The sequence below is a fragment of the Papilio xuthus genome, unplaced genomic scaffold (assembly GCF_000836235.2).
Source record: "Papilio xuthus unplaced genomic scaffold, Pxut_1.1 DF825946.1, whole genome shotgun sequence".
NCBI lineage: Eukaryota > Metazoa > Arthropoda > Insecta > Lepidoptera > Papilionidae > Papilio > Papilio xuthus.
In genome coordinates, this window is record NW_013532703.1 from 14080740 (window position 1) to 14149394 (window position 68655).

Sequence of the window (68655 nt, forward strand, 5' to 3'; positions counted from 1 at the left end):
CTCATTTGGCGCACGCTCCTGTTCCTAACGTCGTTCGGCATTCTGCTCAGTTCAATGGTAATGTACGGCCTCCAGGGAAAGTTTGGCTTCTGGTTCATCTATCTGACGCACTGGGGACTCACTCTCAATACAGTCGCGACGGCGATGTCAGCTGCTGTTTCAGCGCGATGTTACTTCTATGGACCAATCGGTGAGATACAGGAGTTTGTTAAATAAGGAAAATACATCGATAGTTAATAAATATTAAGGTATAATTCAATTTTATCAGGATGTTGAGAAGATCGATTTTGTCTAGGAACTGAGACGCCCGTCGCCGCCGGCCGTTTGAATTATCTGTTTATCTTTCGACCTAATTCGCGATCTTGTCGCTTAACAAGTCGATTCATCATATTTTTTATCATCATCGTAGCGTTTACTGAATGAATTACAGCAATAAGTAAAGCATAGTTGCACTAAATTAACTTATTAATACCCTGAAGAAAATAAAACGAGTATCGTATTATAGACAATTGAAAAAACATAATTACAATTTTTTTTTAACAGTGATTTTGCTATTTTCTTTTGGCAGGCGCTGAGTTTGCATTACCGTGGTATGTAAAAAGTTACTGGGTCTTCTATAACAGCGCAGTACCCATCGCCTTTCTTATAACGGTATTTTATTGGACCATACTATACGAAGGTAAGGTATGATATAGTATCCAAAAATAAACATCTTGTAAAATAAAATAGCAAAAAATCGAATACAAATTTGTACGAATCTCAACATTTCGGGCTAGTTGTTATCATAAATAGATATTACTCATAATTAGTTTCGTAAACCAACATAAATTACGTAGCTTATATTTGACTAAACTTGCAAAACCATTAACCTGTGAGTAAATCATGAATAAACTAACAACGATCATTAGCGACAAACATTTATCTTACCAAAATATATTGTACAAAACCAAAATATTTTAAATATTGATTATGCATGACCTCTAACTCTAACATGCAATTAATGAGAATTTAATGCCTTGTTTATCTCCATTACTCGTAATTACATTTAATGTTATACACATTATAGTAAGACTAACATCAATGGACGTCATACCAGAGTTGTGTAGTAAAAATAATGTATCGCCTTTAATTATATGGTATATAAACATTTCAAGAATCTTATCTTACTTCTTACTAATATTATAAATGCAAAAGTTTAGATGGTTGGATGGAGGTTTGTTTGAAGGTATCTCCAAAACGAGCTATAAAAAATAAATATATAGGACATAGCCTGGAAGAAGACATAGGCTACTAATTCAACAGACAGAGTCGCGGGCGACAGCCAGTATTGCATACGATACACTGCTGTGTTATTTGTTGTTTAAATTGTTTTGTATCTCTGACAATTGAGATCAACTAATAGTCTATGAGGTCAATTATTCTACGGAGAACTGTTTGAAATATTTCATTCGCTAAGTACACAAACAAAATTTACTGTTAAAATAAAAAGTTTACAATTTACGCTCGTGTATTTAATAACCAAACTGATACCATTGATCACTATAGTTCTTTACTAAATGTAGATTTTCAATGGAGATTTTAATTTATCTACATATTTACGATAGTAAGAAACATCCAATATCAAATTATTCATAATACATACGAAGGTATACAGCAAATCCGTTATTTTATTTTTCCATGTCTTCAAATTCAAGAACTAACCGTAGGCTTCTGGGACCGAAATCCCCGTTTAAAACGCAACGTTATCTCAGTTTTGCCAAAGATATTGATAGAGTTGACAATATGTTTCGTACATTGATTTAGGTCTCAGAAATCACTGGTTAGTCGTGTAAACTATTAACTATTTACTATTTTTGCAGCGGGTTTTGAAGAGGAGTTAAACCATGGTCTGGACGTGGCGGTCCATGGTTTGAATTCACTAGTGATGTTCCTCCTACTGGTATCGGCGTCCCATCCCTCAAGGCTATTTCATATGTACCAACCTGTAATCTTTGGGTTAACGTACGCAGTTTTTGGTGCTGTATATTATTTTGCTGGTGGTGTAGACGCGTAAGTAGTATATGTATCTTTAATTAAAAAAATAGTCTAAACGAAGATTAGGTGGAACAATTTTTCTTCCGCTTTTCTCTTCCTGTCTTATAGGAAAACGGGAAAAAGAGGGCGCTACCAATTTCCCTTTTGAAAGTTTAGGAGAGAAAATAAGAATATACAAAGGTCAAGTCTTTATTGCTTTTACTTAACATCGTAATTATTAATTAGTGTAAAGCAAAATTATAAGTATAGATCTAAAATAATTAATTTTAATACAGTCGATAACCATACAAATGTAATAGTTGCTATCACAATTCTCCCAATACACATATAGATATTTCATAATAATCGTCAAAACATTCAACACTCTCTAAGGAAGACTGGTATGAAGTATTATCATAATATAAAATTAAATTTATAAACATATTCCTCAAATACAGAACTAGAAATGTATAAACATCGTTCATGTTATAAAATTTAAAACAATCTACTAAAACCATTGCGTAAAGTTGAACTGGTTAAACGATAACATTTCACTGCGACTTGACTATCATACCTATGAGTTTACACTTTCAAAACATATGTATTAAAACATGTTATCATACCCAAGTTACCTCAATAAATTACAGTTCAATACACAATGTGCACATTTTTAACGATATCAATACCAGATATAGAAAAGTAATAAATGGATGAGGAAGTTAAACATATGTATAAGCATAGCGCTATTATTCAACTTATATAGTCTAGGTTAGTCATATCAAAGATATGGCCTGCGAGCCACTTCCGGCGCCAGGGCCGTGTCAATAAGGCGCAATGTGTCACAGAGGAAGAATCATGTTTTTAGAGCTTTCAGACTTCATTAGATTAATCTACAGATCTTTAAATACTCGTACTCTCAAGTCTACAGATGACCTAGACTCTAGGTCTTTGATAGGACATATGCTAACGCCTTATTTCTTCCAGAAATGGAAACACATGGATATACCCGGTGGTTAACTGGGCACAGCCGGGTTCAACAATGGCGATGGTGGCGATTACAGGATTGCTGCTCATAGTTCTGCATCTCGCGGTTGTGGGGCTGGCGTTAATACGTGATGCTATCGCCGCAAGAGTTATCAGACGCTCCGTTATCACGCACATAGAAGAAGGAATGCCATTACGAACTCCAACGAACCAGCAAACAATAACATAGGCAAGACATTCTAGCTTGTTTAGAACCAGCTTGTTAGTTTAGATCCATTTGATTCTGGTAAAGCATGTCACAATGGACTAGTTAGTATATTGATTTGATATTATTGCTACAAATCAAGTTATATTTAGGGTGAGTTTCCACTTTATTACAAAAATTTCTATTTAAAATAAAATAGAGATAACATAGGAAGTTACGACATTTATAATTTAGAGTTGAAGATTAAATGTACATATCCGTGTGGAAGACCTTTGCGAAGTATGATAGATTGCAGAATTAAGACTCAGCCGCTTTGCTGAATTGTTATAAAACATTGGTCTGCTTATAATAGGTCTTAACGGAAATAAAACGCATATCAGTGAGCGCCCTTGAGTTAGATGCATAAATCTTGAATGTTAATATTAGGATTATCGTGTATATTTTAATTTAAATGAATTATTTGTAAAGTATATGAGAGGAGTGAAATAAATTATACAATTTTTCTTGTCGTGTTTTTTTTTAAGTACTGACTAGACAAAAACAAATGAAATAAATCTTGTTTTTGTTTACAACTCGTGACTATCCTGTATTATGTAATTTACGTAAGTTTATGAAACTTTACTGTTTATTGATACATATTATTAATAGGAGACACTTATGTAAGCAATATTTTATAATGATTAGTATATTCTCCGCAAAAATTGACTGACAACTGTTAACATATAAAGGTATTGAAAACCTAGTGGAAAATCACACCTTTCGCATGGAAAATGCGAGATTTTTCCAATCCTTATATCTGCAAGAAACGGAGAAAATTCTACAGTATTATAGTGTGTCTTTCTTTGAAAAATAACAGCACTTATCTATCGAAGAACAGAGAATTTGTTATGAAGAGTATTAGACAAAGTTTAAAACTCTTCTTCTTTTTGTTCACAATTATTGCCATTTAATAGAAGAGATATAGATACTTCTTACTAATATTATAAATCGGAATGTTTGGATGGATGGATGTTTATTATAAGGTACCTCCAGAACTGCTCAATGGATCTTGACGAAATTTTCGAATGTAATCGTTAATTTGAACTGAAAATGTTGAACACAGCCTGGAACAACCCATAGGCTACAAAGTTATTCTTTAAGGGGTGACGGCGACAGCTATTATTTCCATAAAACCTTACAATAGTCTATGGCGCAATCTTTTTTCCTTAATTGTCCCATATGACAACGCTAAGAATAGAAATGTGTCAATAAGACAGACAGCTGATTGACTATGATATATTTCATAGGAAGAAATAATTGTTGTGAACTTGCAAGTTGTGCTTAAAACCATCGATTTGTAATAAATATGTACATCACTGACTGCATGTAGGTACTTCCTAAGCTAGTTATTTAGACAAAGGAATATCTTAAATACAAACAATGAGATTATCTCAATGTGAAACTAATTAAATATAATTACTCATGACTTACATATTGTAAGAACTGATATCCTGTTTTTCTTATACGTCAGCTTAATATTTTCTTCCATTCTCGACCGTCTAAGCCTATTGTGGGAAAGAAATACCATAGCGCTAGTAAATTTACATATGCACATATGTTAAATTGGGTTAATTTCTGGTCGGTAATTTTCTACAGGCTTTCCTGTGCTTCGGTCGGTTCGTGGTTTTATGGTAAACTAGCTGTCGCTCGCGACTCTGTCCGCGCGGTATTAAAAAAATTAATTCGTAGTCTATGTGTTCTTCCAGACTATGTTCTACGTCTCTGGCAAAATTCAGCGATATCCATGCAGACGTTCTAGGGATACCTTCAAACAAACATCCATACATTCATCTAAACATGTTTTAGCTGTTATCACATGGTACATGCCATGTTACAAAATCGATGCTCTATCTACCTATACAATTAATAAAATTGGAGTGTTTGTATGTAATATCGTTTTTTGTATAATGTATTTGCATTGCTTTTAAGGAAACACCGATTTTAAATATGTTTTACTTTCTGACTCCCCGTAAAGCCGGGATATATCTGGTAATCTCTTAAAGGGCTTGACTGATTTTTATGGGACTCTTGAAAGTAGCCTATGGGCGCAGGAGTAACTTAGACTATTTTATTTTTATTTTTATTCTAAGTTAACGTAGTCGCGGGCTGCAGCTAGTCTACAAATGTAAGTGGTGACGTATTTGATTGTGGCTGTGTTGACATTGAAGTATGAAAAGTGAGTTTTGTATTCGCCAAGCAACTGGTTAGTGGTTACATAAAAACTCCGGCACAGTTTACGCAAGTATGGCAGTGGCGGGCAAGAGTGCAAACCGACAGGCCGCGCCGCGCGCCGCGCCTACCTCTTACACTCACGAAATATACTTCGCAACTTAACTGCGCTCGATATTTTTTTTTAAATTTAGTTTTTCTCACCGACCAGAAATTAACAATAGATTTTATCACAGATTAACAATAGCACGGTATTATGCGAATTTATTGGATAAATGATAATGTTATTGGTTTATCGATAAAGATAATAATCTATCAAGCGCTGTCCGCATCTGTCACTTCTACGTGACGGTGGTTGTGAAACGGCTATCTCGTATGTTAGAGAGTAGAGAATAACAAGATATGGTGAAATAGGAGGTTAGATATAAGTCGTACAAGGAAGTGCGGTACCGTGAGGAAAATGGTGAAATGTTCTAGGAAGGGTTTTTCGCTGTCGGACCTATGGGTGTCATCGCACGATAAGTTAAGCGACTTCTACTTGTCGGCATGGCAGCGCGGAGAGTCACCCGTGCCGCTCTTGCTGGTGCGGCTCGCGCTGGCGGCGGTGGCCAGCGGCATCCTTATATGGTCGCTGGTGGCCGGAGCGGGCCCTTACTGGCTCATCTACCTCACCAATTGGGGCCTACTTCTCGTCACCATGATGACGCTCAGCGGTCTTCTCGTCTCTTGTATGTCACTTTGCAGACCACTTACCGGTGAGTGTATTTGACTTTTGAAAATTATAAATTTTTCACCGTCCTAATTCATACTACAACATTTGTGCACCCTAACTTTGTGTAACTTTGGGTAAGAAATATGTGGTTACATACCCACACACGCATTACCCATACTTACCTTTAAAAATAATTTGCACACAAATATGTTTTAACGTAAACACGTGAAAAAACACTTGAAATAAGTTTCAAAATTCTATAGCAATATGTAACTACTATTTAATTGTAAAGATTCCATTTAAACCCATTTTCAATTTTCAATTGTTGAGTGTTTTCAGATCACAAAACTATACGACTAATATAGAATACATAAATACTAAGTAACTACTATAAAAAAACAAGCAAGTCACGAAATCACTGTCAATGTTCGAAACACATTAAATTATCAACAATATACACATTTATTTAATATCAAGAAGGTGACAAATTTTGGCTAAGTATCACGCTATTTGACAGTAGTTAGGTTACAACATTTGGCAAGCCCAAAGGGACACCCAGACACCATATCGTATAATTTTTCTTATCACGGATCTAAAATTTATGAATCACCAGCAAACTGAGACTGCGTTCCACTTTCAATATACGTAAGACTGTCCTGGGATTTCCATCCAGCATGTAATTACTGTCATTTTAATGTAATAAAGGTATTAAAAATTTCCTTGTATACCGCGATAGATATTTTGGGCACTAATATTAGGCCTACCCTAGCTAAGTAAAAATTACACTACGGTTCGTATGTTGTTAAGTTTATACTAAAATTAATATGTTATTAATTTATGAAAAAATAATATACATCTTAGATATACTCTTTCCTAACAGCCTTATAAAAATCATAAACATAATTCCATTTCAGTTCTACCATGTTATTGCTTCGTTATCACGACAAACCTGACGTGGTTAATCTACTTCGTTCATTTGTTTACAAACTTGGTCACACTCAAGTTGAGTTAAAACAAAGTTAAAACGGAAGTGAGTGAATAAATATCGATAACTAACCGGAAACGATGTTACTTAGTCTTGAGCTAAATTATTGAGTGTCGAACTGAATTGCTCTTGGCACAAGTTGAATCACAAAGTTGTAGCTGGCCGCATATAATTATGACACAGTACAGTACATAAAAAAATCGTTGAAGACATTGATAAGATTTTTAATTCAATGGAATAGTTTACAGAGAGCCCAGGTTTTCTTCTGATTGTCAACAAAATATTGACTTTTACTTAAGATTGAAATATGTATACAGATCTTGTAGACGACTCGTATGACGCTATCAATCATAGATTTTATCTTTAACTTATATAATTTGCGTAGCTTATCGATTACACATCGTCTGCTAAAACAGATAACACAATAACTCGGATTGATCTGTTACTTTTAAAACAACATAAACAGCCAATTCAAATAAACACAATTGCTATTCTAAAAAGTTAGTCTTTAATAATCTTTCTTGTTACTATAGCCCAGTTATGATGTAACTTTCCATCGCCAGTAGGTGGCGTAGTTGCAACATTAAGATCGTCAGTATTGCTTTATAGACAGGTGAACGTGTAACATCGCGGCGTGTTATGGCTGCCTCGACCTGCCCCACATGTCCCATATGCTTACATTATGACATAACACCACCGTTGACATATCCATCTAACATAACCAACAGTGACCTGATGATTTCAAAGCTTCCTAGTCTATCCATAAGTTCATTTTAGTTAGTGTGAAGTTTCGTAAATTTTTTTAGCCACTGATACTAGGTTGAATGTTACCCAATATTCATTATTTTTTTTGGAAAATCTGTTATGCTACAATTTTACCGATGACAGTAAGGACAAACAGCGCATATCATTCCAAGAATGTTCTTGAGACTTGATGAGTCTTAAAATTATCGACCTAAGACAACATTACTTTGTAATACGTGACCTACGAGGCTGAGCCAGTAAACGTTTGCCTTGATCTAACGGACACGGATTTGGTTTCTAGTGGCTTTACATACATCTTTGGGAACCATTTACCCAGTTGTTAAAATATAAAATCAGTCATAACAATCATTTTTCTTACTTATTTTATCTTACTAATATGATAGCATTATGTGAATGTTTGGATGGATGGATGGATGTTCGTAAGATATTTCCAGAACAGCTGCATGGATCTCACGCAAATTTTCATAGATGTAGAACATAGTGTGGAAGAACACGCAGACTAGTAATTTAGTTTTTTTTATTTCGCGCGAACGGAGTCGCGGACAGCTAATACATTTTAATATAATAAATTTTTAGATAGAAAATAAGTAAATAAATTATTATTATAATTATATCTAAAAGCTGCAGTTCAAATCTGTTTAATATTATTAATATTGGTATGTAATTACAGATGCAGTTGAGCTGCCATGGTACGTGAGCATGTACTGGCTGATGTACAACATCACAGTCAGTATTGCCATCATGATCACACTGCTCTACTGGATACTGCTCTTCGATCCTGGTCAGTATAAATATATTATTATTCGGTTTATTTTATTTTTTATCGTTATGGGTAAAGCAAGCAAACAACATAGTGTTGTTGGCAACAGATGCATTACTGATTACTCAAAAATCAAAAGTTATGGATGGGTTGTGTTGTATAGGAATAAAAATAGAAAGTTAGATATAATAACAAAAGATCAAAAGATATTTTAAAATTATGCCTAGCATGTCTGTCTCGTATAATGTTTTAAGTACCTGGATGACCGAAATTATATTTAAGTACGAATTACTAATAAAATGATAAAATATGAATAATATTTTTCGATCTTACCGATAGAAAAAGTTAAGTTTATGTTTAAGTTGATTATCGATAAAACACGAATAAAATGACATTTTCTAAAAATGATTCCTAGCTAGATCGATTTATTGCCCCCGGAACCCTCTATATACTAAATTTTATGAAAATCGTTGGAGCCGATTCCGAGATTCCAATTACATATATAAATTTACAAGAATTGCTCATTTAACGATATAAGATATAAGATGAAGGTTCAAATCTTGGATATATTTACTTTTCTATTTATGTAATTCCAACGTTGAAAGCAATATTTACGTATTCGATGTTGTAATGTATATTCACTGAGAAGACATTTCCTTACTCATTACACTAATCATTTCACCTTAACCTCAAATGGCAGCAACAGGTTAATACGTAAACGTCGCAACACCAAAGAGGTCGTTAATTAATCACTATAAGTTTTTTAGAAACTTTTATCCCCTGTCCTATGAAGGTTTTACCGAAAATATATGAATTGGGTCGATTGGTTTGCTTATCAAAATGTAGGCTTTACCCTAGCAACTTTAATCCTTTATGTGTTACATACGTAGTTAACGTAATATTGATAAGACTGAAATGTCGTGGGTGCTGAAAGACTCGTGCTAATTTGTTTAATTACTACAGTTTTTACTTTTTACCTTTATAAACTTAGATTTTCAATTTTTTTATTAGGTACAGGAATATATGTGTTTTAAAAAGAAAGACATCTATTTTAATGTTTCCCTTAAAGGTTTAGTACAAAGTATTACATGGTTTATTTTCTTTTGTTCTGATTTGAAAGGAGATGATATGACCAGAATGACTCAACAATTATGCCACACGTTAAGTACATAACTATCCAATTTATTGTTATCTACTCAAATGAGATCCCAAATTATTCCTGATAACTGTTGTAATCCTTTATACGTTATCAAACTACTAGCTTAAATACTTACGTTTCCGTACTACAAAGTCCATCCATTAATATTATTATGGCTGATAACAATGATATTTGCACAGGCATTTTTATTCGAATTTTACATATTTTTTGTCTAACGAGAAAAAAATTGTTATGGGTAATCTCCAAGGGCGTCGCCAGTCGATGATCAATGTCTTCGTTTTAACAAGCCGTTTTTGACTAATCTATTTAAGATTGTAGGGACCTTATTATTTAGAAGTAGATATCTTTTACATATTACGAGTGTCTAGGAGGGGGCTGCTGAAAGACCCATACCCACTCTTGGCGACTCTCATGGCAACCGACAAACTTGCATATATCTAGTATAAATGTTTATAAAAAAACTAGAAAGGTGTACTAGCAATGTGTTAAATCAAAGTCCATAACCTCTGCCTACTGTACCGGAGTGGATTAAGTTTTTAAAAGAAGAAAATTATATTTTTGTATGTGAAAACAAATAGAAAATCATGGACAATGGATCTAAGAGCATCGTGGGACGGATCACGAAGCTACTTTATCCTTGTTTGTTCCTTTATGTTTTCTTTTTCCATAGGCTAGGTCGAAGCCCCTAGCCTCATTCATCGCTAGATTAAACGCGCTCCCTCGTGTTTGCGGGCCGGGCTATCATAAAGCACATGTATTAGAATTCTTTGATGTAAAATAGCAAAGTACAAAGTGAGGCGCGACTGTCTTGTTGTATTTATTTTTATATTGCGAGTCGCGCGATGCCAGCGCCCCCGGCATTGTTGGATGAGGCAATCGTCAACTGCGACCTAAATTATGTGTTTCGCAGTAAAGTTCATTGTGAATATCGTAATTAAGATGACATTTTCAAAATGTTTTTTTATAAAAGTTAAATGTTATATGATTCTACCGTGATGTGTAGTATTTCTTGTTACTACTATAGGTAAATGGAATAAGCTAAGACAGCCCTAAGCAAGATAAACCCTTTCTTCACAATGTTACAAATCAGAGGTTTTTACTATAATATAATAATATAACCACGCAATCACACAATATCTAATAAAATGTTGGTAAAAGCTGACAGGGTAAACTTGATGACATATATCTTATTATTTTTTATGTCTGTGTAAAGTATCAGAGGTAGGGGTTGCTGTAGTTTTAATATGTCTCTTTAACTGCAGAGGAGACCAATGACGGGAGCTCACAAGGTGACATCTGGCTGGACGTGGCAACACACGGCATCAACTCGTGCATAACACTGGTGGAAGTGTTGGCAGCACGCACACCCGCGCGGCTGTTACACGTCTACCAACCGCTGGGAGTTGGTCTGTGGTATGCAGCGTTTTCCGCCGTCTACTACGCGGCTGGCGGGACCGACGGGTGGGTATACAACAAAGATAAAACGATCCATAACTTTCAAATTTTTCATACCCGTCAACTACAGAGTCGGCTAGACTTAATTTCTATGTTTAATGTTGTTTTAAATTATATTGTTTTTCTCTTTTTCAGCAATGGCTACCCCTTCATATATGAGATATTAGATTGGCGGCAGGGCGCTCGTGCTGGGACCGTAGTGGCAGCATCCACCGCTTGTTTAATAGTCATCTACGTTCTAGTTTGGGGCACAACTTTGTGCAGAGAGAAACTCTCCCTAGCAACGATACGTACCACCAGCCATACCTTGCCGTTAACTCCGCCCGATCCTCACACGCAAATTGTATGATTATTATCCGACGAAATGTCATATTTTAACACAGATTATATTGTGTAATTGTGCAATGTAAACCTGGATTGAAAATGACGTGACACTTGTATACGAACACTATTGCTATCTTTTTATATTCAAATAGAATGAGAGAGATGGCATTATTTTTGAAATACAGGTGCTACGACAATGGAGATTCATCGTTATATTGATATGTTGTACTTAATTTGTGACTGGCTATAAATTATGACTTTTGTGATAGGCTAAAATATTTATTAGCCTTTGTGATGGGCCATGAATGTCAATTGAAGTAATATACACTTTTCATATTAGATTTCTTTAGAAAAGGCATTTGAATTATTTTAATCGATTTTCACCGTATATATATCGAACCTTTTTCGCAAACATCGAATTACAATATTAGTAAACTCCACTAACTACATTTTGTATGCAGCTTTTTGTAAAAATTAAAGCCAATTGAATATGAAACAAACATCAGTATTGAAAGTCATAAAAATCTATATTTAAAATAAAACTTGAGCTCTCTGAATATTTAAAACTTTAATATCGAAATATCTTACATTAAAAAAAATGTTTAATGATTTTCAAATGTATTCTTGTTTTCTATCTTAAATATTTTATTGAATGTAATATTTAAATCCGTGTATAACTTTAGACTTAACAAATCGCCAAATTTACAATAAGTATTAGTTTTAGGTTTTGAGGCATTCTTGTGTAAAATTGAGGCTCGATAGTTTTTGTGTAAAAAGAACAGTTTATATATGAGACGAATTAGATACGACTATATTTTTTTCACTATAAATAACTTAGTGTTGCCATTTAAACTATTGAATACTTTAGAAAACTGCCAGAATATTGCCATATCTTACCCGTACAAATTGTTACGCTAAAATCTAAAAACGCATAAAATACCTTCTCTAAATAAGCTTACATTAAAAATATATAAAAAAAAAGTGTTTAGCAAACTACTGTCAATTTTTTAAAGTCAAACTTAAATGGCAATACTTATCAACGTCATGTAATGGTTAATTAGTCTCCGAGTGTGCATTAGTATGAATTATATGAAAAATTATATTTTATTTTGCTTCCGTTATCGCAAAATATGTTCTTCCTTATTTAATTCACATATGTGTTTTATATAATATACTTGGAGATGACCTTTCTCCAATTTCCATACAATTTCAGGAAATTGTATTAATTATGAAAGGTGTTTTTAGTATTAGGTACTGAGAACTTTTGTATACTATATGTATACTTTAAGTGTCTTAATTTTTATATAAAAAATAAATAAGTATTTGCTTTGTTTTATTTTTTTATCAAAAGAGACCATAAAGAACAGTGTACATGGGTTTTTGTATTAAAATACTTGTAAGGGGACATACCCATACTACGTGACCTATTTTTGGTTTTCTCGACCCCTCCCCCTCCGACTCGGTGACCACTCGTAGTACATGCCAAGACCCCCTCCCCCATTAGTTTTTACGTAGCAATTCATTATTATGATTTTTAATCATTTCAAAGGTAAACATTGAAAAAGAAATAATTTGGCTCATACTCTTCTTTATAGCATAAGACTGCATGCATTCTTAAATTACTAGTGAATTATGTATTATGAAAAAAAAAACAAGTAACGACTACGTGACTAAAATCTAAGACCTCCCCCCCCACCCCTGTGACTGACCGTAGTATTTTAAAGACTCCGCTCTCCCCCTAAACGGGACACAGTATGGGTACGTTCCCTAATCTACTCTAATTGAGGCTCAATCGTCTATAATTTGGAGAGAAATAAACAGTTCGATAATTTAACTTCATAATTTAGGAGGATTTATTATATTTTAAAATAAAAAAAACAATCATAATTTTATCTAAAACATTTATTTCTATATAGCGAAATCTGCAATTAAACACAAAGCAACCAAGTACAATACAAATTAATAACAAAACTAAATATGATATGTGATTAATTAAAGTTAAGTGACTTAGCGCGTGTGTACTGTGCGGACCTGACCTTATATACCAAATTATATAAACAAAACATTAGTATAGAAACAACTTAAATAAAGCTTATGTTTTAATATAATTTTGATATGACGTCAGCACTGTTTATTTGCAAAGTTAAACATAACTAGTTGTTATAAATTTACTAATATAAATATCAGAAGCATTTAGCATAGTTAGGTAAAAAAAAATATTAAAAAAATCGGTTACATATTTCAATGTTTCCAAACAAACTTCCAAAATAATTACAAAAAAACAAACAGTCAAAATCCTTTCGCTGTCAAAATCAGTTTACGATAAAGATGCAAATAAGCAGTGCCAACATTCAATAATAATTTTTAACAAAACATACCATTTTGGACAACAGTCTAAAAAAATAAGGCTAATCTTATCATAAGAGTTGTATATCCAAAAATATATTTTATATACAATATACTTATAATCTAGATCGTAAAATGTTAGTCTTTTACAGGCGGTGCCTGGGCCCTGTATCCAGATACATTACTTCTGAATTAACATAACGCTTACTTCGAACGGCATCAAATCTAAATAACCTACAAACTATTGGCCTTCACTTTCCCCGTTCACTAAAACTGTTATATTGCAAATGTTTATAGTTAGGGATCACTGACCTCAGGACAGGCTATAAACAATGGTATTTTGTGCCAATTCGATTTTCTCCATGTTAGTACTGACAGTAGCAGATGGTACCGGTCATGTTGGTAGAGATAAAATTAGTCGACAGTAACTACAACTGGCGCTTTCAAATCGGAACGAAGCAAAAGTTTTAATATCCAAGTAGTGACCTATCCAACTATTTCTATAGAGATCATAGATGATCTGTATTGTCTATGGATCTTTTTTTTTAAACATCGTTAATAAATTACGATATTTAAAACCTCTATTTCAAAATTTGAACAAGTTGAAGTACAAACTGGATATCATTAAACTAAGCAATCAACTACAAAATGTCACATTCACTATACTAATACATAATCTAGAGTTATACAAAAAACAAGAACTAGTTCACATTAATTGAATTAAACATTGAATCATCTAATGTGCGTACTTAAGTACACGTTTTATCTTTTAAAGATATTATAATTATTGACATATAATCCCTGACAAACAAACAAAAAGTTACTCAATAGTCTAGACTTTTCAATAAACTCAAGTACTAAGTATTTAACGAAGCAACCACTTTCGATAATGTCAAAGTCTCAATATAGTGTTGACAGCTGACACGTTCTTTCTCTGTCTTACGCGTTTCTTGAGTATACATCTCTCTCATTTACTCTTTGTGAAATGCGTTCAATATTCCCGCGGCTAACATCGAATACTAAAATATTTGTGATGACTATTTTATATAAAAACACACAGAAACTATTTATGCTAAACTAAAATCTACTCCATACATACTCCATACATTTCATACTATACATAAGACGGTATCACAAACATTCAAACAGTACCAATAAATTTGACAAAATATGAAAGTATTTAGAGATCAGTTTATCCAATAATATTTTAGTTTAGAACAAAGTTTATGTTCATATTTACTAAAAAGTTTTCTTTGTTTCATTACAATTTATCTTAACTATAAGGTTACTTAAGAAAATAGGATAGAGTAATTCCGTTATTTTATAGTGTACCGTCAAGCGACCGTTACATTATTATCACAAACATTATAAACTGGACACGCAGTACAACAACTAACTGTATACAGAAAAGCACGAATACAAATTCTATTACACATTTCAGACTTATAATAAATAATACAATCCAAAGTCAAAAAAATATAGTCCGATATGGATCTTATGGCAGTTTTTAACATGACAGAGGGGCGCCTACAAGTTTTAAATGTTACCAGTAAGCAAAACTTTCCTTACTTCTTCAGAAATTGGACAATTGTGAGCAATTGTGACTTATTCCCGTAGTATACTTATTTAAATTGAGACATCCACAAAATTGATGATTTACAGCTTTTGAATTATTCAAAAAAAAAAGGTATATTTCGATCTGCCATAATAATAGTCACATGGCAAATAAACGTACGTGTTTCATTTCAAGTTACACTTATTTGGCACTTTAAAACGATGAACATGGCAACATTAAACCGTGCAGCTGCCGCTCCCTCATTGGTCGAAACGCTGTCAAGATGACAGTTCACATAAATTCCGACTGCCGTAGGACCCTTGTGGAACTATATCCAACGATTCCAAAGCCTTTTATAATATGACAAGAACACATGATAGATTACTAATGTCAAAATAAATGAATAAATAGACAAAAAAAAATAATAATTTTGCTAAACACTTTAGAAATTTAGTTTGACGTTGGAAGACAATTTAGTATACAACTTAATTTTCTAAATGAAAAACTTTAACAATTTTATAATTTACGTTTCCGAAGACCTAAAAATGAGTTCCTAAAACATCAAGAAAATCTAAAAATTTAGGTATTGCACCAAAAGTTCGAAGTTTGATAAATTTTATTTATGCACAAGTCATGTACCTTGTAAATTTGTGCTAAACTCTTCCCTACAATATTATATCGTAGTTACGAACGACTAAACATGGAAACCACATAATAATGTAACCATTAAAAAATGGTGTTACTACGTCTTTGGATATTTATACATTGAATTTAACATTTCTACAAAAAAATAGTATAGTGATTATCAATAGAATTTTTTGTTTTGGGAGAAAATACAATTTCTCTAAGCGTTTCTATAAATTTTTGATATTAGCTTACATTCACGCATCGATCATTGTAGAACACTTAATGTATACATTTTGTGTTAAATATATTTATCAAGAACTTATTATTACTTAGAATTAAGAGATAACAATAAAAAAATAACAATTCGCTTTGAGCATTTGTCGTAAGGTTGGTTATTATGTAAGCTCCTCGCTGAGTAAAAACACTCGGAAAGATGACTCGTCCACGGCGTCTGTGTACAGCAACTCTTCCTGAATTACATTAAAAATAAAAATTCTCTCATATTTATCTATGCATACAATTCTCTATTCCAATTCACCCTTAACCATAGACAAACTACAGTTTACGCAATCCTTCGTTACATTCGATAGCATAAATTTAGAAAACATGGGCATTTCAAATTGATTCGCAATTGAAAACTATTGAACGATAATCATAAAAGTATTTGAACGAAGTTTTTGCATTATGTTAGATATATACCAACCTGCATGAGATCAATGGTGGGGTGAGAGTCCAGCAGGCCGAGGTCGTCGCCCAGCGCGCCGCCGCCCCCAGCGCCCACGCCCTCGCCCACGCCCACACCCACGCCTACGCCCATTCCTCCCCTGAAAATGATTACTTCAAGTTTACCTTACTTGTTAAATATCTTATATTAATTCAACACTAAAGCTCTACATTAACCATCAAAAAACTCGCAAGTAAGACTTTTTAACTAATTGTGCGGCTAAATAAGGATTTAAAAAGAAGTATTTTTCTACATTAGTACTCACTGGCTATCCTCGTTGGTGAGTGCGTTGCCGTGCAGGAACAAGTCACTGCGTATTGTGTAGATGTTACTCTCCGCGCTCTCCGAATGCTCCACCTGACACATCACATTCTATCTATTTCCAACATATACGATATGCTACAGACCTACAAAGCTCACTAGCGCCCCTCGTTAACATCAAATGTGTCACAAGTTGCTCTTTGTTCTGTAACGGGCAATTTTTTTCTTTTATACTGTTTACTATGTCTAAATAGGTTTTATATATATTCTGACAGAACCAACCGCTATAACAACGCCTCTCACCGGTTCAGATATCCTTGTTTATTATTAACTATACGCTAGTATAACGACAACCTAATTTGTAAACATTTTAAACATCCATTGCTTTCTCATTCCTACGTCAGCTTCTTTTCTAAATTTAACCATTTTTTTCTATGCAAAAAAGTTATTTACCTGTACATCTTCGTCCAGGACATAAGCATCCTCACAGTGGTAGCCGCAAGGAGGGCGCGGCTGCAGCGGCCATGTGCAGTGCGTGCGCGCAGACTGACCCTCCCCTTCCCCTTCTCCAGCCACCAAGCTCTCCTCCCCCAGGATCTCCTCCCCCGCACTCTCCATACCCTCCGTTACAACTTCCATCTTTGTTAACCCCTCCTCCGAGCCTGTTACTTCTTCAAAATTAAGATCCCCACTAACTTCTATATTTGTAACACTTTCGTATACTGGTTCATTCTTTAACATATTTACCTGTAATAAAACGTACGAATTACATGTTAATTATCGTATTAATTTTATAAACAAAGAAGCCAGTTCTGTGTTCTCACGATTAGGGTTGTGGCAGAGTCTGTCAGATGACGTAAGATAACGATTGTAATGTTTTCAAGTCAGACAAATATTATTAGACTTACTGTAAAGATGTTCTCAGGTGGCATTTCTAGGAGCACGGATTCTGCGGTAGTATTTGAAGAGTTAGTTTCTTCCTTTTTATGAACTTTCTTCATGTGCGTGTACAGGGAGCTCATGTTGTTGAAACTTTGTTGGCATCCTGACAAATTAAGAAATCAATTTATATATAAAAAATTAATACTTTCGATATATTGCAATAATAAGCTTAGTAATAAGTGTGTTTCTAGTACTAAATATTTTTGAATTCACTTGTAAGCACATTTTAAGTTCCGGTTCGAAGGACCATAACATGTATGGATCTTTTTATGTCTGCGACTCAGAAGATAATACGAGGCGCTGCCGAAACAATGTTGTCTATGTTGTAGAATGGTGTAGCAGGGGCTGAAGAGATGTGGAAGACTTGTGCGCAGCGCGCAGACTGGGAGCCACTAAGATATTTGAAAAGAGGTATACAAGCATGGAATATCACGTGATTTAACTGACCGTGGTGCGTGCAGGCGTGCGGGTGTCGTGCGAGGGGCGGCTGGTGACGGGCGTGGTGCTCGCGCAGGTGCTCGCGGCGCAGGAAGGCGCGCCCGCACGCCGAGCACGCATGCCGCCGCTCGCCCGTGTGCCGACGCGCGTGCCGCACCAATTTGCTCGCCGTGCGGAACGACCATCCGCAATTCTGGAATATGTCAACTTCAACATGTATTATATCATATCATATCGCGTTTCTATGATACTGAACTTTCATGCATATTTTTTAAGCAAACTAGCCATCCGTGCAAAAATAAAAAATAACATTTAATTAGTAGTCTATGTAATCTTCCAGACTATGTTCAATATCAAAGTCAAATTTCAGCAAGATCCATGCAGCCGTTCTGGAGATACTTTCTAACAAACAAACAGCTATCTAAACATCCAAACATTCGCATTTATAATATTAGTAAGAAGTAAGATTTTAAAAGAGGCTTTGACTATGTTAGAAAACAAATAATATAGTATAGTAGACTAACCGGAAATTTGCAGGGGTACGGTTTGTCGCCGGTGTGCGCGCGCGTGTGCTCGCGCAGACGGCAGGGCTGGCGGAAGACGCGGCCGCAGCCGGGCCACGCGCATACCAGCGCGCCGCGCCGCGCGCGCCCGTGCGCCTGCCGGTGCGCCCGCAGCGCGCACGCCCAGAAGAAACGCCGCCCGCACTCCGAACAGCTAACAAACAAACCAACACCCTTCATTATTTCATATTTTATTAATTAAACATCTTTGATATTAAACAAACATTTGAGTTTTTGATGCTATTACTACATCAAGAGATTAACAAGAAATTAGGATTATAAAAAAATAACTAAGAAAATATATCTCAAACAAATACATACATATAGTTTGCTTGTTCCAATGTGTGGTTCTCGTTAAGATGTTTTAACACATCTTCTCTGGATGTGAACATTTGTCCACAAGGCTCCTCCACACCTGATCGGATAATCTTGATTGGACATTCAACATTGGTCTGTCTCGGTGGCCTTGTACTGCCAATTTTATGACTATTTTGGTGCTTTTTCAACTTTTGCTTATTCGAGAATTCCTTATCACAATCAGCAACTTCACACTAAAATAGATTTTATATTAGTATATAAATATAATTACATATCTATCTAAAAATGACAAAAAAACTTTAGTAGCATACTTAAAAATTAAATAAAAAAATAAAAGCATTCTGCAGATAAACATTTTTACCATTTTACACCTTTCACCATGTAATATAAGAAACTATTAGAAACTTAAATAGTAAATAATATTTAATTTAATTACCTTAAACTTGGCTTTAGTTTTATTGAGATCAAATGTACTATTAAGTACATTAGTCATGATTGGTACCACTTCACCTTGAAGAGTTATTATATTATTTCTCTGGACAGAAGAAACTACAGACAAAGGTACCATTGTAGGTGTTACATCTAATTTTTGTTCTATAAATAAGTTGTTCTTTTGAGATCCATCATCTAGAATTGAAAGTATATATTTTTATCAACTTTTAATGACAAAGAATCTCAAGTTCACCATTGTGTATATCAATTATTAAGGCATTGTCATATTTTGAAAGTCTTTGGAACTATTGTAAATAAAAAAATTACTACATAAACTATTTTTTGCTTTATATCTTAAATATGGTATTTAAATACTTACAATGTTCTTTTATTTCCGTTGGTGAATTTTGTACAAGATCCAAACACCATTTAGTATTATCATACTTATCAACTGATTCAATTTGTAATTCAGTATTCCCAAATCTAATGCCATTCTGTAACATCCACAAAATAAATATCCAAAAAATGAGTTTTTAATAATTTACTTGTATTCAATTCAATTTAAATAATGAATCATAAATTGTGACCTGTTTTGTTGCTCCTCCTACTAAGAATGAATCCACATTGACACCAGTCTGGACTAAATTGCCTTCATTATCTGAACAAACAAATACAGCTTATTACAAAAATATGTATATTATAAATTGATTTTTCATATTTTACCCCTACTGCGAAGGCCCTACAACTAATACAAATCTGTTTGTTTCAAACAGTCAAGTTTAATGTACAAATCACAATGGAATAGGATAATAAAATCCTATATACACACACAATAATCCCTACTACTCGGATGCTTACTTATCTTTCGTGAATATTGAGTAAAATAATATATACATTGTATAACATAGTAAAATAACAAAAAAATCAGAAGACTTACTATTCTCCTGTGTTGTTATGATAGTAAATGTAATGTCATTGGCGTTTTCTTTTTTTACCACTGCATTCGAGGATTTGTCCTCCGAAATTAACGAAGCTGAGATCAATTTCTGTGTTGACTTGTTAATTAGTTGATTTGGCTTCTCCCTATGTTTAATTACTATTTGTTTTGCTACTCTATTCTGACCTTCGTGTGAATTAAATGATTTGTCTACTGAAGAGGGGCTGACTAGAGATTTACCATCTGGAGATTCAAAACTTTCTGAAGTTGCTTGCGGCCGCGACAAGGGCTTTGTCTTTCTCCGTAGAATATTTGGCTTTTGAAATTTTTTCTTAACATTCTTGTCTTGTGACACAAACATATTTCTGACTAATTCATTCTAAAGGTGTGATAAAAATAGTGTAGTTAAAAAGTTAACACTGATTACAAAAAAATAAAATGATTGCTGGTTTCCACTACGGCATTGTGAACAACGATTATATATTACCGATAGAACACAAACATCTCTATTCGTTTTTATTAACAAAAGTTAAATTTATAAGAATAGCATTTTAGAGTTTACGTCTTAACAATAGACGACAAAACGTACAACTTTAACTTTACGCCGCCAAATCATTACAAGAATTTGTATTCATTGGGCTCACGAAAATGTTTTTGATACTATATCAATTTCGATAATATTAGGCTTACACATTTTATTTTCACAAGTTAGTTTTGTAATATGAGAATGAGAATATGTAAAATTTGCAACAATTTAGCTGGTTTACGAAGCACAGAGTATATAAGGTAAGCATTAAGCAACATTGAGTAAGCAGGTTAAATAAAGAAGCAGTGCCGTGAAAGAATGGTTTTTTAGTATCGACTAATAACAGGGATTTATTTTGCAACAGTAAAAAACTACATAATAGAGATATAACAAGCTGTAACTTGTATAAATACTACTGATAAACCCAAAAGGATATCCCCGTTGAACGTAGGCAAAACAAAAACATTATGGCATTATGGTGTCGCAAGGTCCTTATCCTTTTTGTTGTACTCCGTACTCTATGCTGTTTGAGTGGCAACGCGCGAAGTCTTAAAATGAAATGTGAAATCGTATCGTAATTAGAGGTTATGTAGTTTTTAAGTTTTATTTTTTTTTCTATAACTACAAAAATTACGTAATAATGGATTGGAATGAAATTTTATCAGATGTAGAAGACATTAATGATCCTACTCTTTATGAAAAAGTACTTATTGCACTTGATGATATTTACTGTGAAGATGAAGACTTTATGCAGGTATTTTTTTCCTTAAATGTTTCGATTAAATAAGTTAATAAACAATTATATTTCAATACAATTTCATTTTTTTAAATCCAATTGATAATTTTACTTTTTTACGAATGTTTGACAAACATTTAAAGAAAAAAAACACGTTTACTTTTGGAAAATTATACAATACTGCGTGTAATTTTCGAAATTAATACACATTCGTACTACCTAACCAATTTGTTTTTGGCCCTAATCTGGACAGTGTGTGCCAATTTGCGTTTTAAATTAACTTTAATGTTATACTTAACAAATCCCTGATTGTTTTAATTATGATCTTTCCAGTTGTTAATAAGTAAACTCGATACTATGCATGTGACATGGGACCAGCCATGGTATCAAACTTCCCTTTGTCTTACACGATGCACAGTTACAAACTATGAAGATAATGAAAAGCTAGAGAAATTTCGAACAACACATTTTACAAACCAAGAATGTGAACAAATAAAAGAGAACTGGGCTAATTTTATTACGGTAAATTTTACCATTTTCATATTGTGTAATGTTCATATTTCATTATATTTTTAGGGGGAATAAATGAGTAAAAAGGTTGTGTAATGCTGGTTGGTTATGACATAAGAAAACTTAATAATTTAAATTTGGTATGGAAGAATTGGTGATATTGAAGAGATCTTAGTATGTCTAATTTAATCTGCCAATGAATTCAATATCAGACTCACATTTAGTAAAAATATTTCTTAATAACAGTCACTATTCAATTTAATTAATGAATTACCAAGAATACTTGGTCATCCTTTTTCCCTGCAATAATGGTGGTCGTAAAAGTACCAGTAGTAACCATGCTTTGTAAGTACTGAGGTCCAAAAATGTATTCTCAAGTATTTATTTTATTTTCTTGTATACATTTTAGGAATATGATGTACCTGACATGTTGCAATCATTTGCACGATGGAAAAATAGAGATTGTAAGAACCCTTCCTCTCCACATGAACAAGTTAGAAGATTTGTAACTGCTTATTTAGCCCAAGGCCTTGAAAGAAATATGCATCAAGTTTATCAGTATGTTGTTAAACACTTTGGTACTCCTGTTAAAGGAAATTATTCTGATGTTGAGAAAAAGTTGTTTAATATTTGTTTTTATTTTAATGAAAAGGATGCTGTTAAAAATCTATCACTACTTCTTGGAAGGAATCCAAGGGGTATTTACAAACAACTTCATCAAGTGCATGAGGGTAGGTGTATTATTTATCAAACATTATCAAGTTTTTACACAATTATTATTATATTAGATAACTTTCTATTTTCTCTATTACTGTTGGTTTCTTAGATCAAAATCTCTATTAAAACATATCATCATCGCCGTCATTATCATTTGCAAAACAGAGATGATATGTTTTATGAGAAGATTTTGGTTTCAGACAACCTATGGTTAGAGACTTCTTGTGGTGCCTACCTAATAGGTTCTCGGGAAGTTTATTGTATTTTATTCTCTTGGAAGGTTAGGGGTTACTAGTTAGTTTAGGGTGACTAGGCCATAGTCAATCACACTGGCGCAGTATGAGTTGGTTGACTACACACATATCTTTACATAAAAAATAAATAACATGAAATTGTAAAGTAAAATTATCTTTGCTGATTGATTGCTTGCTCATTGTCATCATCATACATTGATAATTAAGAAAAATTTATATATGATTTGTGCAATGTCTCAGGTAAACCAGAGAGGAAAAAGTTAAAATGGACCTTACCCTTGGCTACAAAATTTTTAAACTTACTCATGGAACACTCACAATGCTCTCTAGAAGAATTGAAATATAAAAAGTTTGATAAGTCAGTTTGGCTTAAACTGGAGAGTGATATGGACCAGCAATACCAGTATTTACAAAAATCCTGGTATAATGCATTACATGTACAAATTTTTGTAAAACAAGATGTGAAAATCAACAGGCTAAGAAAAAAGATCATTCGCATGTAAGTTACTAAATAATACTACTATGTATTTTTTTTTTTATATCACAAGGTGGCAAACGAGCGAGCGGCCACCTGAAATCGCTGAAATGTCAAAGTGACCGTTGCCCATAGACATACGCAATTGCATACGCGTTGCCTACCTTTTATCGACGGGGGAGATGATGCACAGAAAGAAAATATCTTCCCTTTCCAAGCATCCTCTCATCCGGAAAGTTCACTTCCACTTCCCATCCTTTCCTTATAAGAAAAGGGTGGGAAGGGAAAGAGGAGGAGAGAGGAGGGAGGAGAATTTTACAATGACAGAAACAAGCATGTTATATGTTAGTATAGTTGTATTCAGACATAATGTTAATGGTACAGAGTCTTTCCATATTTTTAGCTGACCTTAAGTTGCATGCTTTGAAGTGATCTCCCCTCGCATTTCTAAACACATTGTTATACCTTTTTGTTCTGTCTGTTCTGAACTATACTGAGTTTGGAAAATACAATATAATATAGGAAATCTTGGTCAAAATTAGCACCAAAATTTGAGCCAAATGCACATATGACACTTCTAAATGGCATGTTTCATCAAAGTTTAAAATTTGTTACAAGACGATTTACCACAAAAAAAGCCTCTGAAGTCTATCAACTTTCTTTACTTTTGACTCCAAACACACCGCCTAGAGGAATAAATCTATAGCAGAATGTTTAAAGATAAATTATTTGCATCCCTACACTACCATCTAATGATTTATGTTAAGTTATTAATACAAAGTCCATCTCTTTCAGATTGAGAGATAGCCCTTATGAAGTATGGAGGGATATTTGTTGGAAAGATTTAACTGAGCATTTTCCAGATGGTTTTACTCATACATTTCTGTATAAAAATTTCACATGTCTTTTGGTTGGAAAAACTGATTATTTGAAACAACCATTGCCGAAAGTCCTAGATTATATTTTACATAAAATAAATACTAGGAGAAAAAATAAAAGGTTAAGAACTTTAACATATGAAAATGGTAATCTTGAATTGATCAGTTATAAGAAGAATACCAAAAACCAAAGCAAAGAAGAATGATCAAATTATGGTTTTATTTCGTTATTTTTTAACTATTCTAAGATTCTGCAAATACGAGTTGTTCATTTGTAACACTAGTGCTCATTTCAAATAAGTTCGAAAATAGTATAGTAATTGACAAACTCAATAATTGTGATATTTTATGTTAATAATCTGTGGAAAAGAAAATCCCAAATGACTCTTTGATATGGTTTGCAAAGTTTTTGATGTCCAAAGATAAGCAGTCACATTTTGTGTCTCCTAACAGCTGTCTTGTTTGTGAACCTTTGAGTGTTAAAATTGAGAAGCAAGAAAAAAATATGCACAAAGTTGAGGTTACATTAAGTGAACTGTATTTGAAATAGAAGCTGCTCTCGAAGAAAAGAAGAATTTACTGAACTATGACTCTTTATCGTTCCCCGCAACTGGCATAGGGTCTTATACGCGTAAGGGGTTAACGTATCTGTCCGTAACACTGATAATATTAGTCACAGAGGAAAATTTACATACAGTGTTATCATAAGTAAAGAATGTAATTAATCATTTGTATCAAATGTCAAAAAATTATCATATACATGTTTTTATAAATTGTCATGTGAAATGTGTTTTTTTTTGCAAAATTTTAAACAAGGGAAAGCTATACTTTCTTAATTATTTGTATAATATGCAGGTTAAGCTAAAATAAAAATCCATTTCTATTTCCAAAAACCTTTTGTAATTAAACTTAGAATGTATTAGTTACAAACCAGAGTTATCAATGTTTCTATTTACATCTTTTTCAACCTATAACAACTACAGCGCTGACAAAATTATAGATATTATTTTACTAATATGTCATTATAAAAGCCAAAAAAAAAACTCTTAAGACACCGATTGATGACACTTACATTGTTTAAAAAAAAATAAAGAGAATTATACTTTTGTAATTGAAATTATTAAATACATGGTCAGTTTACTTTTCTCAACTAATTATTCAACTCGCCCGCTGCTAATCGTTCTAAGAAACCTTTGGAACATCTAACTGACTGTTGGTAACATTTTTCAAATCCTGCTGAATCACTATCCTGCAAAAATTATCAAAAGAGACTACTTGAAATTAAGTATCTTATAATGTAATAAGTCTATTTCATTTTTATTTTATAAGTAATATTTATTGAAGTACTAGCTGTCGACAGCTACTCCAACCGCGCGGAATTAAAAAAAAAAATTAATTAGTAGCCTATGTATTCATCCCGACTATTTTCTATATCTATACCAAATTTAATCTGTTTAGCTGTTCTTAAAATACCTTCACATATCCATCCATCCATCTAAAAATTAGCATTCATAATAATAAGAAGTAAGATATATTTTTTAGAATTTTGCAATATCATTAGTAACTTACATAATATGGGTCTCTGATGATTCTGTCACCTTGCGGGTCGAAATCTCCAAAGAGAAGCAATTTAGCTTTACTGCCTCTTGGTGCCCTTGTTTTTAGGTCCTTCATGTTGGTTTCATCCATTCCAAATATAAAATCATAATGGTTAAAATCTTCTGATATGATCTGCAAAGAACACATAATTGGTTTGCAAAAAATTTTCAAAAGTATTTATTTCAACATATTATACCTTCTTGCACATGGAACTTTTACAAGTGGTTTCTTTTTATTACAAGAAGTAGTCAAGGATCAGTTATTTCTTTCAAAAAGAGATGCAAATAAATGATTACCTGCCTAGCACAATTGTTGTATGGTACACCATGTTTTTTCATGGTGTCCAGGGCTCTCCAATCAGGTGAATTACCAACATGCCAGCCACCTATGGCTGCACTGTCAATTTCCCACTCGTCACCTAATCCCATATCATTGACAGTCTTTTGGAATACCCCTTCTGCTATTGGTGAGCGGCAAATATTTCCTAAAAATAAGAATAGTTTGTACTATTAAATTCAATGCAATGTGGTAGATATATAATTTTAGTATGTTACAGACAGAGTGAGACAAGAAATATGAAGAAAAATGACCTGCCGTAGCTAATGACTTAGCTATGAATTAGACTCGGCTTAGTATTACATAATGATAAGAGAAAATTCTAATAAGAAAAATCATTTATTAAAGAGATCAACTCTATGAGGGACTGTGTTATTTATCAATAGTGTCAGGAATGGTGGGATATTAAATAAAACATTTTATTAATGTGTTGGTTCTGAATAATTGTATTAAAGTCGTCAGGCGACTTGATCTTAGTAATTATGTAGCTACTGGCACCGCTCAAAGGGGCTTTTATCTTAACAGCCAATTAGTTTATATATATTGTGCTATTTTATTATATTTACAATTTAACTACTTACCGAGACATATAAATAATGCTTTCTTTTTTTCAGTAGACATTTTAAGATAAAAATTAGATCCGTCTAAAATAAATTTACTTTGAATTTACGGTAAACTTGTATTATCTAAACTTTTTACAAATGAAATGTGTTTGGGTCAACGTCAAAGTCACGCTCATGTCACCCAGTGTCAATTTCATAAAGACACAGACAGGTCTTGTCAAGTGTCACCTGTGATCAGTTGTCTTATAAATACCAGTGTAGGAATGTATGCAATAGGATGCAGCAGGTACCAGTACCAATACCGCTACATATAGTTTGGCAACTGGCAAAGAATATTTAACTCCTTCGCGGGAACTCCTTTGACATTTTTTCATCGAAGGCGAAGGTCTTATAAGTTGATTATTGAATCATATTCAATATTAAAATGTTATAATTCAAATAAAGTGTAAAAGTGTCGTTCAGAATTAAAAAAAAACCTAGGTTTGCTCAGTTAATTAGCATTTATGAAACGATTAGAATAATAGAGGATAAATTTACAATAAAATTAATATATATATTTTAGCAAACAATATAAAAACTTGTCAAAATATGGTCATTATACCAAAGTTAAGAAAAACCGACATTTTGCGTCCCTAGTTTGCGTCAAGCAAACAGAAACAAATCCAAGTGATAACATATCATCTTATCAATACTATTCCTATCAACGTCAAATCAAATGTATAATCATGGGTCAGCGAAGCAGTTAGTTTCTTTTAACTTTTCGCGGCTTTAACGTATTTATTATTTTATTGTTAATTTCTTATCCTATAAGGAAATAGGAAATATCCTAATAGGAAAATCTAGGTGTATTTCCCTAAGTATATCGAGCATGACACGTTGTTTTGTTTGTAATTTACAGTTTTAAAATCTAGAATACTTAAGTGACTTTAAAATGAGTTTTGTTAATAAAACGCTCAACAATATACGAACTAATCTGATTACTCAAGGCGACCCCTTTAGTTGCGATGGAAAAGATGTAATTATTTGCATAACAGGCAATCCTGGTTTTATTGAATTTTATACAGAATTTAGTGAAGAACTTCACAGAAGTACGGATTTACCAGTCTGTATAATCGGTAAGTTATTTTTATTAAGATTTTTTTTTAAATTAATACTTAATTTTTTACTATTTTGTACTTTAATGCCTGAGTTAAATATTTACAACCAATTTGATTTTTGGTTTGGTTCTTATGATTTTGTGTAAAATATGTAAGTAGCTAGTATTCACTTAGCATTCATAGCCTGACAAATACAGATTCTACCTCAAATTGACTTTAAAATCATATCAGAAAAATAATTTTTTATTTTTTTTCAGGTCATGCTGGCCATGAGCTACTGCCTGAAGAACAAAGTGAACTCAAAGGTCGAGAAGATATTTTTAATTTGAATGGTCAATTAAAACATAAATTAGACTTAATTGAAAATCATATAGATAAAAACAGCAGATTACATTTTATTGGGCACTCAATTGGATCTTGGTTTCTTATAGAGCTATTAGACAACAATGATGATTTGTATAAAAGAACTGCATCAGTTAATTTACTCTTCCCCACTATACAGAAGATGTCACAATCTGAAAAAGGGAAGTTTTTAAATGGATTTGTAAGAAGGATACATTCATTCCTGTTTATGTTCTCATTTTTATTGTATTTACCGCAAATATTTCTATCGTTTTTAGTATATATATATCTTAAGATAAACGGTTTGTCCCCAATTAATAAAAACAGAATTCTTAACATATTGAATCCAAAAATTTTAGAAAAAGTTTTATTCCTAGCATATGATGAGATGGACACGGTAACTGAATTAAATAAAAAAGGCTTAGAAAAGATTAAACATTTAACTAATATAATATACACTAAAAGTGATGGGTGGGCACCTTATGAATATATGAAAGATTTGATGGTATACCAACCAGATCTTCAAATGAAAGAAGTCAATGCTGATCATAGTTTTGTTTTAAAATCATCAGAGAGTATTGCTTCATTGGCCGCTGATTTTATTAAGACAAAAGTGTGTAATAATTAATATTTACATTTTTTTGTTTGAGACAACCATGGAACATCTTTTATAATAATTAAGTATCAATGTACTGATGGTATACAAAATAAAAACTAAATAAAATGTATAATGGATATGCATCTTTTTTTACTTGTTTATGTCTTATGAAGAAGTTTAAACCTAGAACCAGAATAGTGGATAACTATAGCTGCTGCAATAATATATAATGTTTATTTAATATAAATGCTTGTACAGCAAATATAATATATATTATTGTAGTCACTTAGTTACGAGAGGGACAACACATAAAATAGTAATGTTTTTATTTTATAGACATTAGTTTTCTAAGTGTTTCTTCACGTGGACACGGTAAGCGTAGTAAAGTTGTCACATTGGCGCTAAGCGTCATAATTTTACGTCGTGAGTAATTATTTTTTCATTTTCATATTTTTATGTATATAGATTATTTTAAGTGTGTAGCTATTTGACATGCCATAGCATATGAATAACCTATACTTTTTGAGAAATAAATAATGATTTAAATAAAAGAATAAAAAATCTTTTAAAAACAATTTAATTATAATTGAATATTACAAATGACCAAATGTTATTGTATATTTAATGTTAAGTTTGTAAAGCCGCTACACGCACAAAACTGTTTTATTATAAAATCTGAAATTTAACTTCGACGTTAACAATAAAATTACAACTACCTTACAAAATGTTAAGAGCGGTACTGCCTCGAGGGCGACCGCGTGTAGGACTGGCGGATGTACTGGTTACCGTTGCTTACCACTGCACAAATACATGTGCTAATCTAATGTTATCTCTGATTTCTCAATGAGAGTGAAGACAATTTGTTATAGAACACGTATTTCCGCAGTGGTAGCCTACGGCAATGTACCTTTCACTATTCAGATAATTTAATATACGACTAAAAAACGCCGATTTATATTCTAAGAGATTCGAACTATCATGTTCATTTTACCGTGCGATTTTACATGGCATTTACATGTTTTATAAAAATAAAATAGAACAGTATCATGCAAATAAGCCTAGCGTAATTTTTACTTATATTTTTAGATATTATAGCATAGAAAAATTTATAATAAAATGGTGTTATGTAGAGAATAAATTCCTCAACTGTCACATAACATTTGTTATATAGCTTTGAAGTTGATAAAAAAATTGTATTTTTTTTTACATCTGCCAATTGATAAAATGTTTCAACTTTTGAGTCAAATCTTTCTAAAATCCCAAGCTAAAGTGAACACGAAATAGTATGTATTTGAGAGTCGGTACATGTTTTTCTTTTTGACGGAACATATTTACAGAATGATATAAATTCTTTTATTATTTTAAGTATAATTAAAGTTTTATGTTGAAATTATTTTATTTTAAAGTATATGTTTTGTATGATTTTTTCGTTTTTAAAGATGAATTAACATTCAACAATATACAAATATAAGGTAAAAATTAATTTAAATTTAATATGCTACAAGTTAAAAGTTAAATATTGGATAATTTATCTCATTTGCGTGTCTTTGGATAAACTATGTACAGTGGTGACGATAAAACTTTCGTAAGTACATTTGGTATTTGGAAGCCCAGGTAGGGAATATGCAATAGTTTAAGACAAAAAATTATAAAATAAGACATTTATAGTAACAAATTCATACAAAAGTCAAACTTATACAGCAAGCTAACCTTCAAACGTTGCCAGTTCATAATTAAACTAGATGTAAGATTGGCGCAGTTATACAAACTTTTGATGCTTAAATTGGACCACATTTTGCTAAATAAAAAAATGATAATTCATACACACTTATATATTTATAATATAAACTATAATTTATTAATAAAGAATATGGATATAAAGATATGGAGATGCAAGCCGCGTGTGCAGCCTCCCGCCACAGCGAATGCGCGCTGCACGTTACATAATCTATAGTACAGTACAAGTGACGTTGCACCTGCATGCACTGCAATATGCAATTATTTCATTAACAATCGATAAAAATTATTCATTATTTTAGACTTTTTATAAGGACTGTGCGTAATTCATATGTATTCATAACGGTGTACAAAGTAACGTAGGAACTAGCGAAATATCTTTCACGTATTATACAAGAGTACGATCAATGTTAAGTATTTTACCTTCTATCAATTAGAATCTACTATAAAATGCGATCATCGACATATTACATTCACACATCGCACGACCTTATAAAGATAATTACAATACATAATTAATATAAAACCATCCACATCATCATACTCGACATGCGAAATTCATAATCGTCGAATATACAGTCGTAATTTGGAAATCTTAAACTAGGGATACAAAAATTCGTTCTAATAATACTCATACATGACACTCAAGAGACAGAATCAGCAGGTTGTCTCGAGCAGAGGGTCCGGCGGCTCGGCGCGCTCCGCCGCCATTGACGTCGTCGTCGTCGTCGAGCAGATCGCCTTCTGCGATGACGACTTATACAGCCGCCGAGGCCGCGCCTCGTCGTCCGAGTGCGCGCGCAGCACCGGCGGTACGCGCGGCGACAACGCGCCCGCGGTGGCGGCACGCGGCGAGCACGTGCAGCGCGCGCACTCGCACCCGCTGCGGCCGCACGCCTCGCACACCGCCGCCGCGCGCTGCAGTCGCCCGCGCCGCCGTGCACGCGTGCTCGGACTGCGCACCCACGGGTCTCCGCGCACGCGCCGCTCCGCGCTCTTCAGGTCCACCTCGCTCATCTTTCGCCACGGGTCGCCGAGCACGGGCCGCACCCGGAGCGTCGCGTCTGGCGAGGAGCGCTCGCTGCGCGCGACCGGCCGCAACGGGGAGGGCGTCGGGGAGAGCGCGAGAGAGCGCGCGGGCGAGGGCGCGGGGCAGGGCGAGGGCGCGCGGGAGGAGAGCGGTGAGGCGCGCGGGCGCTCTGAGTGCGAGCGCGCGCGCGGCGCCGGTTCGCGGCTGGCGGGCGTCACATCGCTGAGGGAGCGCAGGTGAATGCGACGGCGCACGCCGGCGGGCGAGTCGGTGTCGGTGACGCTGATGCTGATGTTGTGGGCGAGGCGGGGGCTGCGCGCGGCGGGCGCGGGCGGCGGCGGGGCCGCGAGCTCGGGGTCTGCACGTTTGTCGCAGTCGCGCGAGGTGTGCGGGCTCGCGGGACCGTTGGCGCTGGATTTGTTGGGGCCGGCCCGACTAGGCCCGGCCCCCGCTAGCTAGAGTAGTCTCTCTGTGGCCGAACTCGAAGTTCCGGAGCTCAATGTCGATGCGGGATTGTGTTCATCGCCTGCAAATAAAATGTTGATTAATGAATAACACAATGATGTGAAGACCAAAAAAAACTTTTAGAAATCTTTTGATAGAATTTTTATATAGTTATTGGTAAAACAATCTAAAATCGTAAATGTATAATTGGTAAATACCTTGAGTGGTTTGGCCAGAGGCCGGCAGTCTTTGTCAGTTGAGCAACTCCACGGAAACGAACCGTTTCAGCCTCTCCAGGTACTGGTTGAACAGTTCCACATCATTGTGACCAGCTCCCTGTAATAACACATGTAAAAATATGTTTTAAACAAACTCGCGCTTGTCCATTGCTACGTTCGAGTTGTTGTTAAAAGTTTTTTTTTGCAAAATAGACCAACAAAACAAGAGTTATCTGATTATGACTATAGCGTTACAAGCTTCATTGGTATAAATTCTTGCAATAGGGTATTCAATAATAGTTAATAATTACCTCGACCCATAAAGGTTCAACGGCGCGGGGACAGCGCTCGTATATCGCCAGTCCGTGTGAGAAATCAATCACCTCGTCTTCAGTACCGTGTATCACAAGAACCGGAGAGGTCACCTTTGGAATTTTGTCGATACTGGAATGTGAAAACGTCATTAATTAATGAAAATAATAATCTGCCGTTAAGTCTAGAACATAGGTAGTTAAACAATTAACTTATTCACATCTATATTTCTGCTTGTATGGCCAATTGGTTATAATCGTACTAATATTATAAATGCGAATGTTTAGATGGATGCCTGGATATTGGTTTGAAGGTATCTTCGGAACAGATCTTTTTAAAATTTTGCATTGATGTAGAAAATAGTCTGCAAGAGCACATAGACTAATATTTTTTTTTTATTCCGCGCGAACGGAGTTGCGGGCGCCAGCTAGTTAAGAATAATTGGCTCAAGCTTAAAAGAAATTCTAGGCATCCAGAATTCTTTTTTTAAATCCGTTTTTCCACACGACATTCATGTTACAAGGTTATATGTACTTATTTTTAAAGTACCCACACTATTTTATCATATTATATCTATTGTAAGGCTTCCGTAAGTTCACGTTCTACTTTTACTACGATATTTATGCGAATAGAATACAAGCATGTCTATTACATTTTTTTGTTTTGTCCAAAAAAATTATTTTCTCTTAAAATAACTGTTCATTTAACTATTTGCATTGCCTAGATTTTATAAGAGAAATTACATTTTTGTACTGCAACATGACTTATGTATTATTAAGGTTTTTTTCTATGTTATTGATTAAGTTCTAGGCATGTAATCCCTATTAAAAAGATAACTGTTGTTGATACACATTCCTTATCTTGCGTTAACCTGAATTCTATTATCAGGCATTATACTTTGTTTACATTATTTACCTATGTATATGTTACACTTGTTAATTTGTTATTATATTATATTTTTATATGACATTTAGCCTATCTTAGTGATACCTAACTTTTAAATTAGTATATTTTATCTTTTGATATTTGATTCAAAGTTCAAATATTGTGCAGTGTAGTATGTTTTTGTACAGAAGTTGAAAAAACTAATATTATAAATGTATGTATGGATGGATATTTGTTACAAGGTATCTCCAGAAAGGCTGAATGGATTGCGATAAAATTTGGCATACATATAGAACCTAGTCTGGAAGAACACATAGACTACTTATAATGTTTTTTTTTAAATCCGCGCGAAAAGTCGCGAGCGACAGCTTTTCAATACATGGAATGTTTTTCTTGATGTACTGTAAACAAAGATAATGAGGTACTAAATTAATAGTTGATATTATTTCTTCATAACCATTAATGGTATTCAGGAAATGTTTATATGAACTTGAGTCACCTTGTTTGAATCATCAAAGTATTTATGAAATAATTTAAAAGATAATATCAGAGCAAACAAAACAATATTTTACATTCTATTATCCAAGCACATAACAATGTATTTGTTTAAGTGACAGTTGTTTTCATTTATTGAAACATACTGTTATAAAAAGTGCAATGATAATAATTTTTATATATTTAATATTTCTATACTAGCTGTCCCCCGCTACTCCCTCCGCGCGAAATTTAAAATGACTTATTAATTAGCCTTTATGTGCTTTCAGACTATGTTCTACATCCTTCCCTCTTACAATTATTTTTTTTAAATCTAATTTGGATAAAAAGTAAATGCAATAAAATAGTGATATATGCAGCTAATATGATGTATATATTTTCAAAATTCCATGTCTCTGGAATATTATGTATAGATTATAGAGATAAAATATACCTACGCAGAGTTTTGAACAAATTACAACATTTGTGAAGTTGTTTTTTTTCCTTTAATCATATTTATTTGTAATGAGATGATGATAACTATATATATTTCGAATGTAAAAAAATATATTCAGAGATAAAAATGTAACTAAAAGCATTGGTAAATATAATTAAAATCAATCAATATTTTCCACTGTATACCATAATTTATCTTGGTCAATGACATTACACCTTTGTTATTGTAGAATAATAAAATTATATTAAGGTTTTATCAGTTAGTATAATATATACATTATTTATTGTTAAGTGATTTCAACACTAAGTATGCATATAAACATAACAAATACTTATAATATACTTTATGTTTTTATGATTAAAAGTATATGAATCTTTGTCTATAAGCTATACATATTAATAATTTTTTTGTCTGTCTGTTTGTCTGAAGTCTATGTTCATTCTGGGTAATCTCCAGAATGGCCAGGCCTATTTTGACAGGATTTCAATAAGAAGGTAGTTCCTGCATGCAGGCTTATTACAAGCTAATTTTTGTGCTGATAATATTGAGATGTTTAAAATACATATATATTATCAATATAGACATTCTTTTTAAAAAAAAACAGTTATAGTCAAAAGTTTTTGTATATGTGTTTTGGCAGTAGAAACTCATGCTTAGAGTGTATTGAGTAATACTGCAATATAAGTGATGATAAGTACAATACAAACAGGATGTCCAAATTATAGTAATTGGTGCATTATGTATGACAATCTCCATGTCAGATACAATTTATGTGATTAAAGTTTGTGTTGTCCCTGTTAAATATGAAATATCTATATATTTTTTATACTCTAAAAAACAACCAGCTGTAATTGTTGATTCAATTCTTTGTATTTATCATCAAATAAAATTGATACCACTTCCAAAGGGTCAAAGTAGCCATGATTTCAAAGAAGATACAACAATTAAGACCATTAAATGGAGATGATTAATATAAGAGACTAAAGTCCAACTATGGACATATATTAGAAACTAAATAAGAATCTAGGTAGGAACATTAACTGTAGATATTTTTTGTTCATAAATTAATTAATATTGGACTTTTCCTCTCACTTTGGAGAAGGGTACTTCTAAGTTTAATATAAAAATACTTGCTACTATACATAATAACTAGATTTTGTATACAATAAAAACTTGACAAGGTTTAACAATATATTTATGTATGGATCACCTAGAACAAATAAAACACTTACCTAGGAAAAGCATCAAAGAACCATGTCCTCTTAGTGTTTGGGAAAGCTACCCGCATGCCGGACATGAGCGGCGAGTGCAGCACCACGGCGCCCACCTCGTAGCGCGCGGCCAGGTCAACTGTAGGCACTGTGCCAATGCTCTGCCCGTACAGGATGATGTTCTCCGGGCTGATGCCATAACGTGTCCTTAGTGCTTGCCAAGCTGCATCAATATCCGCATACAAATTTTTCTCTGACGGCTTACCACCACTTACACCATATCCAGAATAGTCGTAGCTGAATATATTACAATTTATCCTAGTACCTAAGCCTAAATAAAAGCTACTCATCTGTCCGAGATCTACAGCATTTCCATGAGAAAACAATATTGTGAAACGGGCGTTTGGGCTGCATCGAACAAAGAGACAAGCGATTCGGTTGCCCCTTGTAGTTCTAGAATAGAATCCTTCGATGTTTTCCTTTTCACGCTCTGAATATTGCCATTCTGCTCGCTCGGTGAGAGTCAAAGAAAATTTTGATCCAGTTTCGTCAGGTGTAAATGCATACGTGGGTTCGGGAGGCAGGAATGCAAGCTTAGCCGCGATTTTCCCTGGGCATGGCGGACAACAAAACAGGCAACAGAGTTCACTGAAACTTAACCCGTTCATGATGAAAATTTATTAACAACGATAAAATGAAAGGTATTTAAGCACTATCCATTAGAAACCACAACTCACAAATTACAGGTCATGGCGAAAATAAAAGAAATTTCACTAAATTTGACATTTAGACAACATTGCAGACATTTTTTTATGTGTAATAGTTTTAATATGAAGCCTTGGAAAGAGTCCTTCGAGCCTTAATACGTTGCACAGAATCTAAAACAAAAATTGATTAACGTAAAAAATATGCACAGCGTAATAAGTTATTTTAATTAGTAAAATACACTTTTAATAGTTAGGTGTATTGTTTGTTATGTTTTTAATTGAGTTTATGAGTTAAGATATAAAAGTTATTAATTTTTTGTACTTGCAGCACTATTATTAGCCAATGGTTGTTTACATTTAGGAATGCATATAGATGATGCTTAAATATATAGACCAAAAACTGTGTTTAACATAATTTTGTTTGAAGCCGCACCAATAATAATATTTTAACAATAACTTTTTATCATAAAAATCTGTCATGAGGGCGCCTCAATCTCCCTTGATATTGCAACATTTTGCATCAACGTCAATTATCTGGTCAGTTCAGTTTCTTGATTGCTCTCCCTAAGCGGATTGGGCGAATAATGTCGTCACTTTATATTAAAAAATCCATTATTTTCGAATCTACTTTTATAAATTTAGAAAATATCGTAAAGGCTTTCATGCTGGTGGGCTTTGCTGGTGGGCGTAACGTAATTTGACAATTCGACGACAACCAACGACCAAGGTCAACGCCATGGTAACAAATTTTATTTTTGATGAAATTTTTGTTGTGTTGCCATTATAAGAAAAGAATTGGTCCGTAGTTTTTCCCGCTTTTTATAAATAAAAAAAAACAGAAGGTATGAAAGAACCTCCCGCAGGAGAATAAATGTGTCCTGTGCGCCAAACTTTTGAGCGTAAAACAAACGACGAGGAAATAAGAAAATTTCTTTTGTAAGGCCTTATGGTCGAATCGATTACTTAATAGGTAAAAACAATGTCGAACCTAAGGGAACCAGAAATGGATCTGAACAATGTTTGTGTTGGTTGATGTTTAAAATTCAAACACTTCATAAAAGCATTTTAGAAGTTTTTATTTAAACATAAACATTGTTATTGTGTTAACAAAAATGAGGCAAAAGTAGGTACAAAATGTAACAATGCATGAATAGATTTTTAATATTAAGCATAATATTTCAGACTGCCAGATCAATAACAAATTACGTAACATCAATTATTTTATAATTAATTTTGATAACTGATTACAAAATCTGTATCACAGTAACTTCAGTCCTGCCACGACATGTAATATGAAATCGACAATTAATTCTCATATGAATTACTATATTCTATTTACTATAATATTGAATAATTTATATCTCAAAGTGTATTTCACGCTACACCTAGATGGTTTGAAAATTGTTATAGAATTTTAAATTAATGCTTGACTAAATAATTTTGTTATAAGATTTTCGGGCGTGAATGATGAATGAAATTAATATTACATACATAGAAAAATAAAACCTAATACAATTTGTATAAAAAGGTGTGCATTTGTTCTTTAAATTTGTGCTCTTATAATAGAAGATACTAACAAGTTTCTGGAAGATTCCTAAGAATTACTAACACGTAACAGAATCACGCGCACACAGTTTAAAATATGTTCCTATCAGTCCTCATGTTAGTCTTACATGTATAGACACACAATTTAATATAAAATTTTACTCCAATCTTCTTGGAACACCCACCAATACCAATACTGAAACGATCAACAAAATACAACGCAGAGCAAAGCTAATTTACCGATATGCAATTAAATATTCTTTAAGCTATAGTGGAAAGATTGTATCTCACAATTTTTTAATCAAACTAAAAAATTAAGGAAGTAAAAAAATGGGCAAAAACAAAGACGACGAATATTTAAAAAAATTGTGTACTACAAAAAATTTGACCAAAAATCAATTCAAATAAATTTTATAATCCACAAAATTATTCACGAGTATTATATAAGTCGTAAAATCTCTCTGTAAGATTGCATAATTTACGTTATTTCAATATAAATTATTTACTTACTATTGCATTTACTTGTAATATTATTCTTTGTTGTTCAAATACGTATAAAATCTTTTATTTTAATTTATTAGATTTCCTAGCACTCTTTGTTATTGCATTGTCAATAATGTTAAAAATATTTAAAATAGCAATAACTTGGAAAATATATGTTATTGTCTACTTTAAATATATATGTAAAATCATAGCGCACAATCGTATCTTTCATTTGAAATCCAGAACTCCAGTGCTGAATCACATGTGCCTATCACCAGCACACCCTCAAGGTACCGCAACTGAAAAATAAATTTGTAAAAATTAGTAAATCTTTACTCAATATAAAACAGCAAACCAGAACCAATATAATATGAACCAAATTCTATGTTCTCTTTTCGATTAGTTTTCGTATGTCAATGGATACGGGACCTCATTACGATTTAAATTTATTAACATAAGTATTTTGCTATAACCTTTTTTTATTAAAAACTAAATATATTACTAATTACCTGTGTCACATCTATGGTACTTGTTTGTACACTGCTGTATTCCTGAGGTGGATGACAATTGTATAAAAATTTTATTTCCCCTCTGTCTGAGCAAACAATAATATTTCCTTGACTTTGATAGCAACCGGCTATTTTATTTGATGGCTCCATTACTGAGGATTCAGCCCAAATCTCATGTGTCCTTACAAATGTATGATCCTCTGGATTGAATAAATGTAATGACCCTTTTGAATCACCAATATACAAAGCTGGTGAATTCCAATTAATACAAACAGGGTATGCTCGATCCGCGGGTATTTTTATATCATTTTTTATCAATTTTCCAGCAACCCTATCCCAGATGGCTAATGTTTTATCTTCACTGACTGATGCAATCATATTTTTATATGAATTAAGTGCCAAAACTGGACCCCTGTGAGGTTTGTAAGCATTTATAGGATGAGATCCAGATCTTATATCAAAGGTAAGTATTTTCTTTGAGTATAGACCGACCATCACTATATTGTCAGCTGTCACCACAGATAATGCAGACATACCACATCTGTAACATTTTTAAATAACTAATTAACTCAAGAAGAATGCGAAGTAAATAGAATATAATCGATCTTTTACAAGCTAGGTACTTTCTATTTATATTTAATTATAATCTTAATAATCATCTTTTATAAATATGTTGTGTTACAAGACTGTTAAGAATCCATAAATCCGACTTGAAGGACCATTGTCAAATTTAGTACAATCTACAGAGATTCTTTAACATACATTCCATTTAATACACTTACCTAAAAGTTTCAATACAATTTAATCCACTGGCCAAGTCCCAGGCTTTGACTGTGTTATCCCAGGATGCAGAGTACACAACAGAGGCATTTTCAATATTGTCTGCAGCGAGATCCCACACCCAGCCGGCGTGTGCATCGTGCTTGATGTGTCGTGGTTTAGCATTTCTCATTATAATTGTGTCGTCATCAATGTCGTTTACTTTTAAATCTTTCACATGCCAAAAAGCCATACCACGATCTCTACCACCCGATAAACATATTTCTCCTTTCTGTAAAATAAAATGTTAATATACATGTACATATCTGTGAAGCACATTAAAAATTGTATGAAACTACAAAACAAAAGAATTGCATTCACTAATAAAATTGTTACAAACTGAAATAATAAGGTTAATTAGTAATTAAGTAGTTGTTAATTAATGTAAACCAAGAAGGGATCACCAATTGACTTAATATTTTTTTAAAAAAATGTACTTTTATATCTTAGAAATGTGGTATATAGTAAGTAATTATACGTAATAATGGCTAGAGATAATATTTTATGAAGCTTTGATCTAAGAGTTTTTAAAAATACTTACATTTGCCAACAATACAGTATCCACTGATGCATAATGAACATCTTTAACAACAATATGTTTCATTGTATCTTTAACATTACTCCATTTTTTTCTCTCAACATCCATCTCAACGCACACTTCTTCCCAATCTATTTGTGTTTCCTCCCATATCTTTAAATTGGGAAGGACGGGAAAGAATCCTTTTATTTTACTATGCACCCAATATTTCCATAGATGATCATCAGCTAAAATATCTTCAAATCTTCGACATACTTTACTCAATGTGTACTTTAAAACATCAGCTTCCAGGAATGAACAAATTTTTAAAATAATCTGAAAGTAAATAAGGACTTTATAATAACAATGTAACTGCAGTTATCAACACAAAATGAATAAGGTAATATTTAAAAAAAATATATCTTATGTTAATTTTATTGCTTATTTAACTAATCAGAAATAATATGTGATAGTAACAAACAACACATAATTTTAAAGTGGAAGTGTTTGATAACTTAAACAAAGACTTCTATAAGTGTCACAAAATGGTAATTTAGAGCAATAGCATCACTTTCAACTAAATATATTGAAAAGTTATACACTTATAGTAAGTTAATTATCATTAGTTTATGAGTATAAAAAACAATGAATCACCTCTACTGGCATATTTGATAAAGTTGGTTCAGCTGCCTCATATATTCCTTCATCATTGTTTATGTTAGATTTTATTGATGTAAGATATTTTGATGTTTGTGCCACTTCACACATGTTGTATCCACCACCTTATAAGAATACTTATTATATCAGTAACCTTTAGGTTTAATTATATGACATCATTAGAAATAATATACAATACTTCGACAAACGCTGTATGGACTTTTATGGAAACAGTATGAGAATCTTGTTCTTCAAGGGTAAATGAACTCGTTTGCGAATAATGTCTACATTATAGCGATTTTTAAAAAGAGACAGGAGTTTATTTAACTAACTCCTTAATTTAGCTATTAGCAGTTTAGACAAAGGTAATATTCCGCAATGAGTCTAATTTTACTGACTAAAATTGAAAAACTAAATAGTACATGTAGATTTACCCTAATCCAACCGAAGATAGACAAAATTAATCAGAACAATTAAGCAATAACATTTGAAATAGCAACGACACTAATTAAACGAAATCCAAGATAAGTTTTGAATATTTATTGTACACATAATTTGTCAACAGTAACGACGTCAAGTCAATGCAACAAACTGCAAATGACATTTGGTATTGTTGCTCCAATTTAAACAAAAGTTGCTGTCTATCAGTCAGTCATTTATTTCATATAGAAATGTTCGTACAGAAATACAGTACGTAGACTTATTAACATTAAAATAAAAAAATTATTTGTACTTACAATTGTTGTCTTTATATTTGTACAGTAAAATATTGTAGGGTTTGGCTTAAAATCTAGAAATCTACACTAAGTACGAAACGAAACGTAACTTTTTAGGTAAACTGGGAAAAACGATGTCACTGTCAAATGTCAGCTTCAGCTGGTTGTCAGGAGCTATCAGTGTTGTTGTTTTATTCTTACTTGGAGGTTATAAACATTTAAAAAACTTGTAAATATAAGAAAAACAGAGCGATAAAAACGAATGTAAGTCTACAAATATTTTATTATATAAGACGCTTATAGTAAAAAAATGGATAGTGTAAAGCCAGGGTGCTCCAAAGGTAACATGGATAAAATGGATGTCGAAAAAGAATTGACCAATAAATTTCTCAGTGGGGAAATGTCATTTGCTGAATATTCTAGCGAATGGTATGGTGGCGATGATGAAGAAGAAGTAGAAGATTCTAATAAAATATCAGACGATGAGTCTCGGCCCTCGTTGCCGCAAGTTGAAAAGATTGGCCAAAGGCGTCGTAAATTGACACGCTTATCTCCTGTTTTATTAGGTCTAATGGGAGAGGCAAACTTAAGATTCGTAAGGGGGGATAAGGATACGGCAGAAAAAATGTGCCATGAAATTATAAAGCAAATACCAACTGCCCCTGAACCTTATCAAACATTGGCACAAATCTATGAACATGATGCTGAAAAATCTTTACAATTTTCATTGTTAGCAGCACATTTAAGTCCCTCTGATGCAAATGAGTGGCTGAGACTTGCTGCCATATCAAAGGAAAGAAGTGATGTAAAACAAGAAATGATTTGTTACACACAGGCCATAAAAGCTGAACCTTTTAACTTCGACATTCATATGAAAAGATTGGATTTATTAACATCACTGGAAGAAATAAAATATCCTCTTAACACTCTAAATGTGACTAGAGTTAAATGTTATCATAAAATAGTAACTTGCCTGCCAGCAACAGAAGGTGAAATCATTATGAAATATGCAAAAATGGCTGCTACAATTTACCATAATAATAGAGAATTAGAACGAGCCACTGCTGTTCTAGATGCTGCTTATAAAAAATGTTCATTGCTTTTTTCTTTAGAAGATATAAATATATTCTTAGAATTGTTAATCACTCAGAAGCAATATCAAGCATGCATTGAGGTTTTTGTTTCTAACCTTGGTATTGTAATAGAAGCAGAGATTCAGACAGTGAAAAATTCAAGTGATGAAATTGAGGAACACACTAATTACATAAACTGTACAATTCCATGTAATTTGCCTATTGATTTAAAAAGTAAATTATTAATATGTTTTATTCATTTAGGTGCAATTAGTTTAGTTGAAACTCTTTTGACTGACTTCTTGACCAATGATGTAGAAAAAGCTGGCGATTTGTACATGGATATAGAGGAGGCATTTTCCTGTGTAGGCCATCATGAACTAGCTATGAAACTTTTGGAACCTCTAATAAAGAACACATCTTTTGATTTAGGAGCAGTCTGGTTAAAACATGCTGAATGTCTTTACAACTTAGGGAGGCTGGATGATGCTGTAGTGTCTTATTATAAAGTATTAAAACATGCTCCTCAACATCCCACTGCCCGTCGCAAGTTGTATGCAATTCTAGAACAAAAAGGTTCCATTGATGAGGCATTGGATATTTTGCAGCAAGACTATAATTATGTTGTTAGTGCCAAGTTACTTTTAGATCACTGTCAAGAACTGAAAAAGCATAATAAGATTTTAAAATACTTGGAGGTTGGTGAAGCTCTTTTGTCCAAAACATTTCCTAGATATAGACATCAGGAAGAATTAAGTATTGCTTGTAAAACTAAAGGAGGTATAGATTTAATACATGAATTTAGAAAGATGCGAGGTGAGAACCCTTATCATGAAGATGACTTACATTTTGATGAGGAAGAATCATTTAAACTTACACCTCAAGAGGAATGGAATTTCTTCAAAGAACTGTTAAGCATTGCTAATGATCATAAGCAATATTTTACAATGCAACGGTTATGTTTTGGAGCTTTGATGTCTAAAGCTTTAACATCTCATCGCACAGACATTGATTTCTACTGTCTACAAGCTTGTATTTTAAGTAATGACCATCATGCTGCCTTGAGATTTATAAGAGACTTTACCCACAAATATCCCGGTCCTTCTTCTTGGAATCTTTTAAATTTGGTCATTGGTTTTGTAGATGATACAGCACATATTAAATTTTTATCAAGACTATTTCAGAAAGATTCACATATAGTGAGACATTTATTTTTGGGTAATAACTTCTTGACATCCGGAAGATATTTAGTTGGATTAAAATATTTCTTAGAGTACCATGATCAGTGCAGAGAACCTTTGTCTGCATTTCTGATAAGTGTAACAATAATGATCATGGCAGCTCAAAGGACGGTGGACAAACATCATAACTTGATATTGCAAGGTCTATCTTATCTCTCAACTTATAAGCAGTTAAGAAAATGTGATCAAGAAGCTTACTACAATATGGGCAGAGTTTACCATATGTTAAGTTTAAATAATTTAGCCGTAGAATATTACGAAAAAGCATTATCATGTCCACCAATCGCAAAATGCGAACAACATGGCGTTATAGATTTAACTAGAGAAACAGCTTACAATCTTTATATTTTATACAAAGATCATTCACCAGAAATTGCTCGGAAATATATGTTCAAATATCTTGTGATATAAAATAAAACATGTTCAAATTCATAATTATTTGTTTGCCTAATATACATAAAACCTTTATTATAAGTAATGTAATACACTAGTTACTAAGTGGTCGTATACCAAATCATTTTCTGCATAAAAAAAAAACAAAAAAAAATAGGATTCGAAACAGAACTATACAATTGCAGTCAAGCGTTGACACATTTTTTTAAATTATATTTTTAAATTTTCATGATCACATTGAGTTTAAAATCTTTAATGCACATTCTTTACATTTTTTAAAATGAAGAAACCGGGCAGTTGTTCATTACCTAAATTTATGTAAGTCTACATAAACATTTATTTCACTAATAGTAATAAGTTATAGCAAAAAAAAGTGCTTTGTAGATGTAGCGTAATTTTTTTTTAAATTTACTAATCACGGTCAAGGTAAAGAAACATATTACATCTTTTGTTTTAGACTTGTTATACGACGTAAGCAATCAACATGTCATCAAGCGAAATTAAAGTACCAGCGGACGACGTATTATTTGAAGATGTGTGCACAATGCTAGACAGTATAGCTAAAGCTAAGAAGAAATACGAGAAAGTTACAATTTTGACAAATTATGTTGATGACTTTAGGTTGAAAGTGGCTCAAATCAATGGACCCAAGGTACTAGTGAAACAATGTTTCTTAATTTGTAACTTTCCCAAGTCGTTAATTACTTACTAAGTAAACAATTAATGTTTCTGAGTACTTATATTTATTACAGGATCCGAGCTTTTACCCTATATTAAGATTACTGCTGCCCGGGCTAGAAAGAGAGAGAAGTTCCTATAATTTAAGGGAGAAGAGACTTGGCAGTAAATTAGTACAGGCTCTAGCTTGGGATGAAAAGTCACCAGCTTCACAAAAGCTATTGAATTATAGAGCAAATAATAGAAATCAAAAGGATTTTACTACAGTTGTATGTGACGAATTAAAATATACGGTGTCGGAGAAATCAACATTAACAATAGGAAATATTAACGAAATTCTTGATAAGATCGCAAATGTAGAAAACGGAAAGCCTCGTGAGTACTTTGAATTGTTTATAGCTAAGACTGGTAGAAAATACTGGTAAAAATAAAAAAAAAACATTTCTAAAAGTATTTAATGATATAAATAAATGTGCTATTACTACCGTTTCTGTACTTGAATGTAACATCGCGAAACATTGATATTAAATATATAAATCGAATTTATTTCAGCTTCACTCGAACAAGTATTAACATCAGTGTTAAAGAAAATAAATGTAAAACAATTGAAATGGTTATTGCGGATAATTTTGAAAGACATGAAACTAAACATGGGCCAGTCTCGTATATTTGAAGCTTACGATTCAGAAGCCGAGTATATTTACGATAATTGCAATGATTTGAAAAAGGTTCGTTTGATTTTTTTTTCCAATCTTTCTAGTCGTGTATGAATCAGCCAGTTTTTTTGGTAATAAGAATTTTAATTCTGATAGGTAAGTTATGCAGACTTTTTAGACATATTGTCAATTTTATAGGTTTGTGAAAGTATTGAGAAAGGGAACACTCGGCCATCACAGATGGGTGTGGAAATATTTAATTCAATTAGTCCGATGCTTTTGAGCCCCCTGCCTATAACCAAAGTGCATGCTCTCTCTTCCACAAAAACTTATATCACAGAAGAGAAATACGACGGAGAAAGATTTCAGGTAAGTTTACTTCAAGTTGCGTCGTTACTTTCAAGGAGATATTTATTATCTAAAGTAGCTAATAAGTTCCGATAAGATTATTTTTCAAGAACACATTTCTAGATTCACATGGAAAATCATGTTTACAAGTATTTCACAAGAAGGGGCCATGAGAGACATAATTTTGGGACAAATTACGATTCAGGAATGTTGACACCATTATTAAAAAATTGTTTCGCGCCAAATGTGAAAAGTTTCATTCTAGACGGCGAGATGATGGGATGGAATGAAGATGAAGAGGAGTTTGGGTCAAAAGGTTACATTTTGAAATTAAAAAATCTGTGCAACCGAGACTTATTCGATATTTATCGATTGATCTAAGATTTAATTTTTAGGTATGAATTTTGACGTGAAAGCCTTGAAGGATCATTCGGAATTCAAACCAAGTTTCTGCGCTTTCGATTTACTCTATTATAATGGAGTACCTTTAGTTGGTCTACCGGAAAAGGGCGGTTTACCTTTAATTAAACGTCTCGAAATTCTCGATGAACTATTTGTAGATATTCCACAAGTTTTATTCCATAGTAAAAGAGAGACTGTCAGAGACAAGTAAGTATACTTATTTTCATTGTTTATTTATGGAAGGATTATCCATATTATACTAACCTAGATATTCAACTGTCGATACACTTAAACAAAAACATATAGTTATCTCTCTTTTTTCAATGAGAAAGAGAGGAATGAGTATATGTTTAAATGTTTCTGTCAAAATTCATGGTAAGACATTTTTTCAGTTCAGATATAGTTGCCGCTTTTAATAAATCAGTGGACGAGGAAAAAGAAGGTATAACAATCAAAGATACAGAGTCTTATTATCTCGCAAACCGACGTAACGGCGGCTGGTACAAGACTAAAGGCGAAGTAATATTTACGTTTTTAATTATCAGTTAAATTGATTTATTATTGTAATTCTTTTTTATATGTATCTTAAATTGGATTTGGTTACACATAAATTAATTTTGATTCAATCATATTTCTCAGTATACAAAAAGCACAATTCAAGATCTAGATTTGTTGATAATTGGCAAACGTTCAGGACGATATTATGTCGCTTGCCTCGATAATTCAGGTTAGTGTTTTTTTATCAGTTATGTATTACCATTCTTACAGCCGCGGCTGCCATAGAATTTTTAGTTGCTTTATAAAAAAAAAGCTGGTCTAAAAAAGGTGTTTTAAAAGGTGTGATATATTTGCTACTTTTTCTTATATTCTGTGGCAAACGATCAAGGGACCATCCCGATTCTCCGAAATAGCGAAGCTGCCCATAGACATCCGCAATTGCAGATGCGTTTTTCATGTTAGAATACGGTAGTACTAGTATTGTGTTTTTAGGCGTTAGTCCGCGGTGGTTGTGCATGGCGGGCGTGGGTCACTTGAGCGCGGCGGCGCGCTGGGCGCTCAACTCCCGCCTGCAGCCGCACTGGCGTCGCCGCGCCGTTCACCCGACGCCCGATTACCTGCAATTCAACAAACAGCACGTCGAATATTGGATACCACCTGAAAAATCTGTCGTCATACAGGTGATTGACCTTTAGCTAATGTCATAGAGTAAAAATAAACACAAGAAGTTGACATAGGATTGAAAATACATTGTACATCTTACTAATATTATAAATGCGAATGTTTGCATGGATGGATGGAAGTTTGAAGGTATGTCCAGAGTGGCAGCATGAATCTCTAATTTTTTTTAAATGTAGAATATAATCTGGAAGAACACATAGGTTTTTTTTTCATTTCGCGCGGAATAAGTCACCGGCGACAGCTAATTATGGACATACAAGTTAAAACTACCTACCTTAACTTAAGTAAAAAATAACCGTATAATATACATTTAATGTGAAAAATTCACACGTACAAAGACACTAAATACGAGAATAATATTTCGTACTACAGATGCGCGCTTCGGAGTTAGTGAAAAGTGATAAATACGGAACGCCGTATACGCTGCGCTTTCAACGCGTCGTCAAAGTCCGCTACGACAAACCTGTGCAGGACATTCTGACGTTCAGAGAGTTCGAAGAAATAGTCGCGGTATGTATAACAATTTCCACCACCGACCGATTTAGTAATATATAGGAAAGCCATGCTAATTTCACACGAGGGTAGAACAATGAGATAGTGTGATATTGCTATTATTTCAAAGCACAACGCAAGATATGAAAGTATTGTTTTGAAAGGATATTGTGTGTCCACACTGCCTACTGCCTTTGTGTGAAATGTAGAAGTGAAGTAAGATATATTTCATCCTTATTGTATCATCACAGATCATTACAGAAACGAATTATTAAAAAGCTATACTTATTCAGTAAAACAGTGTAATAAATAATTCAACTTTATCAACAGTCTGATTCTAAAGTCGTGAAACTGAATAAAACTATCAGCTCAGATAGTATAGACAGTGTGGCCAACATTCCTCACAAGAGGCGGGTAAAGAAGCCTCTGCAGGTCGCGGAGCAGTTCAGGATGCAGAACACAGGCGAAGTGGTTGTTAAATCTAAAGCACTTCTCGGTAGAAATATTTGTATACTCTCCGATGACGAAGATTGCAGTAAACTAGAACTTATAAAAATATTGGAGGCGCACGGCGGGAAGCATACAGAACATTATGGTGAGTTAGTTAAAACAATTATCTTTGGTTAATTATTTAATAGGTAGGTTTCTCTAGTACTTTATTTACACGAATGTTGTGTTTGCCTCTAATTTAAATACTACGTAACATTGTAACATATTTTGTTGGCAATCCTAAACATATAAAATAAAAAAATAAATGTTTATTTCGCATTTAGTAATCGTAAAAAAAACACCCATGCAAAATTATCTTGGTTATGTTTTGTTTGTTTGTTCGTAGTGTTAATTATTCTTCAAAATTTAAGTTTATTATAGTGTTTTTACAAAGTTAAACGTTTCTAGAAATCTATTTTTTTTAGGTGTGGATACATGGTGTTGTGTTGCTGGCAGATTAACATATTACGTCAAAAATCTTATAGAATTAAAAACTAACGACGGATCAAAAATAGATATAGTCAGTTCTGCTTGGCTGAGGAATTTACCTGACTCAGATGAACTTTGTTCTTTGTCGCCCTTTGATATGTTGTCCGTAAAGAGGGAGACAAGACTTAAAATGAGTTTACATTATGATAAATTCGGTGACAGTTACATCCAGTTTTTAAATGTTGACATATTGAGAAAATGCTTTGAGAAAATGGAAAGTGAGGTAAGTGTGCTTCAAATGACATTTATGAGTTTCATGAAACATAACTATCGATATAATTTTATCGATTTCCTCTACTTTTAGACTTTATTAGTTAGAATCTTGTGGCGCGAATGGCGCGCTTTCATTACAAAGTCAAGTGTCAGAATGATTAGTGAGGGGACATAAACGTAAATATTTCAGTAAGGCTAGTGTTGTGCTAGTACACCGGCACAGTGTCGGATTTTCTTTCTAACACTACTTATTGTGCAAACTGATATACCTTATCCAAGATATATTTAATTTAATGTTTAGATTTTAAAATTATATTACTTTATATATTTTCAGAAACCTCTTATATATTTAACAACGCAAGAAAAATTTAAAGTTGACAAAGCTCTGTTTTCTGATAACAATCCATATTCATATTTGCGTTGCTGTTTCTTAGCTCTTCCCAATAGCGATAGTATTTACGCTATACGAGCTAAAATGTATGGCGCTAATTTATGTGATTTAAACAGTGAAAACGTTACACACATCGTTTTATCCAAAATGGCGTCAAACGAAGACAAAATGGCGGCAAAAAAGTGCGAAGCTTTTGTAGTAAGCGAAGAATGGTTAGATTCGTGCCTTAGAGAAGGAAGACATGTGTCGGAAAAATCGTTTTTAATACATTAAAAACAAGTTATAAAAATCTAATTTTCGTTTTATTTGCTATAACTAAAAAACTCCTCAATGCTAAATATTCTGCAGTAAAAAAAATGTGTTCGAAGACAAAATTATGCCCTGTTCTCTATTACATCCCGTTTCTTGCTACTATTCGCTCTTTATAAAATTTGTAATAAATACAACACTGAATTAATATAGAGCCGGTTCGTTTGAGAACAGAACTAATTGGTATAATCAAATGCACTCGTCCGCGAAATTAATCAAAAGCCCGTGTAACTCAAATAAACGACAACAGATAGTTCGTTTGTTATTTGCCGACGTGCTGCGCTCCGGTTACAGCTTTGCACTGCATTAAGCCGCAATAATCAGCCGCGAACAGTGCAACATTGTTGAGATAATATGCATAAAAGATAGACATTATTAACAAAGATGCATACAAGAAATACTTACGACGCTACTAAAGGATAATTAGAAAAAAACAATTATTGAGCTATATCTGAATAACCGAATTGAATATTTATATACAAGCGGTCGTCCGCGTGGAATTAAAAAAAAAACACTTGTTAGGTTATGTGCTCTTCCAAACTATGTTCTACGTCTATGCCAATTTCATCAAGATCAGTTAAGCATTTCCAGAGAGACATCCAGCCATCCATCAATGTAAACTTTTGTGTTTATAATATTAAAAGGATGTAATAGTAATAAAACGTCGAAAATTATCTCTTAAATGTGATTTATAAATGAAATAAATTGTCTTATCAAGAGTCGGGAGGGTAATCCGAGTAGACAGTGGTCAGTGTCGATGGTAACAAGAGACATAATTGGCAATCGTCACCCCAGGTAGAGTATTGTTTTCAGTCTAACACCACCACTGTAACTATTTCATCAATATCATCTTATATTGACTGTCTTATTAAAAATTTTACATTTTATTCAATTTCAAAGATTTTGCCAATAAGATCCGAAATTAATCACCAAAATAGAATGAAATGAGCATGTATTAGTTCTTAGATCAAATGTAGTAGGTAATAAGTGCTTAGAGGAATTAAAAAAACACGTAATTCGTAGCCTATGTGTTCTTCCAGACTATGTTCTACATGTATGCCAAATTTCATCGAGATCCGTTCAGCCGTTCTGGAGATACCTTCAAATAAACATCTATTCATCAATCGGTCCATCTAAACATTCGCATTTATAATATTAGTAAGATTAATACAACTTGTATATAATTCTCTACCAAGTTAAATTTTAAATGACTATACTATGACAATACCATTTCAGAACAAATAATGCTAAATGTAGGCGTCGCTATCCGCACGCCTCCAGCGTCGTACGCCAATAGCGAGCTTTTAATATCAAGGGGCGTTCGTCGACGCGTCTGAAACTTGAAACAAACTTTACAGTCGTCAATACGCGGACAATTATATCGGAGAGAACATGTCCCTTTGTTTGCTACGAAATCTAACGAAATGAGATAAATTGTCATGAAAAAATGCAAAACGAAAGTAAAAGTGTTTCTGAAAGTGGTAGGAAGGCGTTGAGGACGCCGAAGTGTGCGAGGTGCAGGAACCATGGCGTGATCTCCTGCTTGAAGGGACACAAGCGGTTTTGCCGCTGGCGCGACTGCCGCTGCCCCGGATGCCTGCTGGTGCTTGAGCGGCAAAGGGTCATGGCTGCACAGGTAGATTACGGTTTAAGTTAAGTTAGATTAAGTTAATGGGTTCTGTCTATTAAGTAGCAAATGTTATTGTATGTGTGCGTCAAATGCAAGGATTTAGAAAACTAGATGTAAGATAGCTAAAAAAACACATAGATATAGCTTTAAATGTTGGAAAAAAAATAAAAAAATAGAAACCGTGCTCTTAATTCTAATATGTGTTTTTACTTATTACCAAAATTCTTTAAGTTTCAATACAATGTTATTAAAATATTAAAAGACCTATTTTATTTTGCGTTACCAGGATTATACTTGACCAAAACCGTTAGCGTAGCGCAATTAATAAAAAACTATCAGGAACGCCAGGCGAATAAATGAATAAATATTGTTAATATAATATTGACAATATATATATATATATATATATATATATATATATATATATATCATGGTGACATCAGGTGGCGCTGCGCCGGCAGCAGGGCGCGGGCACACCGCGGGGCAGCGAAGCTGCCGCTCTAGCTGCCCGCAAAAAGGCGTACCGAGCGCGGTTGCGCTGCATGCAGATGTCCAGAACTTATCCACCACCACCACAGTCCTATGGTAAGCGGAGAGCAGAGATATAAAATTATACGCCGAGTCTTGGTCACTTTGAGAATCATTGATATAAAGGATGACCATCTAACGACACCAGAGGAGATGCAGTTGTGCGGATTAAGGTTTCTTCAATACCACTCAATTGCTGCTTACTGAAATCTTTTCTTAAGTTGCGAGTGAAGACAAAAGTAATATTTGAAAATATTTGTGTAGAGAGCAGTAGGTAGAGAGATTATTCTAAACGACAGTTGCGTGAGGTAATGACAAATATTTTTTTGTGTAATCATTTTATCATTCTGATAATCTTTTATGTAAGGTACAGCTTAGACCCGTATCTTCAATCCTGTTCTGCTCCACCGTAATGTTTTTTTCTGACGTATAATGATTTTACAGTTAAAATAGTTCTCTATAAATAAAAATAAATATTCTAATCCTTTATAATTCTGTAATCATAGAAGATTTGAACATACGTCTACTTATATAAAAATGAAATCGATCTGTAGCCAAATTAAATTATATAAAATATTTGTAAACACTAAACAATAGAACAAACTATAGAAAAAATTAAAACGGGTGATAAAAATAACAGCTGTTTAAGACGCGTCCTACAGTTGCCAATAAAAACAAACATTCGCGTGTATTCTGTGAAATATACTTGAGATCACGTTCTTGGTTTCTGGGGTTTCACAAAAAAATAAATGCGTCCATTTCAGTGGCAGTTGTTCGCACACTGTCTTATTAACATTTTGTTTACGTTACTGACCTAACTCCGCCGCCGGATGGTCGCTATTGATTTCAAATTATCCATACGCCTTGTCTTCTCAGCTAATTAGAACTTTTTAAAGTCTCAATTTTGAACCAAATAATAATTTATGAAGGTATCATTTCAAATTTAATGAACAACTGTAACAAAGTAAAAGCTCTTAGAAAAAATAGGAAAAGTAAAAGGTTAAAGATTTTCCAGGTTTAGTTTTTCTCTTTTTCTTATGTCTAGAAAATATATAATAATTGGATGATAAATTAAGTTTTGCGAGCAACAAATTTTAAGTAACACCAACTTACTTTTTGTCCAACAATAACTATTTTTTCGTCTAATTAAATATGAATATATTTCAATTTAAATACGATATTAATATATTAAAAAGTTTAAAGTTAAATTTAAAACTGGCTCCAATGTCCAATAAGAAGTGCGCACCCGATAATGTCCGCACCGCCGCGCAGCACTCCAACATTTGTTATTGTTGTAAGCGAGTAGATTCTGTCGTGTGTTTCCTTTCTCTCGCTGAAACGCTAAATACAAATTAGCTGAATAAATATTTACATTGGAACAAATATTGGAACTGGTTAAATAGAATATCTTGTGAAGCTTTTAACTTACAACATTTCTATTATTAAAGATTTATTTTAAAATACTTTATTGAAATTGTTCACTTTATTTTTTCGTTTCAATTATGTTAACACTAAATTAACCTATTTCGTTTGAAATACCTCTTTGAATTTAAAAGCGAGGGAATTTATATAATAAAAATTAGACATATAACACGATCCCAAAGCGTATTCAATTTAAACGATATGGATATCCTTGTATTATTGTGCTATGTGAAAAGAGATACTCTTCAAACAATTAAAAATAGAGCACCACAGACGCAATAAAGTTTGAGCGACGCGTCTAATGTGTCCCCCACTTCATTATAGAACAAAAGCTGTCATCTAAGACTCGGCAACATTTCACTGTCTATTAAAAAAACTGAATATCTTTCAACTATTTTTATGGGCTGTAAAAAATGTGAAGATTGTTTTACAAGAAAACGCAGAGGCGGCTCTTTGTCGAAGTGTCGGGTTACAGTGCCGTATTGACTGTAAACATGTCTTTCCGCTCCGTCGCATGATAGATGAGCCGGAGCCAAAAATTAACGCAACTAATATCTTTCAAAATGTTAACAATTTTCTTTAGTAAAGCCATTAATTTATGATTATAATTACATATAATTTATTTTATAATATGTTAAGCGAATTATCAATTAAATTCAAGTGATCAATTTTATTTTGATAAAATAAACTTTGTCTCTTGTAGTAGGTACGTTGCTAGTAGAACCGTGGGTTTCTGAAACCAAAATACCCATTTGGAACACATTGTTATGCCTGTTTTGATAAACATAATAACAGGGATGACGATGTTTTATACAGAAATTTTGGTCTCAGAATACAACCGTTAGACGATCGCTACTTGAATTGGTAAATGTATGGACAAATACAAACGTATATTCGTAGTTTCTGCTTACTCCCACGGCATAGTGTAGATTTAATTTCCTTTTTATTAAACTAATTTAAAAAAAAAAGGAGATTGTTGATTCGCTTAATTTTTTTTACTAGCCAACATGAGATTGCTGAGTGACCCGGCGTGGAGCGAACGTGTGCGCCGGCGCAAGGTGTTCGCGGATGAAGAGCTGACGGAGGTGCTGCTGCCCGCCCCTGCGCGCCCCGCGTTGCCCCCTGCCCCCGCCGCGTTGTGTTCGCACCTGCTGGCTGCCATACTCAGCAATTACGGCCTGCCCCCGCCAGCTCCGCATTCACCGCCCCGCACACGACCCAAGATATCATTCTCTATTGAATCCATTATTGGCGTAAAGTAAATACATATTTATTTTTTAAGTTAACATTTCAATAGACGTAATTTATCAGATCAAGATTATTCAGTCTGGTAATCATATTTATGTTATTATAAAGATGATATCTTGATTCTAAAAATCAAGTTCTAGTTCGGTCTACAGTAAAAAATTTATTGTAATTATGTCACAATTAAATTTTATTTAATGAGGAAAAAATGTATTAATATTTAACTTTACCCATTACATGTTTCAAAAAAACGTATTTAAACTGAAATAATTAATCACATATTTTTAAATGTTACGAAGTAGATATACTTGTAATACTCATTTAGTCTTTAATATGTGCATAAGTTTGTCTTATCGTTGGTTTCTGATGCTAAAATCACTGTAAAAATTATATTAAAAAAATATAATATTGTCTTTGACAAGACAAAGATAACAATATTTATAAAAGTATTCTGGCCTCAGAAACTGACGATTAGTGCTATATAATTAGATTATAAGGACATGAGCTGATTCAATTGTAAGGTTTAAACAGTTCGTATTAGTATTTATGTAAATAAAAAACAAAAATGTCGAACAATGAGTGCTTTATTAACGAAATGTATGGTAAAAGAATGTTTGTGGTGAGGTTATTTGTATTACAACCAAAACTTACATGTATAGGTACTTAACAAAATAGTCATCATTAGAATAAAGATCACTTTGACAGTGACACGGTTTATGTACATTTTAGACAAACAGCAAGTACAGAATGTGATACACTTGTTGAAAATTATCCATTTTAAACCCACTACCAAAAAGAGTAGGTTAACAATTCGTCTCGTATGTTTTTAATCTGTGAAAATCGCCTGACCGACTACATTGTATTTCTTCCTGTACTCACTTCACATTGGTTATTCAAAAAAAAAACGCTTAAACTACATACAACACATTTTAAAAAGCAATACAATTTGCTGATAATTTAAAATCGACTACAATCTATTAAAAGATTATATATGAAAAGATTTTTTTTTGACTGAAACGACATTTAAATACGTTTAACAATAAATACAAATAATAGATATACGCGTCATATAGAAAATTTAAGTGAAATAAATAAAAAATACAGGTACAAAACGTAAAAATAAATTTCATTATGAGAATTGATGGTATAATATATTCTATGAAAAAAGTTTTCTTTTTTTATATCACGGATATAGGTGCCAGTATACAATTTCATAATTTTGATAAAATATGATAAATAAAACTTTTAAATGTGAGCTACAACCTAACAAAACTGCCAGTGATAATAAAAAAAAATAAACATATTTTACATAAATATATGTACTGTATAAGTTATATTAAATCGCGTTAATTTCATTGTTTTTAAAATATATAAATTACATACAATAGATGATATAAATTGTAATATAGGTTTAGCATGACATACGTCAATAAGGAATTACAAAATATTAAATCATCACGATACGACAATCATATTTTTATATAATAATAATGCCTCGAGGAAAGGAATCGTGCCTTACGAAAGCCACCTCGCACAATCACACATCCATGCAATCACTTAATCAGCTACTATCACGGTTTTTTAGGAAAAAAAATAAACAAAATACTACATTAAAAGGAGACGAGAACTCTACTAACCTTAAAAATAAATTACAACACCCGTACATTGTGTATTTTACTTAAAAAATAAATATTTCGCGAATGTATCCGAGGCAGAGCGACGTCCATTTTTTTTTTAAATTTAAACTATAATCCGAAATATTAACTAATAATTTCATCGTTCAACTATTTGCCTACACATAATATCCTCGGAAGTAAATACAATAATGTGGGCGCGATTCGCTGGGTGTGATACATCCGCACTCTCTCCGGGCTTCGTTGGCACACTACGGGAACGGGACTAGATAGGACTCGGGATAGGAACCGACTGGGATTCGAGGGACCGAGGATAAAAAAATTTAAACATACATATACTACACAAACATATCGAATAAGAAATTATATTCCCAAGTGAACTGGCGGGAGAGCAGCCGAAAATTTTTATTTTTAAATCCCAAGGAATGTTGAAATTTACAGTATCCCGATAAACTGTAAAATAATTCACTGCACAACCTAACCCTAACATTGCATATGCAAAATACACTATATTTCTTTTGAACTACTTTTTTTATTCTCGCTTTATCGAGATCCTATCCTTAAGGTCGAGAAAAGCAAAGAAACTTAACAACTTTTGTAACGTAATGCCGCGCTTTCAATGGATTTTCAGTATGAATCTCGAAGGATTTTGACTACTACAAAGACATAGTAAAATGGTTTGCAAACAGCGGTCCACTTACTACGACCTATGCCATACTAAGATCAATTTAAACTAAATAATTTACATAGACTTAAGCTATTAAAGTAAACAAAAAAAATCACAATTAATAAAAAACTTAAGTACAATTTTCAAAGCATCGACCTTAAAGTTTGGACAATACTTATTAATATGCAATTGCACAATAATCACAAGGAATCAACTTTTCAAAATAAAAATACAAAACAAGGAGTATTTAATTGACTAAATAATCGTCTATTAAAATGATTGGACCTTAAGGATAAGAGCTGCTTTATTATTTTAAACGCAATGACAAACAACAAATGGTTAAAGTCAGACTTTCTAGCTTTTATAAAACAAAAAGTAACAATTTTACATGCATATATAATTATACAACTCAATACGTATTTACATATACATAATATTAATTTTAATATACACGTAGATATCTTTATATCAATCATATGTTGCCCAAACTTGAAAAATATTTTGTAATATTGACAACGGACAGTACTAACAGTTTGTAGTGTCTTATGGTATATTTTAGTATTAATATGATTTGTTTTTAGTTAGTGTTATTTAGCAACCGTTTTAAAAAAAGTCAAATATATATTTTTTTCTTTAATTATATATATAAATACAAAAAGAGTTAATGTCCGAAGTCAATAAATTGAATCATTTTCGAGGTGGGCAACACAAACATACAAAACAATTAAAACAAAATACAACGTAAAAATACTATTTGGTATATAATAATAGCAGAAATCTAGCTCACATAAATTCTATCAAAGCAACACATATGTCTACGCCGACAATGATACATAATATATAATACATAATCGTACCGCATATAATTCAAAATAAACCAGTCACAAATCACAGACGACAAAAATTCTCGATTTCACTAAGTCTTGTTATTTTTTTATTTTTAAAAATATTTTATATATAGACATGAATTTTTTAATTATTAAAAAATATTTGAAAAATCTAGTGGAGAGACAAAATAAATGCTTTAGATAAAAATATATTTCATTTTTATACTTGTTTTTAAACACCATATATTCCAAAAAGTATGAATTTAAAGTAAAATAGAGCGTGTTACATTATAGACACGAGTATGATAGTTTCCAACAAACACAAGCGCACAAGAGACGTCTTCAGCGGTGAATGTTTTCGTCAGTCGAAAAAAGGCAAACGCAACAAGCCGATTCAGCCGAAGCCGACTCGAAAGATGCCTTAATGAACAAATATGTCACCAAAAAGTCGATATACACAAAGAATTTATTTTTTACATCTATCGACTTCTCTAAAAATCTATCGAAAAGTTACATCAATAAATTTCTCAATTTAATTCCTACAATATCTAGACCGTTTTAAATTCGGAGCCCTATTAAAATCGGTAAAAGAATCAAAGTGATAAAATCAATTCGAAAAATAATGAAACGGCCTAGTTATAAACATCGATTACACACTACTTGACTAATCACTAAATCATGCAATATGAAGACGGGCCGCGCAGACGAGCCCTACTATAGCCACGCTGTGTGCGTATATCCGAATTCGTAATGACGTCACTTTATATTTGACAATAGCTTGAGTGGAGTCGCCGCAAATTACATATTTTTTCAGGTACACATATAGAAAAAATGCCAAGTATTGTATTGTAATTAGAGGGCACCGAATGGTCTATTGTAGTTTGTGGCGGGCAACGCCCGTAGCGTAAATTTGTTGGCACAGTACGGAGCGGGCGGCGACAGCCACGACCTCCCGACCCGAGATCCCATTGGTTCCCCTGCGAAAGAAAAATAAACTATGCATAGGGCATAAGATGAAGAGAGACATGGCCTACACTGCGTCTTATAAACTATTCATCGTAATAATCTGAAATATTTATCTCTTAAAATTGTGTTTTTTTGTGAATGGTAGCTCAATCAAATTTCTCATCTCCAAAACACATTTTCCTTATATGTATTCTAATCATACAAGTGTCAATTAATTATGAATCCACGTAAAAACGGTTACATACTAGTGTTAAATATAGGTTACTCACCATCACATATAGGTTGACGTTTATATATCGCACATGGCGGAGAGGCGCGAGCTGAGCTGTACGGGCAGCTGGTCGGTGAAGCGGCGCCAGTTCTCTTCGCCCACCTGGTTCTTGAAGCCGTGCAGTATCTTGGTGAACATCTCCTTCAGATCATCCTTGGGATGCGACCAGGATGCGATCGCGTCGCAGAAGTATAGGAAATCGGTGACAACACCGCCCGGGTTGATCTGTATCATCTGACAGATGCCGCGGAAGGCGGAGTCCTTCTCGTCGTTGTCGCGGATGTTCCGCAACGAGGTGCACCTGTTGGCACGTCAGGGGTCGCTCGATGAGACGAGCATCGCGTGGCTCTAATGCCAACGCAACGCAACTCTATTGCTACACTGCCATTTTATTATTTCCCTACCATTTTTCTAATTAATGCGTATTTTCAGCATCAATCTGATATAGGCAGTGGAACAATCGATGTTACCTACCTATTATTTTCAGAGTGACTTTATTTGTCAAAATAGTTATTCAATCTCTTATCATATATAATTGCAAAGAAAGTAATATAAGTACATTCATTTTACTTTTGATTTAATGTGTATTTGTCATAAATAATACTACCATATATTCTATAGCAGTATTTTATACGTAATTTACGTCTTTGCCGCTTTATTACACCTTAGGCGAAAATACAAGTTTTGAATTTTTTTTATGTATTTAATTGATGGGGCATAAGCAAAGAGCGAAATAAACTGGTAAACTAGAAGCTTCTATGTTTTCATCATTCTAATATATAACATTTATATGATGGTGTACAGATTTTAGCTGCAGTAAAATATAACATATAGGATATTAGGTTAAAAATATATTAAAAACACATTAAAGAAAATGATGTCAAAGAATATAAATAAATAAGGTCACTCCTCTATGATGGCACTTCGAGACGAAACAAAAAAAAAATCGCTCCAAATGCCATTTTTGTAACTTATTAAAATAATAAAAAGCAAAATGTAACAAACAATTAAAGATAATAATGTAACTATACTGTATATATGGTTATGTGAAAAAACAAATATCAAAAGTGAAACATTTAGAACAGAACATAAAAGTGAACGAATGTCGTGAGCGTTCCAAACTGAAAAGCAAGGTATAGCATACTGTTTTAGTGATCGTGCAGTACATTATCATTAATGGGGCAACAGTTTATCCGCTGTTAGTTATAGGAAGGATAACCACATAAGTATATGGACGGCATTTGCCTTGCAGTTTGGACAATATAATATATATATAGATTGTAGCTTATATAATTTAGAAAGCGGATGGTGTTCAACACACAAGGTACAGCACTGAAAATAAGATGATCGAACCAGCCCATATAATCAGTGTATGCAAAGTGTGGCATCGTGTGGTACGAGCAAAGTGTATCGTTACATGCCTGGGATCAACTCAAACAACTGATAACATTAAAAAGCAGTTAACAAACACCATCCACGATCGAAATGATACCGACCGATAACTTATTAAATATTAAACGTAATCGTAATAATAATAATAATATAAAGTAATAAAAAAAATTGACTACAGACCACTGGCGTACAAATTGATGTAAAACGGGTGCGACGTCGTGGGGGCACACATAACCTAGCCGACCGATAGTAATCGCTACACGCCACGATATACCGAGAACAAAACCAAGAAAATAAATGAACAAACCATTCAAAACATAGTCAAATACATAAGTCAACAGCAACAAATCACACTTACAAATACAAATTAACTTCCTAACCATAACTATTTAAACATAGTCGCACATTGGTGGGCTATGGCCACTACGGTTGCGATATTTCTATATATATGTGTATATATGTACATTACACCCCAGAAATTAAACAGTAATACACCAACAGGCCGAGGTAGTGCTCTCCGCCAAGGTTCAGCGGTCAACATACATCATTGTACTGCTCTTCCATATTAAAACTTTATTATAAATATAATGTTATATAGCTACATCAAGAAGTAAAGTTATGACAACAATAAATCTATAATAAAATATAAAAAAAAATTTAAAAAAATACATTTAATATGGTTAATTTCCTTAGTAAACAGTGGTGGCATACAAAATCATAGTATTTAGAATTAGCCAAACTGTCTGCTAAAGATAAAATCAGGTGGAATCAGCAACAAATTGTAAATATCTTAATGAATCGAATGGGTAACCAATATAAAGCAGTGAAGGGAAATACAAAGGTAAACAATATATATTCACAACATAACTGCCACCAAAAATGTATTCACTCAAATTCATTCTAGCAAAGTGCAAATAAATGTATCAATTAGAAATTATTAGTATTTCAATTTTTTATATATTTTTTTATCAACTTAAAATAGCTTAATGTGACTTACCTGTGTTCTCCAGTAATGTTTTAGGTGTGTTGGGTCTATTGATTATATCTACCAGATGACCCAGTACAAGAGGTATGTATTTTGATGTCTCGGGACCTATAACAATTATAATTAAGGTTATTTATATTTAATAGACGATTATAATGAATTAAACAACAAGTTAACACTTTCAGTGCCACTGCGAATCATTGTAGCATTTGATGTGTTAAAAAAATTATAATTACTGATTAAAAATCAATTATACATTGGTTATGGGTTTTTAATCAGTCAAGTCCACTACTAGATTTAAGTAGACTATGTTCATCAAATAATTTAGTGCTGTTTCTCAGTCTTTTACAACTTTCCTAAAAAAAAATGATTATTAGGGATACTTTAAAAGGTTAAACTTAAACATAATAATAACTATGTGGAGGTTTATGAATACTATCACTTACCTAATTTTATGCTAATTTCCCCGATGGCCCAGGTAGCATTATTGCAGACGGAGATGAGTTCAGGGTTGAGGTTCATGCCCAGTATTGTGAGGAACTCCGGGATGTAGAGGTGTACATGTTGGAAACACGCCTTAGTCAGGTCTCCCAATAGAGCGAACGATGATTGTCGAACCTGACATATTGTTATTTTTTATTTATCTACACATCATCACAAATCTAGTTTGAATCCAATCAAAAAAAATATTTTTTATATCTACTTTTAAATGGTTCACAGAACTCAAGGATAAGTGGAAATGGCACTCAAAATACGCAAAGCAAATGAGGCCAGTGGAAAAGAGATCTTAGGCACGTTAACCCTTTCATGGTATGTGATGCAACAAGGACGGAGGTTTTTACCTCTGGCATGGGATCGCCCATGCACTGGTAGAGTAGTTGCATGAGGTTGGAGTTATGCACGAGGTGGTCGATGTGGCCGTCCAGCCCCTCCGCCAACCCGCTCAGCAAGTCCAGCGCCACAATCATGAAGTCCTTGTCCGGCGCCTCGAACTGCTCTGGGCTCTGGCTGTTTGCCTAAAATATTCAAAAATAAATTGTATGTTTGTCTAATGTAAAGTTTTTTTAAACATAGTTTTAATCCAAAAAAGAGATGGTCAAGGGATCAATTAGTCTAAGTTTTTTTTTAAAACGTTACCAAATTAAACATGTACTTTTAGTCACTAAGCTAGTAGTATTTATCTTTGAGATTGCTTGTTAAAGAACTCACAATATTCTGGTTCAGAGTCTGTTCTATAAGAGACACGCATCTTCTGAATACAGGCTCGCAGTACGGCAGGAATCCTGACTGCAGCGCAGTTGCCACCGATGAGAGACACTGAAATAAATATCATTATTTACTATAACCCCTATATAATATATTAATACATTGTATGTGTATTGATTTGAAAATACAAACCTCAAGCAGAGGGAACAAATCTTTATCTTCATCCTTTAAAACGTTCCACTTCGTGATGAGAGGTGGCATCAATAAATTGATGTACTCAGGTTTGTTGAGATGATGGCCTACCGAGTCTGCCAATGTGCCGATAGCATCATACAATATGAGTAAGTTTTTATGTTGATATCTGCCAAAAGCGTAGACCAGAGTCTGCAGAATGTGACCGAGATAGGGCACGAGTTCTGTGCACGCTTCCTCTTCCAGGGTGGCGAAAGCCGAGCAGGCTGCCTCCTGCACCCGCTTGTTGTTGTCGAGCACGCGCTTCAGTAACTAGAAATAAAACACAGTTGTAAAAAATATTGTAAAAAATTTTTAAAAATCTGAGATACATTAAGCATAGTGGCTTTGCGCGAATTAATAACCCATTTAGTATTTTTTACGATGTGAAAAAAAATCATTAGTACTATAACACTATAGCAGATCATTGACTTATCCTACAGTTAAGTTTATGTGTGTGTCTTACCTCAGTCATAACAGGTCTTAGATACTGATCGTGGGACTGTGAGACTATCCAGTGCGAGTATCGGCAGAGGGTCCAGCAGGTAATGGAGCGCACGAGGGCTTTGCGCTCCGACAGGCAGCACACCAGGTACGGCACCAGGTCTGGCAGGTGAGGCACCATGCCGCCCATACAACCGTCCGCTACCGCGCCCAACGCCAGGATACCACTTTCCTGCATAAATCCAAAACTTGTTATTTATCATTTAGTCATGCTTATCTCGGGAACTACACTCTTCAATTGAAATAACTCTTTGTATGTCTTCAAGGACGGGTGTATACTGTTTCATTTCAGACTAGGAAACAAAAATGTGTTTTTTACAAAGATTACTATTACTTAATTATTTCTGCTTGCACTACCTTAATAATCCAGTTGTTGTGGAATAGGGTCTCCTTGAGTATGGGGAAGAGTACGGGCAACAGGTCGGCACCGAACACGTTCGCGAGCACGTCGAGCGCGGCGGCGCTGCACTTGCGCAGATTCCAATCCGAGAGCGAGCCGTCATCGCCCTCCGCGCCGCCATCATCCTCCTCATCAGACTCCCCGCCACCCGACATGTTGCTGTCGCCCGCGCCCGCTGGACAGTATAAACAACTATAGCTAAAGCCAGCAATAGGATTTAAGTCCTTCCCATGAACATAAAATATTTATTTCATTCAACTCAAAATCTCCTTAGATTAACGGTAGGCAACGCATCTGCAATTCCTGATGTCTATGGGAAGCAGTCACTTCGCTATTTCAGCAAATCCAGGTGGCCTTCTGCACATTTACCAACTATTAAATAAAGAAAAAGTTACCATTATGCTTGATGGTGTGGGAACGTGGTTTGTGGAAGCGCGGACGTATGTCAGATTCGCGATCAGGTTCCGCGTCATCGGCGTCATCGTCTCTGTCACCGCGCAAAAGTATCACATCCATTTCTGAGTAGCGCATGCCTCGTACCAGCACTGGGAGTAGTGCAGGCAGACGTGGACCCAGCACCTACAAGTATGAATAAATCTTATTGTATTTGTTTTCTTCTAACTAATATAAGTAAGGTGTTGTAATCGGTATCTGGCCACAATATTACAAACAATAAAAAAAGATTAGTGAAATAAATAAGGATAAAATAACTCTTACCTCCCGGCAAACATTCTGCTCAGCAAGAGAAAGCCAGAATTCACAAGCTTCTAAGGCAACACCTTCTTCAGCATCTTGTGTGCGGATCAACATATACTGAAAACATTTTTTTTAATAAACACACATTGACACAGTTTTTATGAATTAGTGATATTTAGTTTGTAACAGTAAATACCTCAATGATGTTGGGAAGATGTGGTATGAGCCTGTCCAACCGAACTTCAAGGAGTAAAACTAAAGCATGACAAACATTTTTCCTGACATCCGGATCTTCATCTGCTGCTAGATGGAAAAGGTTCTGTAACAGATTTTACAACAATAGTTAGAATTTTTTTATAATGATGCAGTCTTTTCAGATTGAATTACTTCTTACATCATAAAATACTCATTGGCTGGCTGTGATAATGTATCCTTTAAATTGACATAAAATAAAAACTTACCTCTATAAATGAATCAATATGCAACATAAGGGCTTGTGTTCGGCCCATTATGAAATAATTAACACATGCTATAGCATGACATCTTATTTTAGGTGATGAATGCCTGAAGAACTGAAGAAATTTAGGTATTAGTACATTTAAAGGTCTGTTTAGTTCATCACAGTCGAGAACTTCCGCAGTGTCTTCACAAATCTTCTGCAGTGCCCCAAAAGCTCCCTGAAAATTAAATATGTAATTAGTTATATTTACATACTATAATAATATCTCAAATGTACTCAGTTGTCAATGCAACTTAATTTTTATCTTACTTACCTCACACACATTGTAATCTTGAGAATCAAGCATATGACACAAAGCAGGCAAGAGTTCTGGCCATGAAGTCAATTCGCCTTTGCTTGCTATAGTTGTAATTATAATGCCCACAGTGGCTCTGATTAAAGGTGAAGGGTCTCCTACAGCTGATAGGCATTCACGTTTTATGAACTCCGCGACCTCCGGCAGAAAATTATTGTAGTGTGCTTTTACATTGTTTTTCAAGATCAAACCACTGAGAGACCTTGTAGGCTCTTCCTCCGAGACTAATTTTGTTAATACGAAAATAAGGTAATTGTTAAAGTCTGGATACTTGTTCAATTCTTCCAATTTCTGATAAAATATTGTTATGGAAAATATAATTACAACGGAAAGCTGTCAATGACTGTCATGTCGGAAAAATCGATTTTATCACGAGCGTGGTGAAAAGATGCTAAGCTCTAAATTATAATTAGTACATAACTTACATACAAACCCATATATATTTTAAATCATAAAATTTCTCCAAATTAAAAATATAACGGTTTTATATTAAAAAAACATCCACGCCGATTAGGGCAACCGACTAAAGAATTGCAAAAGGATACTTGTTGAACAGCTCTCTGGGTAACTGTGTCCGGTGATTGAGACTCCTTGAGAAGTGTAAGTATTTGCCGTAATCCTTCTGGTTCAGGTTTCCACTCCATTTTCATAATAATTCCAACAAAACGATATTATTTTATTCCTTCAAGTTAAGATCAACCATGCCAAAATTTGACGATTATGAATTGCCAGATAGAAATTAAATATTGCTCATAGAACACACAGCAAGTCACAAAAACAAGAGAAGTACACAAAATGGTTTTATCTTCAAATCTTTTTATTAAAACTCTCTATGAACACCTGAAAAATGAGATAACATCGTTGTTGTTATAAGTGAAACCTTGATGATATAACTTACATATTTCTTATTTGATAATCAATAAACCGATACAATGTAGCCCGTCATATATAAAAATAATTAGAGCGATGCAGGTATATACGTAATTTAGAAATTGCTAGTAAAAATGACAAACCCTAAATAGAGAATCTGAGGCAACGCTGATGCGTTATTTCTTTAAATACCCACTAATAAAAAAATTAAATTGTTCTACCGTAAGTTCTAAGCATGTTTTATTTGCTCTTTGGTGTTGACATTTCCCATGCGCAATTGACAAGTGTGCGTCAAATCAAATGCCAATATTTGTATTTTCAGGGAAATAGATTAATTTTCTTTTCCTTCATAGTTATTGAAAAACATACCGGTTAAAATGCCGAAAATAAAAGCAGAAAAGAAAGCAAGAGTACATAATGAAATTGCAAAACAAGGTAAACTCTTCGAACATGTGTAATAAGGTTAAAATCACATGTGTATATTTGTTTTGTGTGATATTAAATAATATTAATTTTATTGTAGGTATTCAATTTAATAAGGATTTCGGTCAACACATCTTAAAAAATCCACTTATTATTACATCAATGTTAGATAAATCAGGACTGAGACCTACTGATGTCGCCCTTGAAATTGGTCCAGGTACTGGTAACATGACAATGAAAATGTTAGACCGCGTCAAAAAAGTTATTGCTTGTGAAATTGATACAAGGTAATTGATTTGTATTATCCTCCAAATTATTTCTAAATGTATTGAATGCTGTTTTAATAAAAGTTTTCTTTCTAAAGACTAGTTGCTGAGCTTCAAAAACGAGTTCAAGGCACACCTTATCAATCCAAGCTGCAAATAATTGTTGGAGATGTTTTGAAAACAGAGCTGCCATTTTTTGATATATGTGTGGCAAATATTCCATACCAAATCAGTTCACCTCTGGTATTCAAATTGTTGTTACACAGACCATTCTTTAGATGTGCGGTACTTATGTTTCAACAAGAATTTGCCCAAAGATTGGTTGCCAAACCTGGTGACAAGTTGTACTGTAGATTGTCAATAAATACTCAATTATTAGCCCGTGTTGATATGTTGATGAAGGTAACATAATTTTTTATCTTGTGCACTTTTGTATATAATATTTCCTTGTACTTATGACATACAATTTATTTTGTAGGTTGGGAAAAACAATTTCAGGCCACCACCAAAAGTAGAATCCAGTGTTGTAAGGATTGAGCCTAGAAATCCACCTCCACCTATAAATTTCGTTGAATGGGACGGCTTAACAAGAATAGCATTTGTTAGAAAGAATAAAACATTATCAGCCGCATTCAAACATTCAACAACAATGGCAGCACTAGAAAAGAATTATAAAGTACATTGTTCCCTGCACAACAAGGTAAAAATTTCTATCTCTACTAAATGTTACTAGAATACTTCATATTAAATTGTTCATTGTTATTGATAAATTATATATAATTTTGCAGGAAATACCAGAAGATTTTGATATAAAACAAAAGGTTCAAGAAATATTAACTACTGTTGGTTTGGATCAAATGAGAGCTAGAACAATGGACTGTGATGATTTTATGAAACTATTACATGCTTTTAATTCTGAGGGAATACATTTTGCCTAATAAATTATCATATACTATAATTAAATTGTATTTAATCTTGATCCAAGTTATTTCTTGTGAAATATTTATAGTTAAATATGTTTTTTAAAAAACTAAAATGTAAGTTCACTTCTAAGCATTCTACAAATCAAATAAAATGTCTTTTTATAAATTACCTTTAATGACTAATATTTTTGACAATTTCTTTTAGAACCACAGGATTATTTTTAGAAACTGTTTTCTATATTTCATTGGCCTATTTAAAATTATTAAAACAGCAATGAATTTTATATAGGAGATGATTTGAATCCCCTGCTTGCATAATCAGCAGGCTCATGGCGA

The 68655-nt window shown here is 33.4% G+C and overlaps 13 protein-coding genes across 19 annotated transcripts in view; 7 read left to right on the forward strand and 6 right to left on the reverse strand.

Annotated features, from left to right (window-relative positions):
* LOC106124099 (protein rolling stone) overlaps positions 1-3377 on the forward strand; it is a 3708-nt gene extending 331 nt beyond the window's left edge. The window contains exons 1-4 of the mRNA XM_013320559.1: positions 1-190; positions 569-679; positions 1860-2049; positions 2998-3377. The exon at positions 1-190 is cut by the window's left edge and continues 331 nt beyond it. Coding sequence (XP_013176013.1) covers positions 1-190; positions 569-679; positions 1860-2049; positions 2998-3226 — 720 coding nt within the window. The 3' untranslated portion in view covers positions 3227-3377. The remainder of the gene's footprint in view (positions 191-568; positions 680-1859; positions 2050-2997) is intronic.
* A 1105-nt stretch (positions 3378-4482) lies between these two features.
* Positions 4483-12106, forward strand: LOC106124016 (protein rolling stone). Of its 2 annotated transcripts, XM_013320452.1 has the most exons (5): positions 4483-4567; positions 5888-6165; positions 8543-8653; positions 11054-11252; positions 11382-12106. In XM_013320452.1, exons 1-5 carry the CDS (start codon positions 4548-4550, stop codon positions 11593-11595), a joined length of 822 nt encoding a protein of 273 aa, XP_013175906.1. In that variant the 5' UTR covers positions 4483-4547; the 3' UTR covers positions 11596-12106. The 2 variants fall into 2 exon arrangements, with proteins under 2 accessions (XP_013175906.1, XP_013175907.1); XM_013320453.1 differs by lacking the exon at positions 4483-4567 and having other exon boundaries at positions 5452-6165; positions 11382-12105.
* A 1354-nt stretch (positions 12107-13460) lies between these two features.
* On the reverse strand, positions 13461-21470 carry LOC106124488 (probable lysine-specific demethylase ELF6). Its single transcript, XM_013321194.1, has 12 exons — positions 20714-21470; positions 20364-20434; positions 20156-20270; positions 19781-19971; positions 19348-19577; positions 18988-19180; positions 18473-18656; positions 17992-18128; positions 17537-17830; positions 17088-17179; positions 16802-16922; positions 13461-16568 (listed from the first exon to the last, which is right to left on the reverse strand). Exons 1-12 carry the CDS (start codon positions 21072-21074, stop codon positions 16494-16496), a joined length of 2064 nt encoding a protein of 687 aa, XP_013176648.1. The 5' UTR covers positions 21075-21470; the 3' UTR covers positions 13461-16493.
* A 265-nt stretch (positions 21471-21735) lies between these two features.
* Positions 21736-25586, forward strand: LOC106124489 (uncharacterized). 3 transcript variants are annotated; one of them, XM_013321196.1, is made up of 6 exons: positions 21736-21823; positions 21905-21993; positions 22309-22497; positions 22895-23216; positions 23697-23955; positions 24727-25586. In XM_013321196.1, exons 2-6 carry the CDS (start codon positions 21988-21990, stop codon positions 25013-25015), a joined length of 1065 nt encoding a protein of 354 aa, XP_013176650.1. In that variant the 5' UTR covers positions 21736-21823; positions 21905-21987; the 3' UTR covers positions 25016-25586. The 3 variants fall into 3 exon arrangements, with proteins under 3 accessions (XP_013176650.1, XP_013176649.1, XP_013176652.1); XM_013321195.1 differs by having other exon boundaries at positions 21790-21993; XM_013321198.1 differs by lacking the exon at positions 24727-25586 and having other exon boundaries at positions 21790-21993; positions 22895-23043; positions 23138-23216; positions 23697-23805.
* Positions 25587-25686: 100 nt separating this feature from the next.
* On the reverse strand, positions 25687-27426 carry LOC106124775 (low molecular weight phosphotyrosine protein phosphatase-like). Its single transcript, NM_001312774.1, is given in 4 exon segments — positions 25687-26058; positions 26379-26540; positions 26705-26892; positions 27326-27426. Coding segments are annotated over 4 exon segments (489 nt in total). The 5' UTR covers positions 27366-27426; the 3' UTR covers positions 25687-25959.
* Positions 27427-27943: 517 nt separating this feature from the next.
* sturkopf (lipid droplet associated hydrolase sturkopf) lies at positions 27944-29828 on the forward strand. Its single transcript, XM_013321736.1, has 2 exons — positions 27944-28422; positions 28662-29828. The coding sequence occupies exons 1-2, from the start codon at positions 28239-28241 to the stop codon at positions 29372-29374; spliced, it is 897 nt and encodes a 298-aa protein (XP_013177190.1). The 5' UTR covers positions 27944-28238; the 3' UTR covers positions 29375-29828.
* A 2570-nt stretch (positions 29829-32398) lies between these two features.
* LOC106124941 (alpha/beta hydrolase domain-containing protein 17B) lies at positions 32399-36996 on the reverse strand. Its single transcript, XM_013321982.1, has 4 exons — positions 36134-36996; positions 33085-33217; positions 32774-32891; positions 32399-32637 (listed from the first exon to the last, which is right to left on the reverse strand). The coding sequence occupies exons 1-3, from the start codon at positions 36778-36780 to the stop codon at positions 32808-32810; spliced, it is 864 nt and encodes a 287-aa protein (XP_013177436.1). The 5' UTR covers positions 36781-36996; the 3' UTR covers positions 32399-32637; positions 32774-32807.
* An 878-nt stretch (positions 36997-37874) lies between these two features.
* On the reverse strand, positions 37875-41937 carry LOC106124902 (F-box/WD repeat-containing protein 9). Of its 2 annotated transcripts, none has more exons than XM_013321918.1 (6): positions 41784-41937; positions 41347-41474; positions 40717-41028; positions 40139-40407; positions 39357-39897; positions 37875-39146 (listed from the first exon to the last, which is right to left on the reverse strand). In XM_013321918.1, exons 2-6 carry the CDS (start codon positions 41458-41460, stop codon positions 39054-39056), a joined length of 1329 nt encoding a protein of 442 aa, XP_013177372.1. In that variant the 5' UTR covers positions 41461-41474; positions 41784-41937; the 3' UTR covers positions 37875-39053. The 2 variants fall into 2 exon arrangements, with proteins under 2 accessions (XP_013177372.1, XP_013177373.1); XM_013321919.1 differs by lacking the exon at positions 41784-41937 and adding an exon at positions 41549-41718.
* A 177-nt stretch (positions 41938-42114) lies between these two features.
* On the forward strand, positions 42115-50400 carry LOC106124653 (DNA ligase 4). 3 transcript variants are annotated; one of them, XM_013321540.1, is made up of 14 exons: positions 42115-42329; positions 45230-45424; positions 45525-45825; positions 46003-46178; positions 46305-46475; positions 46578-46770; positions 46850-47063; positions 47249-47375; positions 47496-47583; positions 47847-48034; positions 48408-48545; positions 48858-49122; positions 49442-49728; positions 50053-50400. In XM_013321540.1, the coding sequence occupies exons 2-14, from the start codon at positions 45257-45259 to the stop codon at positions 50380-50382; spliced, it is 2646 nt and encodes an 881-aa protein (XP_013176994.1). In that variant the 5' UTR covers positions 42115-42329; positions 45230-45256; the 3' UTR covers positions 50383-50400. The 3 variants fall into 3 exon arrangements, with proteins under 3 accessions (XP_013176994.1, XP_013176996.1, XP_013176995.1); XM_013321541.1 differs by lacking the exon at positions 42115-42329 and adding an exon at positions 44883-45090; XM_013321542.1 differs by lacking the exon at positions 45230-45424 and having other exon boundaries at positions 42116-43836.
* A 1148-nt stretch (positions 50401-51548) lies between these two features.
* dmrt11E (doublesex-Mab related 11E) lies at positions 51549-55385 on the forward strand. Its single transcript, XM_013320678.1, has 3 exons — positions 51549-52054; positions 52492-52633; positions 55001-55385. Exons 1-3 carry the CDS (start codon positions 51866-51868, stop codon positions 55258-55260), a joined length of 591 nt encoding a protein of 196 aa, XP_013176132.1. The 5' UTR covers positions 51549-51865; the 3' UTR covers positions 55261-55385.
* A 2934-nt stretch (positions 55386-58319) lies between these two features.
* Tnpo (transportin 1) lies at positions 58320-66582 on the reverse strand. Its single transcript, XM_013321235.1, has 16 exons — positions 66383-66582; positions 65796-66128; positions 65484-65699; positions 65219-65341; positions 65044-65139; positions 64722-64905; positions 64284-64501; positions 63889-64098; positions 63384-63695; positions 63195-63302; positions 62828-63001; positions 62432-62603; positions 61998-62093; positions 61181-61256; positions 59607-59909; positions 58320-59348 (listed from the first exon to the last, which is right to left on the reverse strand). The coding sequence occupies exons 1-15, from the start codon at positions 66485-66487 to the stop codon at positions 59627-59629; spliced, it is 2706 nt and encodes a 901-aa protein (XP_013176689.1). The 5' UTR covers positions 66488-66582; the 3' UTR covers positions 58320-59348; positions 59607-59626.
* Positions 66583-66987: 405 nt separating this feature from the next.
* On the forward strand, positions 66988-68367 carry LOC106123931 (probable dimethyladenosine transferase). The gene is made up of 5 exons (XM_013320347.1): positions 66988-67142; positions 67231-67417; positions 67495-67798; positions 67875-68096; positions 68185-68367. Exons 1-5 carry the CDS (start codon positions 67085-67087, stop codon positions 68332-68334), a joined length of 921 nt encoding a protein of 306 aa, XP_013175801.1. The 5' UTR covers positions 66988-67084; the 3' UTR covers positions 68335-68367.
* Positions 68368-68475: 108 nt separating this feature from the next.
* The window catches only part of ND-B17 (NADH dehydrogenase (ubiquinone) B17 subunit), a 949-nt gene continuing 769 nt past the window's right edge, over positions 68476-68655 (reverse strand). The window contains 1 exon segment of the mRNA NM_001312419.1: positions 68476-68655. This exon segment is cut by the window's right edge and continues 86 nt beyond it. Within this exon segment, the coding sequence (NP_001299348.1) occupies positions 68601-68655 (55 nt within the window). The 3' untranslated portion in view covers positions 68476-68600.

Bases quoted from the DNA above. Each gene is read 5' to 3' on its own strand.
- LOC106123931 (XM_013320347.1), top strand. From the start codon at position 67,085: ATGCCGAAAATAAAAGCAGAAAAGAAAGCAAGAGTACATAATGAAATT. The intron at 67,418-67,494 runs GTAATTGATTTG...TTCTTTCTAAAG, and splicing joins GCTTGTGAAATTGATACAAG to ACTAGTTGCTGAGCTTCAAA. The intron at 67,799-67,874 runs GTAACATAATTT...TTTATTTTGTAG, and splicing joins GTGTTGATATGTTGATGAAG to GTTGGGAAAAACAATTTCAG.
- LOC106124489 (XM_013321195.1), top strand. From the start codon at position 21,880: ATGGATTGGAATGAAATTTTATCAGATGTAGAAGACATTAATGATCCT. The intron at 21,994-22,308 runs GTATTTTTTTCC...TGATCTTTCCAG, and splicing joins AAGATGAAGACTTTATGCAG to TTGTTAATAAGTAAACTCGA. The intron at 22,498-22,894 runs GTAAATTTTACC...TATACATTTTAG, and splicing joins ACTGGGCTAATTTTATTACG to GAATATGATGTACCTGACAT.
- LOC106124902 (XM_013321918.1), bottom strand. From the start codon at position 41,460: ATGTGTGAAGTGGCACAAACATCAAAATATCTTACATCAATAAAATCT. The intron at 41,029-41,346 runs GTGATTCATTGT...ATTTACTTTCAG, and splicing joins TATCAAATATGCCAGTAGAG to ATTATTTTAAAAATTTGTTC. The intron at 39,898-40,138 runs GTAAGTGTATTA...AAAATGTTACAG, and splicing joins AATTGTATTGAAACTTTTAG to ATGTGGTATGTCTGCATTAT.
- LOC106124941 (XM_013321982.1), bottom strand. From the start codon at position 36,780: ATGAACGGGTTAAGTTTCAGTGAACTCTGTTGCCTGTTTTGTTGTCCG. The intron at 33,218-36,133 runs GTAAGTGTTTTA...TTCACATTCCAG, and splicing joins TTCTTTGATGCTTTTCCTAG to TATCGACAAAATTCCAAAGG. The intron at 32,892-33,084 runs GTAATTATTAAC...GTGTTATTACAG, and splicing joins TTGAACCTTTATGGGTCGAG to GGAGCTGGTCACAATGATGT.
- LOC106124016 (XM_013320452.1), top strand. From the start codon at position 4,548: ATGTACATCACTGACTGCAT. The intron at 4,568-5,887 runs GTAGGTACTTCC...GAAATGTTCTAG, and splicing joins ATGTACATCACTGACTGCAT to GAAGGGTTTTTCGCTGTCGG. The intron at 8,654-11,053 runs GTCAGTATAAAT...CTTTAACTGCAG, and splicing joins GATACTGCTCTTCGATCCTG to AGGAGACCAATGACGGGAGC.
- LOC106124653 (XM_013321542.1), top strand. From the start codon at position 42,376: ATGGATAGTGTAAAGCCAGGGTGCTCCAAAGGTAACATGGATAAAATG. The intron at 46,476-46,577 runs GTAAGTTTACTT...ACACATTTCTAG, and splicing joins ACGACGGAGAAAGATTTCAG to ATTCACATGGAAAATCATGT. The intron at 48,035-48,407 runs GTGATTGACCTT...TTCGTACTACAG, and splicing joins AAAAATCTGTCGTCATACAG to ATGCGCGCTTCGGAGTTAGT.
- LOC106124488 (XM_013321194.1), bottom strand. From the start codon at position 21,074: ATGTTTGTGTCACAAGACAAGAATGTTAAGAAAAAATTTCAAAAGCCA. The intron at 17,831-17,991 runs GTAAGTCTAATA...GTTTTATTACAG, and splicing joins CACCTGAGAACATCTTTACA to GTAAATATGTTAAAGAATGA. The intron at 17,180-17,536 runs GTAAATAACTTT...GTGATGTGTCAG, and splicing joins TCCTGGACGAAGATGTACAG to GTGGAGCATTCGGAGAGCGC.
- dmrt11E (XM_013320678.1), top strand. From the start codon at position 51,866: ATGCAAAACGAAAGTAAAAGTGTTTCTGAAAGTGGTAGGAAGGCGTTG. The intron at 52,055-52,491 runs GTAGATTACGGT...TGGTGACATCAG, and splicing joins AAAGGGTCATGGCTGCACAG to GTGGCGCTGCGCCGGCAGCA. The intron at 52,634-55,000 runs GTAAGCGGAGAG...TTTTTTTACTAG, and splicing joins ACCACCACCACAGTCCTATG to CCAACATGAGATTGCTGAGT.
- sturkopf (XM_013321736.1), top strand. From the start codon at position 28,239: ATGAGTTTTGTTAATAAAACGCTCAACAATATACGAACTAATCTGATT. The intron at 28,423-28,661 runs GTAAGTTATTTT...ATTTTTTTTCAG, and splicing joins TTTACCAGTCTGTATAATCG to GTCATGCTGGCCATGAGCTA.
- Tnpo (XM_013321235.1), bottom strand. From the start codon at position 66,487: ATGAAAATGGAGTGGAAACCTGAACCAGAAGGATTACGGCAAATACTT. The intron at 63,696-63,888 runs GTAAGACACACA...TTTTATTTCTAG, and splicing joins TAAGACCTGTTATGACTGAG to TTACTGAAGCGCGTGCTCGA. The intron at 62,604-62,827 runs GTAAAAACCTCC...ACAATATGTCAG, and splicing joins TGGGCGATCCCATGCCAGAG to GTTCGACAATCATCGTTCGC.